At 39.4% G+C, this 72089-nt stretch overlaps 4 protein-coding genes and 1 long non-coding RNA gene across 6 annotated transcripts; 3 read left to right on the top strand and 2 right to left on the bottom strand.

The window, feature by feature from the left end:
* Positions 1-5426: 5426 nt before the first annotated feature.
* LOC109178864 lies at positions 5427-7299 on the top strand. 2 transcript variants are annotated; one of them, XM_019328417.1, is made up of 2 exons: positions 5427-5790; positions 6703-7299. In XM_019328417.1, the coding sequence occupies exons 1-2, from the start codon at positions 5504-5506 to the stop codon at positions 7007-7009; spliced, it is 594 nt and encodes a 197-aa protein (XP_019183962.1). In that variant the 5' UTR covers positions 5427-5503; the 3' UTR covers positions 7010-7299. The 2 variants fall into 2 exon arrangements, with proteins under 2 accessions (XP_019183962.1, XP_019183961.1); XM_019328416.1 differs by having other exon boundaries at positions 5427-5786; positions 6699-7294.
* A 4690-nt stretch (positions 7300-11989) lies between these two features.
* On the top strand, positions 11990-13010 carry LOC109178879. Its single transcript, XR_002053785.1, has 3 exons — positions 11990-12023; positions 12126-12189; positions 12972-13010. It is a non-coding gene; the product is annotated as an uncharacterized LOC109178879 (long non-coding RNA).
* A 26283-nt stretch (positions 13011-39293) lies between these two features.
* On the bottom strand, positions 39294-40061 carry LOC109178834 (eukaryotic translation initiation factor 3 subunit F-like). Its single transcript, XM_019328388.1, has one exon. The coding sequence runs from the start codon at positions 40059-40061 to the stop codon at positions 39294-39296; it is 768 nt and encodes a 255-aa protein (XP_019183933.1).
* A 951-nt stretch (positions 40062-41012) lies between these two features.
* On the top strand, positions 41013-44597 carry LOC109178823 (SNF1-related protein kinase regulatory subunit beta-2). Its single transcript, XM_019328376.1, has 4 exons — positions 41013-41309; positions 42070-42248; positions 42349-42511; positions 43834-44597. The coding sequence occupies exons 1-4, from the start codon at positions 41121-41123 to the stop codon at positions 44158-44160; spliced, it is 858 nt and encodes a 285-aa protein (XP_019183921.1). The 5' UTR covers positions 41013-41120; the 3' UTR covers positions 44161-44597.
* Positions 44598-46396: 1799 nt separating this feature from the next.
* On the bottom strand, positions 46397-50216 carry LOC109178898 (oligopeptide transporter 3). Its single transcript, XM_019328449.1, has 6 exons — positions 49673-50216; positions 49300-49397; positions 48092-48661; positions 47741-47996; positions 47466-47648; positions 46397-47180 (listed from the first exon to the last, which is right to left on the bottom strand). The coding sequence occupies exons 1-6, from the start codon at positions 50162-50164 to the stop codon at positions 46563-46565; spliced, it is 2217 nt and encodes a 738-aa protein (XP_019183994.1). The 5' UTR covers positions 50165-50216; the 3' UTR covers positions 46397-46562.
* Between the last annotated feature and the right edge of the window lie 21873 nt (positions 50217-72089).

Here is a 72089-nt window from a genome sequence, read left to right as displayed (position 1 = left end):
TAATTCACTGACCTTCTGACATGGCAAACCGTAAAGTTTCCAATGTATCTATAGCAAGTACATGACACTGCTTAATAATTTGATCCAACATAAGAAAAGTCTTGACAAAACGAATTAAAACTAGAACAAAAATTTAAACAATCAGTACCCACAATGACATTAGATGTGGATCGAGACTTGAGCCAAGTGAGCGCTTCTTTTACTGCCATCGCTTCAGCTATATATGGATCCCTCTCACATTGCCGCCTTCCTCCACAAGCAGTTATGAAATTGCCATTATGGTCTCTTAGCACTGCTCCAAACCCTGCTTCATCATCTAGAATGGCAGCATCCACAATTCCACATTGCATTTCAACATTCCAGTAGGTGGCACTGTCCAAGCATCAACATTATCCATAACATTGGTTAATCTTCCCATTTGTGCAGTAGAAATAGGAGTAAATGTTTGCTGCCAATCATGCACAAAAATGTCTACCTGCACTGAGCAAAAAATCCAGAAAAACTCAGCTCGCTGCCTTGATAATTGGATTGCACATTGATGGGTGATGCTAAGATTCAAACCTATGACCTTTGATTTGACTCTAATACCAAATTGAAGTATGTACTTCATCTCAACTAAAAGCCTAACCTGATAATTAAATTACACATTAATGATTATATGTTCAACAGCTCTAAGTGTCTCACGCACTAGTAGAATACGTTTAATACAACGCCATACGTTTAATTGCTATTTTAATTTCAGTAAAAAGTTTAGAGCTTTTATTTCATATTTTATTAATAAGAAAAATTGTAATATAGTGAATAAAAAATGAAAAATAAATGGTGGTACACAATAACACATGCAATGCTCACTTGCATAGTTGCATGTGTACATATTCTCACCGGTTTGACCTGCTAAAATAATTCCAAGTAGGTTGGTCTGACTCCAACATTTCTACAATTAGCCTACGCAACATACTGCAGACATGTGTACGATACCATCATCTTCACTTTATAATTTGTTCAACCAAATTCAGCTCCCCATTTGTGATTACCAATTGTTGCAATAAAATTGCACTGCAAGTTTGTTTCCGTAATTTCTTTATTTTTTAAATCTAATGGATGGAAATCCCCAAATAATTATTCATGTTGACTACACGAGCCAGAGACACACTCATGAAGTCATTATTACGAAGTTCAAGGATATGATCTTAATATTCGATCGAGGCATGAACCTCATGCACGGAAGACGCTCAAGAGCGCTTTTCGTCAACCTATCAGCAACTCTATCTATTCTGCTCTCAATATACATGCATAACCCAAACATTCCAATCTTTGCAAACAAATATTAGAATTTTTTTTTTAAAATGAAGTTCGACAATAATTTTATTCAAAATTAATTAGAACTATGATTTAAAAAAAAAAAAATATTATACGGGTTCTTGATTTGGAAATTAAGTATAGAAGTGTATGTATGTAATACTATAAATATTTTATCATTAACAAATTTTTTTGGACGTGACATGTTATGATTAGTTTACTATTAAATCAATAGATCTTGTGATTATATGACCACAGAATTATATATACCACATCATATCGTTCAATGCAAAAATTAATATAAAAGTATACATAGTAGTACAGTACTACATATCTAAATCTAATCTAAAAACATAATAAGTATGAATGAAGGTTATACCCTTCATTTATATCGTTTTTTCCATTAAGTTTTTTTATATATACATTATGCTATAAAAGTTGTACTTTATAATATTTTGGACAAACATACCCCTACTGTTATAACTTCCGCTATCTTTTTTACTGTTGTTACCATGTACATGCATCCACCATATATTTTCTTATCTTCTTCTTCTTCTTCTTCAATAATAATAATAATAATAATAATAATAATAATAATAATAATAATAATAATAATAATAATAACAACAACAACAACAACAACAACAACAACAATACTAATAATAATAATAATATGTATGCATTATATATTAGAGTTATATATTAGTTATTTCATGAAATATAAATATCAATTTTAGAGTTATATATTAGTTATTTCTTAAAATATAAATATCAATTTTATAAAAATGTTTTACATTATTATTATTATTATTATTATTATTATTATTATTATTATTATTATTATTATTATTGGTTATAGGATAATGAGAAATTAATTCTAAAAAAAATCTATTTTTAAATTATATATATATATATATATATATATATATATATATATATATATATATATATATATATATATATATATATATATATATAGACTTGAGTTCAAATGAGGACAAGTATATTATAGAGGATTGTGAGGACAGATGTAGTGTGTGCCATTAGCCTGTATGTCGTGTGCATGGCCGAATGAAGTTGTGTGCCACAGTTTGTATTTCGCGCGCATAGATTTGTTAATTAATAGAACCTGAGTTCGAAACTTGATATTTACATATATTCTTGCGTGCCATTATGTATTAAATTGTGTGCCTGATATTAAATTGTTGTGTGCCCATTATTTGTCCTCACAGTCCTCTATATATTGTTGTCCTCATTAGGGTTGAGTTCAAATGAGGACAACAATATATAGAGGACTGTGAGGACAAATAATGGGCACACAACAAATTACTATCAGGTACACAATTTAATACATAATGGCACACAAGAATACATGTAAGCATCAGGTTTCGAACCCAGGCTCTATTAATTAACAAATGTATGCACGCGACATACAAACTATGGCACACGACTACATTCGGCCATGCACACAACATACAGGCTAATGGCACACACTACATCTGTCCTCACAGTCCTCTATAATATACTTGTCCTCATTTGAACGCAAGTCTATATATATATATATATATATATATATATATATATATATATATATATATATATATATATATATATATGATCATATGAGAACACTTGCTTAGGTGAGAACGTGAGAACAAATCGTGTGCATCTATCTAATTTTTTTAATGGTCTAGATTACATTAAGTGTGTGCGAACGCGAATAAGTGCGTTTGCACACATTTAATTCGCGTTCGCACACACTTAATCTAATCTAGACAATTAGATGGATGCACATGATTTGTTCTCACATTCTCACCTAAACAAGTGTTCTCATTGGGACCTTACTCTCTCTCTCTCTCTCTCTCTCTCTCTCTATATATATATATATATATATATATATATATATATATATATATATATATATATATATATATATATATATATATATATATATATATATATATATATATATATATATATATATATATATATATATATATATATATATATATATATATATATATATATATATATATATATATATATGATCGCGTTCAGGTGCGAACTGCCCGCCTAGGAGAGAACTGAGAACCATTCACTCATTCAGTGTTGTCCACGTGTCTAGATCAACGAATCATATGTAATTTTAAAAAAAACGATGCGGTGGCATTTTCGTAAATAACTCAAACTTTGGTGCATGTAAATGTGTTATAAGTGCAAGTATTTGGTGCACCTTTGCAAGTAAAAAGTGCAAGTAAATTCACTTACTACAAGTGCACGTACTTTCACTTACAAGTGCATGTAATTTTACCTTGTTAACATTAATGCACCTAGGTGAAACTACTTATAACTATAGGTGCACCTAGTTATAACGTTAGGTGCACTATAGTTTTAATGCTCAGTATAAATTTTACTTGCACCTATAATACATTTTACCTACACTTCTAATACATTTTACATACACTAAGGTACACTATATGAAATTGTTACTTGCACTTCGATGTTCAATTATTTACGAAAATGACATCGTATTTTAAAAAAAAAACAGTGTTTCTCATTCCTTAGATTTGGACACGTGAACAACGCTGAATGATTCTCAGTTCTCTCCTGGGCAGCCGTTCGCATGAGAGCGTGCCATATATATATATATATATATATATATATATATATATATATAATTTTGTAAACTCGACTTATTCTCCCCAACAACATTCATTACATACAATACCGTATTGGTAAAGAAATTGTTTGGCGTGACATATTGTTATTAGTTTATTATTCAATAATCAATAAGTAACACATCATCTATTGCACTTTGATCCTTTATATGTACGTAATATCATGGATACTTCAATTGTAAATTAAAATTTTTGTTTGACATGATATATTATGATTAATTTGTATTGTTATTTAATTAATAGATCTGATGTTGTGATTTAATAATCAGTTAATCACAACACAATGTTAAGCTAAATCATTTTCCAAGTCATTCTTCAAGAAGTACAAGGGTGTGGAAAGGAATTGTTGATAATGTAGATGAAGATAGGTGAGGCAGGCTTGACCGGAAGCACCTTTCAATAGAATTCAATTGGTTTGCCACCCACAATGGTAGCGGAGACGGCTAATGGGTGGTGGGGCTTTAAGTTCAGATATCAGCAAATTAAAAAGTGCTAAGATTAGGCTACCTACTTGACACTTAACCTTCCATTTCCAACTTCTTACTCTTCTTCCATCCCTCGACCTTACACCTCTTCCTAAATCTTCATTTCTTTCCTTTTCTTAATTGTTCACAAGTTCTAGGGTTGTCCTTCTTTCTTAATTAGGATGTCAATTGCCAAACGTACGACACTTCCAGATGAGTCAAATGACTCTATTGCCCATCTGCTCTCCTCCATATCTTCTATTTAATTAATATAATGTTACTTTGTATTTCTAAAAGAATTGCATAACTTATTGTGAGTCGTGAGATATATATTAGTTTAGGATCGGAAATTAAAATCAATAACATGTGATCATAGTGAAATAATTTTAACTTGCTTAATTTAAATGATCAAATTTCATAAATTTAACAGCAGACATGAGGAGAACTTTCTTAAATGAGATTGGATAACAACAAAATTCTGAATTAATTAGAACTTACTTTAAAAATAAGAAAAAAGAATTGCACACTACACGTGTATCTATGTTCTAGAGATTATGTTTTGGTTGGTCCATCTTATACAACTCCAAAATGGAAAAAAAATAAAAAAAATTAGAGGAAGTTATTGTAGTTTTTTTTTTTTTTTTTTTCAAATACTCATATTTTTTACAAAGTAATATCTGTTTTTTACTTTCTCAATTTTTTTGAGTTCTAAAAACCAATGTTCTTGTGACCACCCATTTTGAATTGTAATAGAGATGTTATCAAACTATATAGTACTTGCTGTACAATTAATGCAACATATTTATTAATGTGTTTTGTGTTGTTGTATTATTAAAAGGAAAATGATTAAATTTGTGATCAAATGAGAATTATATAGCAATTGTGCCTGAGGGCATATGGTAATTACAGCAAATGTTGACAAAGTTAGGTGAACCATGCACGCCCTCTATAAATAAACACCAAAACCAAATACAGGGTGGTAAGTATTACGTCTCATTTATTCATTCCCTTCTTAATTGCGTTTTGCCAAAAAGTTTGCTTGGTTTATGAAAAAGCACAAAGATGGTGATGACCCCATATCACGGCGGAATTGGAAGCACCACTTCTGCTACGGCAATAACGGCAGTCTCGCTGGTATTGACGCTGTTTTTGATTCTTGATTCTCCGGCAGCGATGGGGAACCCCGTGGTTGACTTTTCCAGCATAGAGGAGGCCGGCTATGGGGAGGAGAAGCTTTCCACTGTTCTGATTGATGGTACTGTCCTCTGTCATCCTTGTCTCTACGCTCAAAAGGCGGCGGCTCGTCACGATCGTCTCCGCCAGCCTCCGCCACAACCCATCTCAGGTGCGTTGCCGCCGTTAAAGTATATATCCTACAAGTTCTTTTCATTTTTTCTGCTAATATGGCCGTGTTTGTATTTGTTTACATATTTATCTAATTATCATATTCTAATAGTTTTACTTCCTATTTTTAAAAAAACTTTATCCAGTATAGTTTATAATGCGGAGTACCATTATATTGTGAAAATCCAATAGAAACCCATAAGCATGAGGTGAGGGGTTCGATCCCCATTCATTTGAATGGAGCAAACTATTTGATCAGTTACGCTGACAATCAGAACGGGGATTAGTCTTCTTGGCAGTCGATTGCAGGGATATCTTGAATAACTAAAAAAAAGTATGAAAATTCAATGGAACTAGTGATATTATTAATTTAGTAATTACAAGGTTTTTTGGTGGGAACAATCTATTCTCCTAAGTTTGAGCATAGGTGTGAGTAACTTAGACAAGTTTACCTTCTTGTGGTCATTTACGTACCATTACCTTCATATGGTCATTTACTGATCACTATGAAGCGCTTACTATTGCGTCAAAGAGCATCTCGCAACAAAGACACAACTTTATTTTTTTATAGATCCCTATAAGATGCATTTTCTAGAGGCAGGGAGTTGGACTTGATCCTTCACCGGCCTCCGCCCAACAATTCCCTAGCCCTCAATTGATGAACTTGACGGTTTAAGCCTCCGTCCAACAGACTTTATTTAGAATGCTCTTTCTTAAGGACAGTAAATTTTTTCGTAAATCAAAGAATATTATTATATATTTTTCACTTTTTACTTTATATTAACATGCCATGTTTGGATTGATTTAGATAAATAATTACGTAAGAGTATTTATTTTTTATTTTTCTTCCTTTAATAAAATTTAAACATATTGGGAGACTTTGATCATTAACCATTTTAATATATATATGCAGGGGCTTCCGTGGGTGTTTATTGCGGCGGCAGAAGAGGAGGGAGATGGCGGCGGTTATGGGCGCGGAACACGACGGACGAATACGGCGAGTTCCTTATAGATCTGCCTTCACATCTCCATGCAATTCCAAACCTACAAAATAATTGCTGGGTTAAGGTTCTTCATCTTCCAAGGGATTCAACCTGCAGCAGCCACCCATCTTTTACAAGGAAACGCAAAGGCATGAAGCTCACCGCAATCCGCGGCGACACCGGCCTCCGTACTTACACCGCCCACAACATACATATCAACGATAAAGCATGCACAAAATGATAACAAACAAGCGTATTATATATAGTGTCTTCTAGCTAGGTTTTAAACAATTACATACGACGATCGAGAGTTTTCAGTTTTGTACAAAATTGGCCACAGCGTTACTCATCTGGTTGGCGCTCCAGTCACAATGTTTGAGTTATTTACGTGCAGTGGTCTGGCTTCAACTTGAATTGCTAAGTTATATATTTATATAATATATAAATGAGTGGCGAGTATTTATCTTTTGAAATATACGTGTAGGGTTGTTAACGAACTGAATATAAATGAATTGTGGTTGTTTGTGTTCGTTTGTTAAAGTTTTTAGATTGTTTGTGTTCGTGTTTGTTTGTTAGGGTTTTTAAAAATCCTGTTCGTGTTCGTTTGTTAAGCGTTAATTAATGTTTGTTAACCTTCGCGAACACGTTCACGAACGTGTTCGTTAACATTAACGAACACATAACGAACGTGGTTAACATTAACGAACACGTTCATGAACATGTTCGTTAATGCTTAATAACCAAACATATGAACATGTTCATGATCACAATTCGTTCGTTAACGAGAAATAATATATGTTCACAAAAAATAACCAAACAAGTAACACAACTATAAAGAGAATACAAACAAATATTAAACGAACACAAACGAGCTTGTTCGCGAACATTATTAAACGAACACTAAACGAGCTTGTTCACAATTTCTTAGCAAACGAGCTTACAACTGTTATTCAGACTCCGTTCGTTTATAAATCGAGCTCTAAATTTTGTTTGTTAATTTGCTTAATAAACGAACGCTTACCGAACACGAACATGAGTAGTTTACGGAAAGCTCTGTTCGCTAACGCCCCTATATGTGTATTTGTGCACGAGAAATTATTATTATTAGTATTGTTAGGATGAAAAGCTTATCACTACATTAAAAGTTATATATATATATATATATATATATATATATATATATATATATATATATATATATATATATATATTTTAATACCGCCATCAATTCCCCATTCCTGCGCACCTGTTTGGCCTATAATACCACTTGTTAAAATCATTTACCACTACGCCAAAAGTTATAACTCACAGCGAAGACACAATTTTATATTTCATATATCATTACTATATTTTCGAGAGGCAAGGTACTGGACTTAACATTTCACCGGCCTCCGTCCAACAACCCCCTAACCACCAATTGTTGGACTTGACCCTTTATTGGCCTCCGCCCAACAATTATTATTATTATTATTATTATTATTATTATTATTATTATTATTATTATTATTTCTTTATATATCTCATGTTTGTTAATAATTGGTCTCATCACTTCAATATCATCTATGTGACACCCCGTAATCCAAATTCGATTAAGGGATTAATTAAGTAATTAATCCTAATTCAATTGGTAATTTAAATCCCTAAATTTCTGAAAATTCAATAGTCGGGGATTAGTAATTGACTAGTCAACCCAAAGTCAAAAGTTGTACCTTAAGCTTTGTGAGTTGTTCCCTTACACATTTCATCTTAGTAAGGGCAAATAAGACATTTCCTTGGCAATAGTCTTTCAAGCTAACCTAGGAAGACACATTTCATTTCTTCAAACACTCTCCAAGAGAAAAATCATAAGCTCTCTCTCTCTCTCTTCTCTCTAAAAGCTAGTTAGCTTTCTTTCCAAGCCACACCTAGGGCTACCAAGATCTTTCAAGTTTGCCTTCAAGATTCTACCTTTAATACTTTTGAGCATCTAGGAGGGTAAGATCTAAGATCCTCTTGTATTTTTAGTGTTTTCTAAGGTATATTTTTACAAAGGTGAAATCTTTATGTTGTTTAGGTGTGTTCTTGAAGTGGGTGTGGAAAGGGAACCTTGTTGAGAGCTTTGTGAAGTGTCTAAAGTGAAAGTTGAGTCTTCAAGAGGTAACTCATGCTTTACAAAATCTATTTTTCTTATCTATATGATAATTTCTTGGATTCTACATGTGATTTTGCTATGAAATGTGAGTGTTGATGCATTGTCTTGTGAAAATGCATATCTAGAGCTTGTTATTAGGGTTCTTATATGCCATTGCTTGGCTATTCCTTTGATTCAAGTCATTTTGTTGTATTGGGTGAGATTTGGCATGTTTTGGACTTGAATTTGAGCTTGGTGTTGAAAATCCTCGAAGGGATTATTTGGTGTACAGGTATGTACCCGCGGGCGGAACGGCGGGCAGTGGCCTACCCGCTGCCCCACCCGCGGGGAACAAGGCGTTGGAAATGGTGTTCCCGCGGGCGGAACCACGGGTGGGGGTCTACCCGTGAGTCCACCCGCGGGGAACAATGTTGGCTTGTTTGGGGATTTGTTCCCCGTGATTCTTTTGATTCGGTATTTGGTCTTTTGACTTCCCGATGTTTTTTGTGGAACTATTTGAGCGTCTCCTTGATGTTTCGTATGTCTAGAACTATATGGTAGGAATCCATGTAGGTTTTGGTGTCTTGAATCGTGCTAAGTGTTCAACATTGTGATTCGTTGAACCGTGATGAGTCTTGTGTGTTCTTCAGAACTACGTTTGGTAAGCATGCTAGTTCAGTGTTTAAATGCTAGCATGTGTGTTATTTGTACTTTCTTATTGTTGATGATGACTTGTGGTAATCATCGTTGTTGTTGGATTGTGATCCATTCCTTGATTGAGTATGGTTACATATTTTCGTTGTGATCCGTTGATTGATTCCTGTTGTGGTGTGGTGTGTGTGGCTGTACCTGGATTGCACGATTAATGGTATGGGACATTAGTCACCAAGGTACAGCAGTGGTCCTCGTGGTGGCCATGACGCGATTATGGAGTTTGTGACCTTTGTGTAAGGTTCACGTATTTCTTGGGTGGCATGTGTTGCCGTGTGTGTGATCGGTACCCTCGTGTACTATGAAATCGGTGGTCTTGTTGGTGGGGGACGACGGTCCCAGGAGGGAAAAGGTTGGACTTGGATGTACAGGGGTACTGGAGGTAATGGTTGGAACTAGACATAAGGTTGGGGGTAGCCATAAGGTTGGAACCGGGCATAAGGAAGGCATCTCAATTCGTGATGGGTGATGTCACGAAGGCTTATGAAGCCGTTGTTGTGTGTTTCTCTATTTGTGACGTGTGATGTCACAAAGGCATGTGTTGCCGATGGTTGTGTCCTTATTCTCTTGTGTTATGCATGTCGGGTGTTAATCTACTGTGTGATGGTAGATTATGCCTTGAGCCGTCCTTGTGTGTCGTTGTACTTCTTATTGTCTTGGGATGCGTTCCCTTATCTTTATTGTGAGTGCAAAGAGTCTCGTGTTTGACTTCTGCTCTTGGTTTTGAACTTATATATATATATATATATATATATATATATATATATATATATATATATATATATATATATATATATATATATATATATATATATATATATTCCGTTTCGCAAATGATTTTACATACGTATATCCTATCTATGTATGATATTTCACATGTATTAGTGGGTTACCAGCATTATTCGCTGAACGAGCGTCGTCCCATATTTTATATGTTTCTTTCAGGTGATGAGTAGACGAGAGCGCGGTCTATAACCTGTTAGCTTAGATCCCTTTATTTTGAGACGTTGTGGCCTGTGTGCCAAAGTTAGACATTAGTACTCCTGTTTCTGTATGAATTTAGATTGTGGCTTATGCAGATGTTTCGCCTGTGCGTTCACCTTTGGGTGGGCGTGGCATAGCACCCTTTATTTCCTATTTATATAATCCCTGTTTAGTCTTCCGCTGTGTATGATATTTTGGCAAGTTATCTGCATGTTTAAGGTTTAATTTAGCATGGAAATTAGGGTGTGTTACAATCTAGCCATCTAGGGTTCTTTGAATCATGTGATATTTGTGTTAGTATAGTTATTATTCCCATATTATTATTGTATATTATATGGTTGTATTTATGTGGTATTAGAATAGCTGACTTAGTTTAATCTATTAGTCAGGAGTAGTTAGAGTTTCATTCTAGATATAATTTGTAATTCCTATTGTTGTGTAACTGAATGAATCGACTTCTCTAATTTGGTATCAGTCAAGTTATCGATTCTCTCTCCACCTCCACTACAAAATTCCCCCTCTCACCGTTCACTCTCCGGCATGTCAATCAACTCATCGGAGCACACCGTCTCCGCCGTCAGCCGGTACGAATTCCCTCGCCGGTGCGCATCATTACGTATCGATGAAGCTTACGTCCAGAAACTTCCTTTTCTGGCGTACACAACTAATTCCATTCCTACGCGGCCAAGAGCTGCTTGGTTTCGTTGATGGCAGTATTCCGTGCCCACCAGAGACCATCATCGTCACTCTATCCTCTGGCGACTCCTCCACCATGATGCGACACCAGTACCCAATCCGGCTTACAACGCATGGGTGAAGCAGGATTAGTTGATCCTTTCGCTTCTTGTCTCCTCCATGTCGGATGAGGTGCTGTACTTGGCGCTCGGCCGGAACACCGCCGCGGATGTAACAACCCAAAATTTAATTTTATAAATTCGATTTTAAGAAATTCCGAAATAGCCATTTTTCACTCCGTAAAAATTTTTGCGATGAAATCAATGTTGAATAAATTATTTTGAGCCACTTTTAAGTAAATTCAACACCGGGGATTATTTTAAATCTAAAATCCTAAATTTTTGGGTACATTGCATACCAAATTTTCGATCCAAAAGTCAATCTGAGTGAAACCGGAAAGGAACCTGTGAAACCTGAACCAAGTGTTTTAATTAGAACTATCTTTTAGAAAATATATTTTTTTGACCCCAAGTTATTCAAAAATCATCTTTTTAGACTATGGTTCATGATGCAAGGTGAACCCTACAATTTTATTTTACATTTTTACCCCCAAACCCTAAGTATAAGAGATAACTTTTTCCCTTGTTGCTCTATTCATTCAAAAGGAATCAGCAGCTCTCATCTCTCATCTTTCTCTCGTGTCTTTCCCCTATCATCTTCATCTTCTTCATTTTTGGAGTTTCTTCTTCTTCCCAAGCTTAGGTTTCAAGACTAGGTAAGATATCTTCTCCCATTTCCTTTGGTTAGCTTATTTCTAAGATGAGATTATCTAAGCTAGATGTGTTTGTTTGTGTTGGTTGTTGCTTGAGAAATGGAGATGGTAAAGAAGAAGACCTAGCTTGAGGTTGGAGATGGAAGAATTCTTGAGGTTGAAGCTTGAGGTATAACCCATGGATTTCCAAATCTAGTATTTTGCACTAAGTTACGTGATTATTGTTCAAGTGTGTATATATGTATTTTGGGTGTTTAGAATGATGAAATGTAAGTTATTTGTGTCTGATCAGTGTCGTTAAGGGAAGGAAAACAGAGAGTAGCAGAAACCTTGTCTTGCAGCCAACGGGGCTTAGTAACGAATCTACAAGAGATCCGTTACCAAGGCCCGCCAGCCAACGGGGCTTAGTAACAGATCTACACGAGATCCATTACTATGGGTCGTCGTGCCTAGGGTAGCAACCTCTTTTCACTTTTATTTATGCTATGTTATGCTTTGGAAAAATTGTTTAAGGTGGGATTTGAACCCCTAACCCCTTGTTTAATAATCAAAACCTCTTCCACTTGAGCAACTGCAACCTTTAAGAAATTATTTTGGAGTATATATTATATTATTTGGGCTTGAAGGTTATATTTATATTTAAAAGTATTTTTATAGAAAATCATAAATATGTTGAGAAAGATTTGAATTACCAAAAGCTATGATTTGCCAAGAAAGCTCTATTTCAAGAATTATATATATGAGTATATATGTTTTGGGAAATGTTATACTTGATTTTGAGAATATATACATATATAACTATGTATGAGATATATATTTGATCACAAAGATATTTGAAACTTATTCTATTATTTTCCTAAAACTACTCAGTTAGTAACATCGTATATTACCTAAGAGTTTTTGATCTATAAAGTGTATAACCCCATGGTCCGTGTGTTACTCCCTGTGCAGTGGCTGGGCCCTTGCGGCTCAGCTACGTGTCATTTCGGACTAGGTGTTTGTGGCTCGGTACCTCGGGGTCGTCTTGACGCACGTTTGGGCTTTGATTTCATATAATTTGGATTAGAAATGAGCATGTTATAGTAGAATTTGTGATGAAATGCTTCACAGAATTGTTGTCTGAGTTCTCTGTTTTGGGATTTTGCTTGCCTTTGCCTTCCTGTTGATATTTGAGTAGTTGAATAGAGAAGTATACACACTTTGTGAATAAGAGTTGTTAGAAAAGCATGAGCCTAAATGTTTGGTTTTCGCTAGCAAAGCATGCCTAAAGTATTTACAATAAATTGTTGAAGTTCATTGCCAAGTTCATAATGTTGAGTATGTTTACTGTGAGTATATCTTTGAGTTCAAATAGCATGCTAACTACTTGCTAAGTGTATCTGAGAAGATTTTTTAAGTTATGAGTTGCAAGCATGATTTATTGAATTGTTGAGTTTCACAGCGAATAGAAAGTAGAAGCATGTGGTTACAGTAAATGCCATTTTGAGTATATCATGTTTTAAAAGTGCATAAGTGTCCAACGTGATCCTAAGTATTATTTTCCAAAAATCTCATTTCCAAGTAGAGCATCTTTATCTTGTCTTTTTGAGAATGAGTTGAGAAGTATGTGCATGTCTTTTGCATAAGTTAAATGTTGCATATATGAGATGCATGAGCGATATATCTATATATATCTATGGTGAGGAAAACCTTATTTTGGAGGACCCCGTTTGGACTACGTCCTCTCGGAAGAAAGAAATGGACATTGCGGTCCAAGTATATGTAACGTGGCGTATTTCCACGTTACGTGGTTGGAAAATGCCCGCCAGGCTTGGAATCCTGGTTACGGGGTGTGCACGCTAAAAGTTTGATACCTGATTCCACAGAGATGAGTTTAGAACCAAGAGAGTGGTTCGGTGGATGAGCGGGAGTATAGGTCGGCTGGAAGCCGTACCGGGATAGGTTCGTTCACGCTACGGTGAAGTTCCTACCTCATCCATTAGTAAAGAAAGCGAGTCATTGCGACTCTAAGAAAAGAAAGAAAGAAAGCAAGCGAGTCCTTGTGGCTCAAAGAGACCTCCACAGAAATGTATCTTTTTTTCAAACGAGTGTATAAGTATACTTATAGTATTGCACGAGATTGCACAACAAGAATGTTTGCACGAGATTGCATAATAAGAATGTTTGCACGAGATTGCATTTGAGTATAGTATTGCACGAGATTGCATAACGAGAATGTTTGCACTAGATTGCATAATGAGAATGATTAACCGAGATTGTATATTGAGCATGATTGCTTTAGTTGCATTTTGATGTCTTATATATCTAGTTTGCATGATTAGAACTTGAAAGCATGAGGATAATTTCGTATTGAATGGTAGTATGCAATTGCTTGTTAGCATGAGTTCGTTATGATGAGTTTTGTTATGAGAAATATGTATTGGAGTGATTATGTTGATGAGCTATTTATCGTGGAAGCATGCATGTTGATATTATAGGATTGCAAGCATATAGAAAGTCTGTGATTTATCTTAAAGTTGTCTAAGTGTTGAGATTGCTTGATTTGAGTTTGTGAACAAATGTTTTTCCAAAGTATATATTGTAGTACTTTACAGGGTTGAGTGTGGTTATACTTAGCTTCGTGTTAACGGGTGTTTTCCTACTTGTCTACTTGTTGTTTTGCAAAACCCCTTTCAGGTGGACCTAGCGTTTGAGAGTTGATCGAGTTAGACTAGCTTAGTATATCTAGTAGTCTAAACTCTTTTTATTAATATGATGTTTATTCGATGGATTGTAGACTTATGATGTGCAAGTTTGGTGATAGACACCGGGGTGTTTTTCCCCCTTATGACTTTAAATTAAGCATTTTAAATGTTGGATGATTTAAGGACTTAGTTTTATCCTTAGCCTTTGCAATCACCGTGGAGAGGTGGTTGTGGCAGTGATATTCCCACTAGTTGTTATTTAAGATTGTTTATCCGCTGCTTAGTTTATCTTTATTTTGGTTTTAGATCTGTAAATAAGTTTAAGAAAAGTGGGGTGTTACAGCGGAGATCTGGACCTCCATCACCAATGCCCTCAGCTCCTCTAGTCAAGCCCGCTGCCTGAATCATTTGGGGCAATTCCAGATGCTACGTCAGGGCAACGCGACCACGGCTGATTACTTGGGGCGGGCAGGAGTCCTCGTGTATCCTTGGTTCAGGCCGGTCGACCTCTATCGCTGATGGAGCTGAACTTCTATGTGTTCAGCGGACTTCGGTCAGAACTCTAAGCCCTCGCCACGTTGCTCACTGCCTCGGGGAATCCGGTGACGCTCTCTCACTTGTCGGATTTTTTGCAGGCTCACGAGTTCATTCTCGTGGATGACTACCCGGCGGTTGATGGAACTGGCTTGCATACGGCCTTGTACGCCGGCCCTGGCCGTGGGGCGAACAGTGGCGGCGGCCGGCAGTCGCAATCCCAGCAGGGTCGTGGTGGCCGTGGCTCAGTCGGATGAGTATGGTGGTCCCGATGTGCTTCGTGTTGGTAATGGCGCAGGTTTGGCGATTTCGCGAATCGGTCATGCATCAATCCCATCTACATCAAAATCCTTACATTTAACAAATATTTTGCATGTCCCGAGTTTGTCAGTTCTTCTTTTGTCTGTGCATAAAATTTACTGCTGACAACAATGTGTTTTTTGAATTTCATAATAATTGTTTTATTGTGAAGGACTCCACAGCCAAAGCAGTTCTGCTTAGAGGTCCCACTACAGGTGAATTGTACAAACTCCCGGTGTCTCGGTCAAATTTTGCGTTTATCAGTTCCCGGGCTGCTCCGACGATTTGGCACCGCAGACTTGGTCACCCGCACAAACATGTCCTCAATAAAGTCCTACAAAGTTGCCCCGTCACGTCCAATAAAACTGAGTCCGTCGAGTCGTGCACATCCTACCATCTTGGAAAATAATCTCGGTTTAAATTAGATAGCGTTCCACATTCTATCAAAAATGTATTAGACTTATTATATACGGATATTTGGGGGCCTTCTCCTGTATTGTCAACTAGTGGGTTTCGCTATTTCTTGCTATTTGTAGATGATTATTCCAGGTTCTGCTGTTTTTATCCATTACGGGTAAAATCAGACATATATAAAGTGTTTGAGTCGTTTCGTGTGTTGGTAGAGCGCCAATTTGCGCGTTTTATCAAGTCTATTCAATCCGATTTAGGGGGTGAATATCGCAAATTGCATACCATATTTCAATCACTAGGCATAAACCACCGTCAATCTTGTGCCTATACACATGAACAAAACGGCAGAGTTGAGCGCCGTAATAGACACATTGTCGAAACCGGGCTAGCTCTACTCTCTAAAGGTAAAGTACCTCATCAATACTGGGATTATGCCTTTGAAACAACAACCTGTCTAATCAATTTCTTACCATCATCGGCCATAAACTTTGAAAGCCCATACACTCGCCTCTTTAAAGTCCCTCCCCCTTATACATTCCTTCGTGTCTTCGGGTGCCGGTGTTACCCATATCTTCGGCCATATAATCGGCATAAGATAGAGTATCGCTCCGCCCCGTGCGTCTTCCTAGGTTACCCGCCCTCCTTTAGGGGATACAGATGCATCAATTTGACAAGTGGAAAAACCTATATCTGTCGCCATGTCCGATTTGACAAATCTGCCTTTCCTTTTTCCACAGGCTGTTTGCAACAGGTACCGACACTGCTAGCCATACCGTGGGTCGTTGCTCCCATAATATCGCCTGTTTTACCAATGGCGTCAGCTCCCAGTCCAATACCGGCCCATTCCGGTCCTGAACCCGTACCACTTGCGTGTGACCCACCGCAGCTGGCTATAACTAACACTGCCCCGGCAAGGACACGTAAAACCCGGGCCCAATCACAAGGTCGGGATCATGTCATGCGTCTACGTCATATGACTAGGGGCACGGATGAGCCTTTTCATGCATTAAGTGCGATCACAGATCCTACTTGCTACTCTCAAGCTGTGGGAAACTCGCACTGGCATGAGGCAATGGACCAGGAGTTTAATGCGCTTCTTCACAATAACACCTGGCAGTTGGTCCCACCAGAACCACACATGAATATTATCGGTTGCAAATGGGTGTTCCGCACCAAGCGCACAGCTGACGGCTCTGTAGAGCGCTGCAAAGCGCGCCTTGTTGCCAAAGGGTTCAATCAGGTGGCGAGAGAGGATTTCTTTGACACTTTCAGTCCCATTGTCAAACCGACCACAATCCGTATGCTGTTTTCTCTAGCTATATCCAACAATTGGACACTCGGCCAGTTGGACGTTCACACTGCTTTTTTGAACGGTTATCTGGCAGAAACAGTTTACATGAAGCAGCCACCGGGCTACGAAGATCCGTCAACTCCCGGGCGTGTCTGTCATCTCCAACGGTCACTCTATGGTTTGAAACAGGCTCCACGAGCCTAGTTCAAGAAGCAACGCACCGTCGCCCGCTCATCTACCGAGGCGGAGTACAAAGCTCTCGCGGATGTGTCTACCGAAGTCACCTGGGTTGTTTCTTTACTCTGGGAACTAGGGTTACACTCTGGTCAACCGGCGACATTGTGGTATGACAACCTAGGGGCGACATATCTTTGTGCTAATCCAGTTTTCCATGCCCGTACCAAACATGTGGAAATTGACTACCACTTCGTTCGCGACAAAGTGGCTACTGGGGACTTCGTTGTCAACTATGTGTCTACTATGGACCAGCTTGCGAATATCTTCACCAAACTGTTGCCGTCTCCGCGGTTTGCTACTCTATGGGACAAGCTCAATGTTGTGGCTCTCCAACCTTGTGCTTGAGGAGGTGTGTTAGTATAGTTATTATTCCCATATTATTATTGTATATTATATGGTTGTATTTATGTGGTATTAGAATAGCCGACTTAGTTTAATCTATTAGTCAGGAGTAGTTAGAGTTTCATTCTAGATATACTTTGTAATTCCTATTGTTGTGTAACTGAATGAATCAACTTCTCTAATCATTTGATACCGGATACATCCTTTAATTCTTTAAGCCAAATTGTTAATTCGAAATCAATTAATTTATAATAAGTCTTGTGTGAGAACGTTATACCATTGAGACATGTAATACTTTTTGAAAAAGTGATTGCATGTGGATCTTGAATGCAAGAGATTCCTAAATGGTTTTTACTTAATTTTTAATTCAATTAATTATTTTTAATTTAGGCGTGAACCACACACAATAAATTAAAAGATAACAAGATAGAAAACTAAGAGAAATAACACCAGGCACACAACAATTGGTAACACAGTTCGGAGAAATCCTCCTACGTCTGCGGGTCTACTCGGCGTACGCCCAATTATTTGACAAAACTACTTACAAACATACTTTAGGCATTAAAAGAATAAATAAATAAACATTTTTATTAAAACAATGCCTTAAGTAGATTTGCTGACATAAACAATAATCAATCAATACACATAATTTTTTTTTGGTGGATAATCAATACACATAATAATATAACAATATAATAGATAATAAGACATCCAATAGCTTATGAGATAATACCAAATCAATCAATCCAAAAGCATAAGCAGATTATCCAAAAATCCCAAATAACATCACCAATATCCAAATGTCTAGTATCATCAATCACTAATATCCAACATCACCAAAAGATCAAAATACTTCCGGCCCCCTTAGTTATTACTCCCCATTTTTGTCAAATAAATGACAAAGGTGATCATCTAGTGTGCTAGAGGAGAGCCATAGTGGTATGAACTAAATCATACTATTCCAATCATATGCCATAATAAGTAAAACTGATCACCATACACCAATTAGATAATGTTGTCATATTCAATCCATGTTCACAATAGTATTCACCACTTAGGTATTCTTCATAAAATAAACAATCTCATCCATCAATAAAATACTCCCCATAAATAATCTCATCAACAAGATAATCCAAGAAAATAATCCAAATAATATGAGAATCCAAATTATATGATGATCCAAATAACATGATAATCCAAATGATCATGCTCCACCTCAATTTGTACAATGTGATTGTTTCGGCACAATATCATCATATCGTCGGGAGAGGAGGGACGAAAAAGGGGAACTCACCGCCACCAACAGGTGTACCATAGTCCACTATCGTTGTGAGCCTACTGTTGTCGTGCTCGCCGGTCAATCGAGACCACAAGGGATTGGTTCACGGAACCACCAACCCTACCTGTTCATATGTTGTTGTACGATCCGTTGATGAAGATCGTCGTATCGCAAATCAGGACATGTTTTCGCAGATCGTAGATCGCATATACAGGTTTTGTTTTAAGTTTGATTTTGTTAGATGCATCAGATGCATATATTTGGTTTTATCAGATCATCGTATTATTTGATTTCATTAATCAGTAGAGGCTCAAAGAGAGATAATCTTCCTTCCTTCAATATGAGCATAGTAAACTTCATGCAAGTACTAGAGGCGTGAAATGAAATAACTGCCACTAATTGATATTTAACCGATATTTAATCGATATTTGCTCTAACCTCACCAGAAGACTCCATCGTAGCTGCCTCACTGGAATCCGATCGTCGAAGCCATTGCCCAGACGCTACTCACGCAGGACTAGGAAAGGAGGAAGCCTAGGTTCTGTTTCGTCCTATCTTAATAGGATAATATTTAGGTTTGAGTTGTTATGTCTCATTAGGACTCTCTCTCCTAGATATATTATCTCTTCAGTATTTCTATCGTTGTATTGTTATTCACATGTATCGTCAATACACAATTATCGTTCACTCATCTGGTATCATACGCCAACTACGATCTCGGTGATGGCGTCGATTATTCCCCAACCCTCCGAAGCTTCCTCCCAGCGAACGGCCACCATAGGGTCGCCGTCTTCCGCCTCGCCGGCGGTGGCTCCTCCGTCTCTCTCGTCGGCACACCACTTCGTGTCGATCAAGCTCACCTCCAGGAACTATATGTTTTGGCGTACCCAGATGGTTCCTTTCCTTTGCGGCCAATGCTTGCTCGGTCCAAATATTATGAATATAAAGTTCAAATATTATGAATCAGACATTAAATGGTTTCAAAACACATCACACAACTAAATACATAATTCTACTAGTAACCCCATCACTGAGAACACGAAAAATAAAACCAAATGTAACACCCCCGATTTCCATACCAATTTAAAACTTAATCATACGGATAACTAGCCATAAAAACATACACAACGAAAGACTAAATATGGAATATATGGAAAATGTAAAGTGTTATGCCACGCTCACACAACGGTGAACGCACAGGCGTAAACATCTGCAACATAATTTATCAATCCAAAGACAAAGTCAACAACATTAAGTTTAGAGTCTAACAAAGGCACGCAGGCCCAAACCATCACAAGGTTCAAGGGATCTATACTAACTGTCTCTAGACCGCGCTCTCGTCTACTCAGCACCTGAAAGAAACACATAAATATATGGGACGACGACCGGTCAACGAATGATGCTGGTAACCCACCAATACATGTGAAATATCATATGTAGATAGTTTATATATACAAAATCATTTGCGAAACGGGATATAGTATATATAAGTTCAAATCCAAGAGTAGAAGTCAAACACAAGACTCTTTGTACTCACAATAAATATAAGGGAACACATCCCAAGACATCAAGAAGCAATAACGACTCATAAGAACGGCTCAAGGCGTATTCTACCATCACACAGTAGAATATCACCCGACATGCATAATTCAAGAGAATAAGGACACACACATTGGCAACACATGCCTTTGTGACAATACATGTCACAAATAGAGAAATACACAACAATGGCAACACATGCCTTCGTGACATCACCCATCACGAATTGATATGCCTTCCTTATGCCCGGTTCCAACCTTATGGCTACCCACAACCTTATAGCTAGTTCCAACCATTACCTCCAGGACCCCTGTACATACAAGTCCAACCTTTTCCCTTCGAGGACCGTCGTCCCCATCCGTCGACAAAACCACCAATTCATAGTACACGAGGGTACCGATCACACACATGGCAACACATGCCTCCCAAGAAATACGTGAACCCGACACACAGGTCACAAACTCCATAATCACGTCATGGCCACCACGAGGACCATTGCCGTACCTTGGTGACTAATGTCCCATACCATTAATCATGCAATCCAGGTACAACCACACACACAACACCATCATAGGAATCAATCAGCGGATCACAACGAAGATATGAAACCATACTCAACAAGGAAAGGATCACAATCTGACCACAACGATGATTGACACGAGTCATCATCCACAATAGGAAAGGCAAACAACACACATGCTAGCATTTAAACACCGAACTAGCATGCTTATCAAACGGGTAAACCAACATAGTTCCGAAAAACACACAAGACTCATCATAGTTCAATGAATCACAATGTTGAACACTTAACACGATTCAAGACACCAACACCTACATGGAATCCTACCATATAGTTCTAGACATACGAAACATCAAGAAGACACTCAAATAGTTCCACAAAAGAACATCGAGAAGTCAAAAGACCAAATACGAGTCAAAAGAATCACGGGGAACAAATCCCTGCTCAACACCAACATACGTACCCGCGGGTGGGGCCACGGGTGGACCCCCACCCGTGGTTCCGCCCGCGGGAACCACTTCCCACAACCAACGTTCCCCGCGGGTGGGGCGGTGGGTGGACGTGATAGGAATATTTTTGTAAGTTTTGATGAGCCAAATGTATCTTTAGATCCCCTTAGTTTTTGAGTCTTTAGTACAAGCATCATAAATCAGAATATTGAAATCAGAAGGAATCTACCATAGGAAGAACAAAATTAATTTGAGAAATTAATTTTGGTCCTACGAGTATTCATCCGTGAAAGAAGCATAAAGCAATGGCGTTGCAAGGAATGATCGGATGAGCCTAACGGCGAAATGGTAGAGGTCCTTACTCTAAACGATCACACCCGAGATTGATTCCCCCTAAGGACCTATGTTTTTTATAAGGCAGATTTTGAAGGAGCACGATGTGTCCGAAGGAGCACAATGCTGTCTAAGAAGCACAATGCCACCTAAGAAACACAATGTTGTCTAAGAAGCACAATGCTGTAAGAAGAGCACAATGTTGTCTAAGAAGCACAATGCTGTAAGAAGAGCACAATGCCACCTAAGAAACACAATGTTGTCTAAGAAGCACAATGCTGTAAGAAGAGCACAATGCCACCTAAGAAGCACAATGTTGTCAGAAGAGCACAATGTATCGAAAGAAGCACAATGTTCAAAGTCAAGGAGCACGATGTTCAAGTCAAAGGAGCACAATGTTCAAGTCAAAGGAGCACAATGTGGCAAAAGAGCAGATGATCAGAAATTGGATAAATTCGAAGGAATTTACTCCAAGTCCACCCACATGCCACAAGACTCCAAAATTGCCTGAAAGACATTTGATCATAACGGAAAAATATTTATGAAGGCATGAATATAAAAACTTATCCTAGAAATAAATTCTATCAGATGAATTTATTTCAAAGATTCGTTGGATATTCAAATTGACAATTAAAGTAATATTTTTAGAAACAACTAGAAAATCAAAGTTGTGCTAAAGAATTACTTTGTCAGGCAAGTTGACAAATCAAATCAAAATTGAAGATCTACTACTGTCAACAATATCAGGCTATGAAGATTCAAAATTCAAATATCAAATTATCCCACTCCAACGGATATATTTGATTATCTATAAAAAGCCATGAAGACTTGAAGACAAAAGCAGAGATAGAGGTGAACGAGATAGAAGTGCAATACAAGTGCAAAATTCAAAAGTGCTAGTGCTCAAAATATTCTAAGAGACTTAGTCTGAATAGTCTCAAATCTAGTTGGAGAGAGAAACACAAATCCTTGTATTTGTAAATTGTAGAAAGAGTATAGCTGTGTGCAAAATACTCTAGTGAGTGTAGCTGTGTGCAAAACACTCGTAGTTGCTAAGTGTAGCTGTGTGCAAGACACTTAGTTGGCGTTGAGTATAGCTGTGTGCGAAATACTCGGAGTTGAGTGTAGCTGTGTGCGAGACACTCGGAGCAGGGTGTAGTTGTGTGTAAGACATCCGGAAGAAGTGCCTGTGTAGCACTTGTTCACTATTGTAACTGTGTGTGGAAAATAGTGAATTTCTCCTAGACGTGAAAGGAGAAAAGTGGACTAGGAAGATTACGCCACTTCCGAACAACTATAAATTGCCTCTCTTATTTACATACCGCACTTACATTATTTGCTATATCTATCTATCTCATCCGACTAACCCGTTTACTATTCACAGTTAATCTTAATCATCCGGGTTTAGTGTGTTCTCACGTATGCATGTGACTCAAACTTCTCGAGCTTAAATACTAATTTATTCTAAGCAAGTTTGACGTGCTGCATGTAACATTCGTCACACGGACGACGTGACACGATATTTATTTACAATCTTGAATATTGTTATTATATATTGAGTGCACCATCTCCTTTATATATTCAAGATATCTCTGTTACTTTACATATCATTTGTACCTACCTTACTTATACTTGCACACTTAATTTACTAGTTGGGCATAACTCTTTACTATTATTCCGCTGTGCAGTACAAACTTGCTCTATTTACTTGTTACTTAGAGTTGAAGTTACCGAAGAGTTATTTAATTTGAAAAAGCTTGAAAGTCTATTCACCCCCCCCCCCCCCCCCCCTCTAGACTTTCACCACCCTATCGGGACCAACAGGACGCCTACCCGCCATTCCGCCCGCGGGTACATACCTGTACCACAAGCTCAAATTCAAGTCCAAAACATGCCAAATCTCACCAAATACAACAAAATGACTTGAATCAAAGGAATAGCCAAGCAATGGCATACAAGAACCCTAATAACAAGCTCTAGATATGCATTTTCACAAGACAATGCATCAACACTCACATTTCATAGCAAAATCACATGTAGAATCCAATAAATCATCATATAGGTAAGCAAAATAGATTTTGTAGAGCATATGGGTTACCTCTTGTAGACAAAAACCTTCACTTAACACTTCTCAAAGCTCCTAACAAGGTTCACCTTCCTCACCCACTTCAAGAACACACCAAAAGATTATAAAGATTCTATCTTTAAGGAAAGACACCTTAGAAAACACTAAAAACACAAAAGAAACATGGATCTTACCCTCCTAGATGCTCAAAGGTAGGAAAGGTGGAATCTTGGAGATGAACTTTGAAGATCTTGGAAAGTCTAAACTTAGCTTAGAGAGAAAGCTAGCTAGGTTTTTAGAGAGAAGGAAGATCTTTTTGCTTTGAAAGTGTTAGGATAGAAATTAGAGATGTCTCCTAGGTTAACTTGGAATACAATCATGAAAGGAAATGTCCAATTTACCCTTACTAAAATGAAGAGGTGCAAGGGAACAATGGAACTACTCACAAAGCTTTAGGTACAACACTTGACTTTGGGTTGACTAGTCAATTACTAGTCCCCGACTATTGAATTTTTAGGAATTTAAGGAATTAAATTATCAATTGGATTATGATTAATTACTCAATTAATCCCTTAATTGAATTTGGATTACGGGGTGTCACACCAAAACCATAATGAACATGATTTGCTAATTCACAATAAAAACTAGGAAAAAAAACCTGGAATTGAAGAAGAGCCATCAATGTTTAAATCTGCTTGTTCAGCACTTAATGAATCACCCACCAAATCTTCATTCACTGAAATATAGAAACAGAGGAGCAGAGCAGTGAACTTTTCTGAATATAGAGTTCACAAATTATGAACATACAAGTGTAAAATTATAACATATAACTGGCAATATATGGATATTGATTTTACAAGCAGATACAGAGTACCAATAACGTTATGAATATACAGTTCACAAGTTCTGAATGTAGAACTCAAAAATTATGAATTTACAGTTGCGACATTATGAACATGCAAACTGCCAAGATTGTGAACAAAGTAAAAACCCCAAATTCTGAAATAATCACAAGTAAAAACAAACCAAAATCACATACATTGCAAATAATCAACATAAATCACAAATTCTAAACACACATATGAATAAATCGTAATGCTAACACCAAATTCTCGCAATAACAAACACAAATATAAATTCGAATTCAAATTTTAAACTCATAAAACTCAAATACCAGAAAAATCAAATAAATCAAATGCAAAAATCGCAAAAATTGAATGTAAAAAAACCTGGAATCGTAGACAAACCATCACCGATTAAATCACCCCAATCTGTTGCCTCCTCCATCGACAAATTCAATAATGCAAATCAGAACAACAACACAACAAAAAACGAAAGGAAAGAAAAGAATAAACTTGTGGAGATATACGATTACAAATGAGAAGAAACTTAATTGCGAAATGGAAACTGCCAAATTGCGAATGAAACTGCCTGCCAAATCACGAATAACGCCGTTAACAGCTCTTCAAAATAATTAAAAAAAAAAAAATAGAACGACATCGTTTCCCCTAAAAGTAACATCGTTTTGAAAACGTGTCCCACCATGCATGGTGGGCACGTTTCCACAGCATAATTTGCGGGTTACAATCGTTATGCTGTGCAACCGTGTGCACCATGCATGGTGCACACGGTTGCAAAAACGACGTCGTTTTGACTAAAAACGCACGTCCCACTTAAAAAAAAAAAACAGTTTCGATTCCTGTCAGTGAATAATTCTGGATTTTTAATTCATTCATTCTGGATATTTAGACGGAAATCAAAACTGATTTTTTTTTTTCATTCATGCTGGATATTTAGTTCATTATATTCATTCTGGATATTTAGTTCATTCATTCTGGATATTTAGTTCATTCATTCTGGATATTTAGTTCATTAATTCTAGATTTTTAGTTCATTCATTCTGGATTTTTAGTTCATTTTTCTGGATATTTAGTTCATTCATTCTGAATATATAGTTTAAATTATGCACAATATAATGTTGTTGCCTGAAATCGAAACTGAATTTTTTTTTTAAGTGGAACGCGCGTTTTTAGTCAAAACGATGTCATTTTTGCAACCATGTGCACCATGCACAACATAATTTGCCTCCCCACCACGACTAGTCTCACCATCAAAAATTCGTGGATATTTTCACATAAATTTTTAGGTAAATTAGTTTACATAGTTGTGTGAACTACGATCCAAAACGATGTCGTTGAATTTTATGAGTTAGAATAATGTATATTATGAGTTAGAATAATGTACATTATGTGTTAAAATAATATACATTATGTGTTAGAATAATAAAATTCTAGAGTAAGATAATATACTTTATGAGTTAAAATAATGTATATTATGCTTTAGAATAATGTACCTTATGAGTTATAAAAATGTATGTTGCAATAGATCGCGTGAAAAAAAAAATTGCGCAAAACATCGTCGTTTTTTAATGGTGGTCCTCATAGATGTGTGGATCACAGTCCATGCAATATTGAAATTTTTGTCATTGTTGTTTTATTTACATTTTCCAATTAAAATGTAATATAAGAAATGATTGATCAATTAAATGGGATGAATGTAGTTGTATATTAATCATCATAATCAGACACAATACAAAGGATATATAAGCAAGGAAGTAAGACTAGAGTCCTAGTCTAACACATACAAGAATAGAATTCTAGTGTACCATAAATACAAGTCCTAACACTCCCCCTCAAGTGCAAGGTTGATAGCCAACAACATTGAGCTTGTCACGTAAAAACTGATAGCGCTTGCTAGCCAAAGACTTAGTAAATATGTCAGCAAGCTGATCCTTTGTAGAAATAAAATGAACTTGTATTTCACCCTTAGACACTTTGTCACGAACAAAGTGGTAGTCGATCTCGACATGCTTCGTCCGAGCATGAAAAACCGGATTGGCACACAGGTAGGTGGCCCCTAAATTGTCACACCATAGCCGAGGCGTGAATGAAATACGCAACTCGCGCAGTAAGGAGACAAGCCAGGTGACCTCAGCAGCCACATCCGCAATAGCTTTGTACTCAGCCTCCGTGGAAGAACGGGCCACAGTACGTTGCTTCTTACACACCCATGAGACCAAGTTACACCCAAAAAACACCGCAAAACCACTCGTTGACTTCCGATCAACCGGATCACCGGCCATATCAGAATCAGAATACGCATGAATAGAGGCAGAAGGCGACTTCCGGATAAATAAGCCGAGATGCGTGGTACCTTTCACATAGCGTAGAACCCGCTTGAGCATAGACCAGTCAGCCGTGGTAGGAGCTTGCATGCGCTGACAGAGATGATTCACTGCAAAAGAAATATCAGGCCTGGTGACAGTAAGATACTGAAGAGCCCCAACCAGACTCCGGTACTGAGTAGGATCTGCATACGGAACCGCGGACTCCTCAGCCACCTAGACCAGAGAGACTGGCGTGCCAAGAGCCTTGCAATCAACCATGCCAGCTCACTTCAGAAGATCACCCATGTACCGCTTCTGAGACAACAAAAGGCCACCTTGATGAGAGACGGTCTCAATACCAAGAAAGAAGGACGGAGCCCCCATATCTCGAACCTTAAAAGCAGTGGCCATCCGAGAAATTAAGCTAGCGACCTGAGCCTGATCAGAACCAATCACAAGAATATCGTCCACATACACGAGAAAAAACAACTGAAAATTAGAGCTAGAGTGAATAAACAAGGACACATCAGTTTTCGAGAAAGCAAACCCAGCAGAAACCAAGAAATCATGTAACCGAGTAAACCACGCCCGTGGAGCCTGTTTAAGACCATAGAGCGACCGTTGTAGCAAACAGACATGACCTGGTTTACTCTTATCTTCATACCCAGGCGGCTGACGCATATAAACGGTCTCCGACAAAGTTCCATTGAGAAACACATTGTGAATATCAAGCTGCCGGATCACCCAGTCACGAGACACGGTAAGAGAGAGCAACAAACGTACCGTGGTGGGTTTGACCACCGGATTGAACGTATCGAAAAAATCTTGACCAGCCACTTGGTTAAACCCCTTGGCCACGAGCCTGGCCTTATATCGCTCAACAGAACCATCCGCCTTGCGCTTGGTCCGAAAAACCCACTTACAGCCGACAACATTCATACCGTGAACCTCCGGAACTAATCGCCATGTGTTATTATGCAGCAACGCATTAAATTCAGTGTCCATCGCCTCACGCCACTGCGGAGATTTCACCGCTTGAGAAAAGCACGTCGGATCCGGATTAGAAGACTGAGCAACCAGTGCCACATGATCCTCGGCAGCCACCCCCATACTGCGCAAGGACATAGAGTGCGACCTTGGGAGGAGCTGCCGACGCCGCCGGCGCCGAACCGGGACTGCCGTGGGCGTTGAGGCCGTCGCTGCTTGTAACACCCCGTGTTACGGACCCTAAAACCAACTGATTAATTAATTAATTAATTAATAACCCAGGAGAAAGAATAAATTATAATGGTTAATTAAGGAAAAAGGCCACCATAGCCCATGGGCCCAATTATATAAACCCAACCCCTAAACCCAATAGGAATAAACTCTAAATAAACCCTTGGATCTATAAATAGGGAACTTAGGGAGCACCTAAAACCCCCTCCCACACGCCTAGACGCCCCATCACTCCAAGAGAGCTCCAAGAATTCCCTTAGAAGAAATCAAGAAAGCAAGAAAGCTTAAAGAAAGATCCTTCATAGCCAAGGAATTAATTAAGGCTAAGAGGTAACCCATGTCTCAACAAAACCTATTTTCATAGCTATGATTCCCCCTTAGGGTTTCCCCCATATTATTGTGAATGGCGAAATTATGATGATTATTATTGATGTTGATTTGATGATTCCATGGGGAATCTTGATAATCTTGATAATTGGGAGTTTCTTGATAATGATGATATTCTTGATGATTAATTCGGGATCCTTGATGATTATGTGTTGTTCTTGATGATTATGATGTTTTTGATGATTTATTGTATCCTTGATGATTATGTGTTGTTCCTACCGAATCTTGCAATTAGGAGACGAATTGTATTCTTGTTGATATAAAAGTGATTAGAACCCTAGGTTGTATCGTATGATATTATTCTTTGATTATCGGGTGGGGAAATCGCATGTTTGGGTGTTGATTATGATTAGAAAAGCATGATAGGTTATGTGCCGTTCGTTTATCGTATTTGATCCGTTAATTGTCTACGTGTTGTCGTTAATTACGTTGAAAAGTGTCTAAGCATGGTTTCGGGTTCCACATCGGTTCCCGGGGCGAAAAGTGATGAAAAGAGTCAGTGGGGGGTAGGTGGGGGTAGGGGACCCGCCACCTACCCGTGGCAACTTCGGGCAGTCCTGGCAGCGGGCAGCCGGCGGGCGGGCAGCTGCCCGCCGGGCACCCGCTGCCCGGAACAGTGTTGGCCGGCGGGTGGACCCCCACCCACCGGCTACCCGCTGGAATTTGTTCCCCCTCGGGACCCCGGCTTCCCCGTTTGATGTTTCCCCGATCCCCGTGGTGTCCCAACGGACCCCGTTTGTCGTGCCTATGTCTAGTTTGATATTTCGGGTACCGTTCGTAGGTTTATGAGTCTATTATATTGCATGCTAGTTGAATTGGTATCCCGTTGACCTAGGTGGAAGAAGTATGAACCCCTTAGGACTATTCTTAGTACGTGATGGATCACGCATAAGGTTGTTATACGCTTTATCCCCCTTCCTAATGTGTAATGTGGGTTGCATGTGCTTGCTATGTGTTATGTGTGCGTGTTACCCCAATTCGGTTGCGATCGAATTGGTTATCCTGAGCTGCGGTTCAGAAGCCGGCTATGGTCAGATGGGAATTCCTGGCTGTAGTCGGATGACGGTATCCTGGGCTGCGGTCCAGAAGCTGGTTGTAGTCAGATGGGAATTCCTGGCTGCAATCAGGTGACATCTTTCCTGAGCTGCGGTTCAGAGGCTGGCTGTAGTCAGATGGGAATTCCTGGCTACAGTCAGATATCACACTCTCTTGGGCTGCGGTCCACTGTTTGGTTGCGATCAAACATTATGATGAGCTGCGGCTCATCGGTCGGTTGCGATCGACCCCTCCGTAGTGTGAGACGGGGCAGGGTGCTGCGGGGCCGTGTCAGAGCTATATGCGCTGACCCTCATGTATGGGCATGTGATTGGTCCTGTGGCGCCAACAAAGTGTGCTATACGATGAGATGCAAGGGATTGATGATATGACTGTTATAGAAACGTGACCATAGAGCTCTTGCTAGTAATGCTTAATTGTGATTATTGGTTGTGCTTATCTATGACTGTTTCCTATGTGAGAATTGTATATGCTTGGTTATGACTGTAGACTGTGTGTACCCCTATTTGTCGAGTCGGTTCCCTGATTTGAAAGCTAGAGTCTCTTAGGATATATCTTCATGCTTCGAAATGACTTTTCGTATATCTATATATATCTCTATATGTATTGTATTTCAACGCGTTGGAGTGGGTTACCAGCATCTCTCGCTGAACAGATATATTTGGCTTTCAGGCACAGAAGAATAAGTCACTGGAGAGCGCTAGTACTCGGAACGTAGAAGTAGTTAGCTCCCTTTCGGCCTGCGTGCCATATTATGCATTTACATTATTGAGGATATTAGTTAGTTAGCCTGTGCACCTGGGTTCTCCAGCTCAGGTGTGGCATAGCACCCCGTACACTTGTATTATGTTTTGGGATTTAATGAGATAATACCTTTATTTTATAAGTTTTAAATGTCTTAAAAATCAGGGGTGTTACAGTTGGTATCAGAGCCTAAGTTTGACCCTAGGAAAGACTCTTAAGACCGGACTTTAAGACATTAAGCTTGAACTCTAGATATTTAGGAACATAGGACTCAGGAATCTTAGGACGCGCGGTGAGATCGTGAAACCTACACATAACCTCCTCTCACTTTATCCCTCTCTAATATTAGGAATCCCTTCCCCACTTATTATATCAAGATTGAAACACAAAATAATATCGACCTTTAATCGCCAGGAATGGCACCCAAGAAGAAACAGTCAGGAGCACCGGGACACCCCTCTCAAGAAATCTTGACTCAAGCCCTACAACGCCTGACCCAAATTGCCCAGGCACTAAATACTATCGTACCCCAACCTCTGCCAACAGACGGGAACTTGGAAATCCACCACCAAGTCTCGGCACATCAACCACCCACCCTCTCGGGAGACGAAGACCCCACAACCCTCGAGGAATGGATTGAGACATTCGACAAGGTATTCAGGGCGACCCAATGCCCCGAACGCCACCGGGTCAGGATAGCCTCCTTCTATTTCAAGCACGAGGCCGACAACTGGTGGGCCCGCGAGGGGCCTACGTACGAGCAAGACCCCGGATTCAACTGGGAGAACTTAAAGACGCAGTTACGAGAACAGTTCTACCCCAACCACCTGAAGGCCGCCATGTGCGAGGAATTCCTCAATCTAAGACAGGGGACGGCCCCGGTCTCAGAATACTACCGACGATTCTGCCAACTGGCTCGCCTCGCCCCCGAACTAGTACCCACCGAAGGGATCAAAGTCAGGAAATTCCTAACGGGCCTTAAGCCCGAACACCAGAGGTCCTTGGCCGCCCAACAACCAAAGACCCTCGGAGAGGCCTATGCCAAGGCGTGTCAGCTACAACAGGTAGCGGACCCGCCTCCAGGGATGCAACTGGGGTATAAAAGGAAACCCGAAGGAAGTCGTCCAATTCTCGCCAAGGAAGCTAAGAACCTCAAAGCCGCCCCACTTGACCAAACCATCGCGCCGACTACCCGGGGGAGAATCCTCACCCTAAGCAAGGCCAGGATCGGAGATAGCAACATAGTCTCCGGAACCTTCCTAGTGCACGCCACCCCAGCTGTCATATTATTCGACTCAGGGGCTACCAACTCGTTTATAGCAACCGAGTTCGCCGCCCAACTCGGTCTTAACGCCACCACCAAGGTCCGACTTCAAGTCAAGGTGGCCTCAGGCGAGGTCATAAAATGTGATCGCATGTACGAGCATGTAATGATCACCATTCAGGGAGTGGAATTTCCCAGTAACCTGATCCAGTTTCAATTGGATGGGATGCAAGTAATCTTGGGCATGGATTGGCTAGGGAAGTTCCAAGCGCAAATCCTGTGCGGAGAGCAGAAAGTGGTCCTACGAGGGCCAAACGGTAAGAGGGTGTCGTACCGCAGTGCCCGCCAGGATCCAGGGATCAAGCTGATAAACATGATGAAAATTAAGAAGTATCTGGGCCAAGGAAACGAGGCCTTCTTATGCTCAGTCGAAGACCTCAACGCCAAAACACCCGAACCACAAGCCATCCCAGTGGTGAACGAGTTCACCGACGTCTTCCCAGACGAGATTCCCGGGGCACCCCCGACCAGAGAGGTCGAGTTCACCATAGACCTCATGCCGGGCGCCGCCCCAATCTCTAAACCACCCTACCGGCTAGCACCAAAGGAAATGAAGGAATTGAAGACACAACTCCAAGAACTGCTAGATAAGGGTTACATTCGGCCCAGCACCTCCCCATGGGGAGCACCGGTACTATTCGTTAAGAAGAAGGATGGGAGCATGCGCCTGTGCATCGACTACCGAGAACTCAACCAAGTTACTATAAAGAATAAGTACCCCCTTCCCCGAATAGATGACTTATTCGACCAACTCAAAGGGGCAGGGGTGTTCTCGAAGATCGACCTAAGATCCGGATATCACCAGATCCAAGTGGCCAAACCGGACATCCAGAAAACGGCCTTCCGGACACGTTACGGCCACTACGAGTTTACCGTAATGCCTTTCGGCCTCACTAACGCGCCTGCCATATTCATGGACCTCATGAATCGAGTATTCCGACCTCACCTGGATGACTTCGTCATCGTGTTCATCGACGACATCCTAGTCCACTCCCGAAATAAAGAAGAACATGAGAAGCACCTACGCATATCTCTGCAAACCCTCAGGGAGAATCAACTCTACGCTAAATTCTCCAAGTGCGAATTCTGGCAAGACAGCGTAGCCTTCTTGGGCCACGTGATAACTAAGGAAGGGATTAGAGTGGACCCCGCTAAGGTTCGCACCGTAAAAGAATGGACCACGCCGAACTCACTCTCGGAAGTCCGAAGCTTCCTAGGTCTAGCAGGCTACTACAGGAGATTCGTATCCGACTTCACCAAGATAGCCCAACCCCTCATTAAGCTCATGAAAAAGGAAACCCCCTTCCGTTGGGACAACGACTGCATCTCGGCCTTCCAAGCGTTAAAGGATAAACTAACCACTGCACCCGTGCTAGCCATACCCTCCGGATCGGAAGGGTTTGAAGTCTACAGCGACGCATCCAAGAAGGGGTTGGGATGCGTACTAATGCAAAATGGCAAGGTAATAGCTTACGCATCCAGGCAACTCAAAACCCACGAAGAAAATTACCCCACCCATGACCTCGAGCTATCCGCTATCGTATTCGCACTGAAAATTTGGAGGCACTACCTGTATGGAGTACAATGCAAGATCTACACCGACCATAAGAGCCTGAAGTACATTTTTACTCAGAAGGACCTAAACATGAGACAACGAAGATGGCTGGAACTCATAAAGGACTACGACCTAGACATTCAATACCACGAGGGAAAAGCCAACGTGGTGGCAGATGCCCTAAGCCGGAAGACAAACCACTCCCTTAACACCACGTGGGTCTTACCGGACCATCTGTACAGGGACTTCCAAAGGCTACACTTGGAAATAATAGGGCAGGGACAAACTCGCCCCAATGCCTATCTACTCAACACACAGGCCGTGCCCACCCTCTTCGAGGAAATCAAATCAGGACAACAACAGGACCCGGAACTGGATAAAATCCGCCGCGACCTGACTCGAGGGAAAGAGGGCCCCTTCGAAGCACACCCAGACGGCAGCCCCGCTACAAAGGGAGGTGGTGTGTACCCTCAACGCACCCCCACTTGAAACAGCAGATCTTGGAGGAGGGACACAACTCCCCTTACTCCGTCCACCCAGGCGGTGACAAGTTATACCAAGACGTAAAGAAATCATTTTGGTGGCCGAATATGAAAAAGGAAGTCGCAGACTTTGTGGCCAAGTGCCTGAATTGCCAAAGGGTAAAAGCCGAACGATGCAAACCCAAGGGACTCGTACAACCCTTGAAATACCACAATGAAAATGGGATTCCATATCTATGGACTTCGTCGGAGGGCTACCCCCAACAAAAACCGGTAAGGATAAAATCTGGGTCATAGTGGATCGACTCACCAAGACAGCGCGGTTCATTGCCATGAAAGAAACATGGACGATGACGCAACTAGCCCAAGCTTACGTAAACCGGGTAGTGAAATACCACGGAGTTCCCCGAAACATTGTGTCCGACCGAGATTCCAAGTTCCTCTCGCAATTCTGGAAATCACTACAAGCGGCGTTGGGGACGCGACTGAAGCTAAGCACGGCCTTTCACCCCACCACAGACGGCCAAACCGAAAGAACCATCCAAACCCTCGAAGACATGCTAAGAGCCTGCGCGCTCGACTTCCGAGGAACGTGGGAAGAACACCTAGACCTCATCGAGTTCTCGTACAACAACAGCTACCACGCGAGCATTCGCATGGCACCATATGAAGCACTGTATGGTCAGAGATGTAGAACCCCATTATGCTGGGAAGATATGGTCAACCCAGTAACACTGGGCCCCCAATACCTACAAGACACCATAGCTAAGGTCAAACGCATCCAGGAAAGGATGAAGGCCGCCCAAGACCGCCAGAAGTCGTACGCCGACCTAAAAAGGAAGCGAGCCGAATTCAGCCTCGGGGACAAGATCTGGCTAAGGATCTCGCCCACTCGAGGGGTGATGAGGTTCGGGAGGAAAGGAAAACTCAGCCCCCGGTTCATCGGCCCGTACGAAATCGTGGAGAGAATCGGAGACTTGGCCTACCGTCTCGCCTTACCCGCCGAGCTAGAACGAGTACACAACGTGTTCCACGTATCTCAGCTAAAGAAATACATACACGATCCAAGCCACGTACTCCAACACGAGACCGTGGACCTCGACGAGTCCCTAGTATACGAAGAGAAACCCGTAAGAATCCTGGACACCAAAACAAGAAAAACCCGGAACCGAGTCGTGGAAATGGTAAAGGTTCTCTGGACCAACCACGGGACCGAGGAAGCCACATGGGAACTTAAAGACACAATGAAGGAGCGGTACCCCGAGCTGTTCACTCCAGGTAACTAAGGGAAAACTTTCCTTTCTTTTTGTCACCCAGGGCCAAGCTTCGGGGACGAAGCTTTCTGTTAAGGGGGGGAGAGTGTAACACCCCGTGTTACGGACCCTAAAACCAACTGATTAATTAATTAATTAATTAATAACCCAGGAGAAAGAATAAATTATAATGGTTAATTAAGGAAAAAGACCACCATAGCCCATGGGCCCAATTATATAAACCCAACCCCTAAACCCAATAGGAATAAACTCTAAATAAACCCTTGGATCTATAAATAGGGAACTTAGGGAGCACCTAAAACCCCCTCCCACACGCCTAGACGCCCCATCACTCCAAGAGAGCTCCAAGAATTCCCTTAGAAGAAATCAAGAAAGCAAGAAAGCTTAAAGAAAGATCCTTCATAGCCAAGGAATTAATTAAGGCTAAGAGGTAACGCATGTCTCAACAAAACCTATTTTCATAGCTATGATTCCCCCTTATGGTTTCCCCCATATTATTGTGAATGGCGAAATTATGATGATTATTATTGATGTTGATTTGATGATTCCATGGGGAATCTTGATAATTGGGAGTTTCTTGATAATGATGATATTCTTGATGATTAATTCGGGATCCTTGATGATTATGTGTTGTTCTTGATGATTATGATGTTTTTGATGATTTATTGTATCCTTGATGATTATGTGTTGTTCCTACCGAATCTTGCAATTAGGAGACGAATTGTATTCTTGTTGATATAAAAGTGATTAGAACCCTAGGTTGTATCGTATGATATTATTCTTGGATTATCGGGTGGGGAAATCGCATGTTTGGGTGTTGATTATGATTAGAAAAGCATGATAGGTTATGTGCCGTTCGTTTATCGTATTTGATCCGTTAATTGTCTACGTGTTGTCGTTAATTACGTTGAAAAGTGTCTAAGCATGGTTTCGGGTTCCACATCGGTTCCCGGGGCGAAAAGTGATGAAAAGAGTCAGTGGGGGGTAGGTGGGGGTAGGGGACCCGCCACCTACCCGTGGCAACTTCGGGCAGTCCTGGCAGCGAGCAGCCGGCGGGCGGGCAGCTGCCCGTCGGGCACCCGCTGCCCGGAACAGTGTTGGCCGGCGGGCAGCCGGCGGGTGGACCCCCACCCACCGGCTACCCGCTGGAATTTGTTCCCCCTCGGGACCCCGGCTTCCCCGTTTGATGTTTCCCCAATCCCCGTGGTGTCCCAACGGACCCCGTTTGTCGTGCCTATGTCTAGTTTGATATTTCGGGTACCGTTCGTAGGTTTATGAGTCTATTATATTGCATGCTAGTTGAATTGGTATCCTGTTGACTTAGGTGGAAGAAGTATGAACCCCTTAGGACTATTCTTAGTACGTGATGGATCACGCATAAGGTTGTTATACGCTTTATCCCCCTTCCTAATGTGTAATGTGGGTTGCATGTGCTTGCTATGTGTTATGTGTGCGTGTTACCCCAATTCGGTTGCGATCGGATTGGTTATCCTGAGCTGCGGTTCAGAAGCCGGCTATGGTCAGATGGGAATTCCTGGCTGTAGTCGGATGACGGTATCCTGGGCTGCGGTCCAGAAGCTGGTTGTAGTCAGATGGGAATTCCTGGCTGCAATCAGGTGACATCTTTCCTGAGCTGCGGTTCAGAGGCTGGCTGTAGTCAGATGGGAATTCCTGGCTACAGTCAGATATCACACTCTCTTGGGCTGCGGTCCACTGTTTGGTTGCGATCAAACATTATGATGAGCTGCGGCTCATCGATCGGTTGCGATCGACCCCTCCGTAGTGTGAGACGGGGCAGGGTGCTGCGGGGCCGTGTCAGAGCTATATGCGCTGACCCTCATGTATGGGCATGCGATTGGTCCTGTGGCGCCAACAAAGTGTGCTATACGATGAGATGCAAGGGATTGATGATATGACTGTTATGGAAACGTGACCATAGAGCTCTTGCTAGTAATGCTTAATTGTGATTATTGGTTGTGCTTATCTATGACTGTTTCCTATGTGAGAATTGTATATGCTTGGTTATGACTGTAGACTGTGTGTACCCCTATTTGTCGAGTCGGTTCCCTGATTTGAAAGCTAGAGTCTCTTAGGATATATCTTCATGCTTCGAAATGACTTTTCGTATATCTATATATATATCTCTATATGTATTGTATTTCAACGCGTTGGAGTGGGTTACCAGCATCTCTCGCTGAACAGATATATTTGGCTTTCAGGCACAGAAGAATAAGTCACTGGAGAGCGCTAGTACTCGGAACGTAGAAGTAGTTAGCTCCCTTTCGGCCTGCGTGCCATATTATGCATTTACATTATTGAGGATATTAGTTAGTTAGCCTGTGCACCTGGGTTCTCCAGCTCAGGTGTGGCATAGCACCCCGTACACTTGTATTATGTTTTGCGATTTAATGAGATAATACCTGTATTTTATAAGTTTTAAATGTCTTAAAAATCAGGGGTGTTACACTGCTGCACTGGATGGAGCAGCAGCATGCAGAGGCGCTGCTTGCCGCAAATCAGGCACAACACCCGTCTCCTGAGCTGCACGTGGAGCCGCCGTAACAGATAATGACGGCAAACAGGAGGCAATACGCACAGGAGCCACAGACCACGGATCAGATGCATTCTCAGAGGGCAGAACCTGCGGAGCAGAAGCAGAGACAAAAGGGAACACAGATTCATCAAATCTCACGTGTCGGCAAACAAAAACCTTATTAGTGGCAAGATTCATGCAACGATAACCACGAAAAGAATCAGGATACCCTAAAAACACACAGGGAGCCGATCGATACTCAAGTTTATTTTTATTATACGGGCGTAGTAATGGAAAACAAAGACATCCGAAGACTCGCAAAAATGAATAGGAGGGAGTAGAGCGATATAGCAATTGATACGGACTAGAATTCCCCAGAACAGACGTAGGCAACCTATTAATAAGATAAACGGCGACCTCAAAAGCATACTCCCAAAACCGAATGGGAACAGAAGCTTGAGCCATTAAAGCAAGGCCAGTCTCAACGACATGACGATGTTTTCGTTCAACCCGGCCATTCTGCTCATGCGTATAGGCACAGGATTGACGATGAACAATACCAAGACTAGTGAGAGTAGTATGTAATTTTTTTATACTCTCCCCCTAAATCCGATTGTAGACACTTAATTTTGCAGGAAAAGGACCGCTCAACCATAAGACGAAAACGAGCAAAAATATCATATAAGTCCGTTTTTGCACGCATAGGAAACAACCAAGTGAAGCGAGAGAAGTCATCAACGAATAAAACAAAATATCGATAACCACTAACAGATGTAACAGGCGCAGGGCCCCATATATCGGTATAAATCAAATCAAGTACATGACGACTCGACGAACTAACACGAGGCAAGGGAAATCGAGAGGACTTCCCAAGCTGACAAGGCGAACACAAAGACGAACTAATACTTTTAACAGACGAACTAACAGGACAAGACTTCAATACTTGACCCAAGACGCGATGGTGTGGATGTCCAAGACGCTTGTGCCAAACCAAAGGAAATGCCCGAGACGCAAAGAACGCAGCAGACGCGGAAGGCGACATTGGCCACATATACAGACCCACCAGAGGTGCGGCCTTCATACAGGACCGCCTTGATTGAAGGATCCTTCACAAAGAAAACATCAGGGTGAAATTCGAAAAAGACATTATTATCGGTGGCAAACTTACGAACAGACAATAATAACGCAGAAAGAGAGGGAACATGTAAGACATTAGATAGATTAAACGAACGAGACGCAGTGGTTAACGAAGCATGACCAAGACCAGAAATAGGCAAACCTGCACCGTTTCCAACACGGAGAGTGTCCGGGCCAGTATACTCAGCCATAGAGGACATCACCGAGGCATCCGGGGTGGCGTGATCCGTAGCACCGGTGTCGGGGAACCAATCATGAGGACCCGCAGAATCAGTATCACCAGTCTGAAAAGCCATATGAGCCTGAGGAGCCGGATCATGAGCATAACGCAGAAAACATGTATGGGCAGTGTGTCCCTGGGCATTACACAACTGACACCGCGGAACATACGAGCGGCCACCACCACCGCGATTCTAACCACGACCGCGGCCACGCTGCCCACGGCCACGGCCACCCCGACCATTTCGGCCACCAGACCTGCCGCCACGCTGTACAGCCATCGCTGCCGGACCAGAAGGCCCTCCGACAGCACCATCATCCGCACATATAAACTCGTGCGCGACCAAAAAATCCGCGAGTTCAGTAAGAGAGACCGGCTCACCCGTCGTCAGAGTCGCTGCAAGAGGCCGATACTCCGAGCGCAATCCACGGAAAACATACAAATTCTTGTCATCCAACGAAACATGGCGACCGCCCAAGGCTAAGTCCTCGACTATGACCTGCGCACGACCAAGGTAGTCGGCCACGGACTCAGTCCCTTGCCGAAGATTCTGCAATTGTCCAAGCAAACGAAGAATACGGGCACGAGTGGTCGAACCAAGAGCACGCTCAATCGCCGTCCAAACCTGCCGAGACGTCGTCCGACCTACCGCATGATGCATAACCTCCTTAGAGAGAGAAGAGATTAGCTTTGAAAGGACTGCTTGGTCTTGCTGCAACCATGCCGCACGAGCAACTGATGGATCGGGCACAACAGATTCGACCACGGTAGCACCAGGAGAAACAGCGACAGCGGGAGCGACAGAAGGACAGGGATACGTGCCATCAACGAAGCCAAACAAACCTTGACCACTGAGAAAAGGCACCAATTGAGTCCGCCAGAACAAATAGTTCCGGGACGTGAGCTTCACCGAAACAGTTCGTTCGGAAGAGACAGCGGCGTTACTAGCTTGCTGATCCATCGGGAAAAAAAAAAAAAAAGGAAAAGAATAATAAAGAACCCGGGTCTCTTGATACCAGATGAATGTAGTTGTATATTAATCATCATAATCAGACACAATACAAAGGATATATAAGCAAGGAAGTAAGACTAGAGTCCTAGTCTAACACATACAAGAATAGAATTCTAGTGTACCATAAATACAAGTCCTAACAAATGGAACATAATTTTCATATAATCACGAGTTTGATCTTATTAACCTTTTGATCAACCCCGTTGTTCAAGATCATATAATATATATTATGCTTTAGAATAATGTGCATTATGAATTATAAAAAAATGCATGTTGCAGTGGACCGCGTGAAAAAAAAATTATGCTAAATGACGTTTTTTTTATATTATAGTCCACACAATAACTATTGAAGTTTTTGTCATTGTTTTTTTTATTTACTTATCCAATTAAGTTTAATATAAGAAATGATTGATCAAATAGATGAAACATAATTTTCAATAATCATAAGTTTGATTCTTATTAACCGTTTAATCAAGCTCGTTGTTCAAGATCATATAATGTATATTATGCTTTAGAATAATGTACATTATGAGTTATAAAAATGTATGTTACTAACAAAAAATTGTGTTAACGATATCATTTTTAGACTGTGATCCACACAATAACTATTGAAATTTTTGTCATTGTTGTTTTATTTATATTATTCTATTTAAATTTAATAAAAGAAATGATTGGTCAAATAAATGGAACATAATTTTTATATAATCACGAGTTTGATTCTTATTAACCTTTGATTTAATCAAGCTCGGTGTAGAAGTCATATAATTTACATAAAACAGGTTTTGATCTGATTAAACATCTTTTTGTTTATTTTGATCTGATCAAAATCTATTAACAAAAGTTACTTTTTCGATATCTCTCTATATATTGGTCTGATGTCATTATTAAATGAGACGGAGAAGTATATGTAATACTGTATGCTGTATAGTATATATTTATATATATACAACAAGAAGGAATCTGATTGTTTAGATTCTAAGGCGAGTCGCTTTTTCGTGCTGAATAAAAATGGGGAATGTTAATGGGAGAGAAGAAGATGGCGGTGGTGGCAACAGCCCGTCCAGAGCTGAAGAGAGTGGCGCCGCCGGCGGTGGCGGTGAGGCGCCGGATAGTGCGCAGATGGATGGTGAGTTCATGGGTCAGTCTCCACCTTCCAGCCCTAGGGCTTCTCGTTCCCCTTTGATGTTCCGACCTCAGGTCTGTTAATGTAAAACTATTTTTTTATACGGGATGTTTATTATATGTATATAATTGCAGTAATTTTTCGTTTGAAATCAGTGTTTAATAAAGTAAAATAGCCTTTTTCTTTGGGAATTAGATGTAAAATTACAAAGTTTTTGATGAATTTGTTTACGGGTAGAAGGTTTTGAAATGGGATTTGTAAAGAATTAGTGTAAATACTACTTCGTATTTTTCAACCGTTTTGCTGTACAGTAATTTTTGAATTTTACGCCGGAGTGGTTAGAACTTGGGTTAGATCTGGGAAAGAAAAATGATACAAGTCTGTAATTTGAAGTTGTTGGATTAGTCGAGTGAAAAACTAGAAATGGTTGGAATTAGAAAAAGTGAAATTTATGAATTTATTTTTGTTTCGGTTTTGGAATGAATTAGGGAATTTCTGATGAAATCCAGTGAAATTTTGACTGTGTATGATATAATTTGAAGTCTGTATTGGACTATGCACAATCATTCACCTTCTTCTTCTATCTTTATATCAAGTAAGTACTGTAGTTGATCTTTCATAGGGGTATTGGCTTGATGTTAATCCTCAACTATGTTTAGCTAGCCAGTTTAGAAGAGGTGAGTATGCCGAAATTTCAAATTTCATTAACCCCTTTGATATAGTTCAGCTAATCAAAATTTGAAATTTTAAACTAAGGATCAATTGCTTGAATATAAAATGATAATGCAAAAGATTGATGCTGTGCATTCTGGTTTTGGCAATTGGTTGCTTTAGATGCCAGTGGTTCCTCTACAAAGACCTGATGAGTTGCACATCCCAAACCCTCCATGGATGCAAACTGCATCTGGATATGATGACATGTATGATGAGCAAAGGGTTCCGACAGTGATAATCTGGGGCCATGGTGGCAAGGAAGTTTCTGTGGAGGGGTCATGGGATGATTGGAAAACAAGGTATATATGTGTGTGTCAATCTATTTCCTCATTTATTTTCATTTGGATCTGACACTTGATGTTTGCAAGGGACTTAGATCTCTAGAAACTCTTTTATCAGGAAGCCTTTGCAGAGGTCAGGAAAAGATTTCACCATTATGAAAGTGCTCCCTTCAGGAGTTTATCAGTATAGGTTTATAGTTGATGGACAATGGAGGTATTCCCCTGATGTCGCGTGGATCACTGATGAAGCTGGAAATTATTACAATGTCTTGGATTTGCAGGTAAATTTTTTTCTTTTTTTTTTTTTTGGAATGGAATGGAACTTGAGATTTCTGATAGAGTTAATGGTCAATATCCGTTTCCAAATCTTTGTAGTTGTTTCTAATCAAGAAAAGGTATTGATTTTGCTCAGTTCAATATTATGCTATTCTGCTGTTAAAATCTGCAGATACCTTCTTCCCATCAATGCATCTGTTAGTCTAATGTCATGTTTTGTTGTTGTTGTTGGGTTTTTGTTTTTTCGTAAACTTAAGGTAATGGTTTACCAGTTGATATTACATTTATCCTCAGACTGTTAGTCTACAGCAAAACTGGTACTAAGTTTGCACGTTACGTATAAAACATATAGTATTACTGAATGTGTGTTGGTATATTGGTAGCAGAAATAACTGGTTCTGCTTTCTGTTGTGAAGATTATTTTGTGTTGTAGTGGAAGTGATGGTTGGTTTGCATGCGACTATGTGAGATTGAAAGTCAGTGAAGAGCCATTTATTTGTTGATTATATTTCTTTTTTGGGCTAACTACATAAATGATATTTTTTCATTCCCCACCCCCCCCCCCCCCTCCCCTTTGTTTAGAGGGGGTGGGATTGTGCACAAACTGATTGATCCTTTTTGGCACAGCATTTTTCTCCAAACTTTTGTTTGTAGTTGTTATCCTCAGTGTTGTAAAAATCGGCCTAGGCGGCGCCTAGGCGCCCCTAGGCCATTCTGCTTTCACTGTGAGGCGCCCAAAAATCGGCCGGCCGGCTAGGCGGCGAAATCAGTCAAAATCGGCTGAAATTGGTCAAAATCGGCCGAGTCGGTCAATTTTGACCGATGTCGTCTGGTCCAGCCATCCGTAGACTAGTTTGATACTTTGAATCTTTGGATGATTGAAGTATTTGAGTATTTTTATTTTTTAATATTGTTTTGATGTTATGACTTATGAATTGTCATTATTTTATTTATTTGGATATGTTATTTGATTGAATGTTGAAAACAACATCATTAAAATTGTCAAACTGCAAGTCTGCCAGTATTATTTTGGCGCCCGCCTAGGCGCTGCCCGACTAGCGCCTATTGCAACCATGGTTATCCTTATGCCGGAATAAATATCTACTCCATACCATACTAGTTTGCTAATGACAAGTTTGGTCTTCAGTAAGAAAACATGGATAATTCTTGAATTGGATTTATACTTTTTATATTTTCTTAGAGTAATCCCCTGCCATCCAGATTTGTTTGGTATGAAGGCCGGCCTGCCGATGATGTGTGAATGGGTATTGTGTTGTTTTAATTTTTATAAACGATATGGTGCTTACTGAAGTGTATGCTGGTGCAGGAGTATGTTCCGGAAGACATTCAGAGCATCTCTGGCTTTGAGCCTCCTCTATCCCCGGATTCAAGTTACAGCAGCCTCCAACTTGGAGCCGAGGACTATGCCAAGGAGCCGCCTTTAGTACCTCCCCATCTTCAGTTAACCTTGCTTAATGTTCCATCATCTCATTCAGAAATCCCGCCTCCGTTCTCGAGGCCTCAGCACGTTGTGCTTAATCATCTCTACATGCAGAGGGGTAGAAGCACCCCGTCAGTGGTTGCACTCGGTTCTACTCATAGGTTCCTCTCCAAATACGTCACCGTGGTGCTGTACAAGTCCATAGAGAGATGAGAATCCCGAGCCTCAGCTTCGATCGATCCATCATCATCTGCAATTGTCACACTACTACTACTACTGGCTGGCAACAACACTGGGAAAAAAAAAAAAAAAGATAAAAAAAAAAAGCAAAATTTGTTGAAATTCCATTCAGCATTCAAATGCCTGATAGCGAGGTGCATTTACCCTTTGTGCATTCATGTTGCCCCTATCCCACGCTCTATTTCTCTTTAGATGTGGTATCTTGAATGGTGGCACTTTTTTTTTTTTTTTTTTGACTTTTTTTTTTTTCATTTCCAAGTCAAAAATGTTGCTTTCAAGCATATTATAAAGAAAACACTTGGTCCATGTTTGTGTCTTGAACCATTTGCATGGGAATCTGATACTAAGTTCTTACTTGATAATGTGTCTTTTGGTGGAAGAAAAAATGTACATAAAATAACATTTTCTCAGGGCTTTAATCCATACTGCAATTTCTATTCCTTATTGCTTGGAAAGAGTATTTTACCCTGAAAATTCAAGCAAAATTCATTTTGCATGGTTTACAATTAAAAAAAAAAAAAAAGTTCCTTTTGTTACGATAGATTGAGTCATTCAGGTAAATTATTATGTGGATCATGGTCTGCATAGTTGTGTGACTATGAATATAAATTACATTTTTAATATATTAAAAATACATTATTTTTATACTGAATGTAGATTATTTGATAGTATATAAAATAATTTATTTTTAATACTCAAATAATATACCTTTTATATACAAATAATATACTTTTAATATATTAAAAATGAATTTTTTATTTATATCCATACAATTGTATGGACTATGGTTCATGTAATAATGTTTATTCTATTCACTAGTCACAAGGAATATATATTACCAAGGTTGGGTCCAAACACATAATGAAGGGTCCGAAAAGAAAGTGTGTGATCATTACTCAAAAGAATATCTATTATCAAGGGGAGCTTGGAATTGCACCAATTATAATGTCGACCGTGGTCCACAAAGCTTTATAGACTATGGTCCAAAACGACACACTATAATGTATTTAAACTGACAATGTCTCACATATTATTTTTATATTATCAACTGAAACTGCAATTGAATTGAAATGAAACTGTAGTTGTGTTGAAATGAAACTGCAGTGTATACAAAATGAAACTAAATAACAATTTCACATATTTAAGTGTATATTGTCAAGCAAAATTGTAGTTATATCAAAATGATATTGTAGTTGTGTTGAAATGAAACTGCAATGCATATTTAATGCCTGGACCACGGTCCACAGTATAATTTGCCTTGGATTGCCATTAGTCAAAATATATAATACTAAGAGCATCATTATCAGTTGGGAATATTAGAAGGAGAATGTAAGTGATTAGGGAAGATAAGATGTGAGGGAAGAGAAAAAAAAAAAAAAAAAAAAAAAAAAAAGGAAAACTGAATTTTAAAATAAAAAAAATAATAATACTTTATGATTGTCCTGACGCGACTGCACGCGTCCGCTGGGCACAATGGTGACAGCCTCGATTGGTATAAATTGTGGTGGGTCCCACAAATTCTGAATTATTCCAACTCTTTGCAGGAGCAACCCAATTTTCTCTCACATATACCTCTCTCCTCCATGTAAGTTCTATATTTCTTAAAAGTTGTGCATGCTCCCCAAATTCTCCTTTGATGTAGATGCTCTAAGAGAGGTTCAAAAACGCTATTAGTCCTTTTTTTGGGGGGTTACAAGAAAACCCACAATTATATTAAATGCCACATAATCATCCATGTAAGCATTAACATATTAAAATTAATTATATTAAATGTCAAGTCATCAATTTAACTTGTTTAACTTGGGAGCAACAAGTAAAAAATGATAATTGCACATTTTTTACAGGTTTAATGTTCTAATTGCACATTTTTGTTTGCACATATTTTACAGGTTTAATGTTCTAATTGCACATATTTTTGTTTGATAGTTCAATTGCACAAATTATACAAATTCAGTAGTCTATTTAACATTTTAAATGTACGTTTTATTTATAGTCCACACAGTTGTATGTACCATGGTTATCTAATAATGTTTGGTCTATTCACTAGTCACAAGGAATATCTATTACCAAGGTTGGGTCCAAACACATAATGAAGGGTCCAAACACTCAAAGAATATCTATTATCAAGGGGAGCTTGGAATTGGCATTAGTCAGAATATCTAATACTAAGAGTCAAGAGAGGCTCAAAAACGCTGTTGTATTGGTAAAATAATAATTTGCAAACCAAAGTTGCCACAGAATATAAAATCCAAGTGGTTATTCCAAAACTGTTGCGCATATATTATTGTGTTTAACAAATAGATTCACTAATACCCTAATAAGATGCAATGTAAGAAATTGTATGAAACAATTTACATGGCTGCTCTGCTACTTGCCTACTTGAAAACTGGGCAACCTTCAACCACAATCCCAGGAGCCGTTGGGCAAGATGCGAGAGGGCAGTGGTCGAGCTCCGACCCCCACCATTTCAACTCTTTATGCTCGTTCTGTAACGCGAAAAACAGCAGCACGGCCATGAAAGCCGTACCCGCATCGAGGGCAGCCGAGAGGACGTAATTGTACTTTTGCCACCACCCTTTCCTGTACTTGAACACAAAGTAGTTGAATATGAGCCCAGTCACAATCCAGCTACCTATGTTGGTGGGAGTTGCGGGCGGCATTCCCGCAAACCCGTACGAGATGACGGGAATGTTGATCAGAGGAATCCATTTCTTTTCTGGGAACATTTTGCTGAGTACCCAAACAGGCACGGGCAACACCGCTCCAATCAGGAATAGCCAAACCAGGTTCCTATACAACCCTCCCGGTCCAAACAGCCGTTTTGGCCCGATTAGTCCCCAGATCACAGACGCGTCAAAAGTGACTCGGAACTTGGGACACGTCCATGGGCTGTTGGGGCTAAGTGCGTCGGTGTCACAAATGTTTTCGATGCTACCTAGCATCCACCAGCACACCGCAAGGTTGACTACACCAGATACGAGTGTTCCCACCAGCTGAAACAATATAGAGACCGTAATTAAGAGCCATTTTATGTGTCTGGTTCGGTTAACGAGACTTGACTGAAGTTATTTTTAATCCAATTTTTCATAATATTAAATTTAGCATTAGTATACAAAATTTATATATTTAGAAACTACACTAAAAGTACTATTAAACACAAAAAAAAAAATTCAAATTTTAAAAAATACTAAAGAAAATAAACAAAGAAGAAAGATGTGGTTTGACCAATGAATAGTAAGTAGGACAGATAAAATGGGACAAAGGGAATACTTAATTACCTGAGCTACATACATGCTGCGTGGAGGAATTTTCATATAGTGCCCGAGTTTAAGGTCAGCTAAGAACGAGAGAGTGTGAATAGTGCTGATTCTCCCGTAAATTTTGAAAAGCAAGTTAGCAATAGGTTTTCCCGGAAGGATATACCCAATGATGAACTGTGCAATGATGTCATACCCCGGTTGCTGAAAATTAATGAAAACTAATTAACTTCATTCACCACACAATTAAGTGTCTTTTTTATTATAATTGCAAAATTCAGTACGTCTCTCTTTACCTGGTTTGTTGTTGCTTGAATAACACCTATAGGGAGAGAAACGACAAAAGCTAGAGCAAACGCAAAGAGTAATGCCCACCACGGAATCTGAACCGTTTCTTTCCAAACAAAGCACATAAGAAGAGAAAGGCAAGTGGCTCCTAGCAGTAAAATCAAGAACCACCATTCGGGAACTTGTTTGTAAGTCTTCATTAATTTCGTGTGTATATCCATTTTGACGTTCTGTGCAGCAGATCTCGTTTGCTTCCAAATATCACTAACAAAGAGAAGAAAACCATTTTTCAATCATTAATATTGTAATACTAGTTTATATTTATATAAATACAAATTCATCAATAAAACGAACCCAACCTGCCATTGAACAGTGCGACATGTGTCAAAGTTGCTGTAAACCTTGCAAATCCCGATCCAATAGATAGGGCGAAAAGAGGGCTAAGGTAGAGCTTGCTGTAACTCTCATAAGCAGGAACGTTCAAATCGAATTGAGGGGTCAAGACTTTAAAAGTATCGTATTTGTGGCCAGTGGACGTGAAGAGTTGATTTGAGAATATAGGGAATTTTCGGGCATCAAAAGTGTTGTATTTCCAGTAGCACAGAGGGACGATTATGTATATGAACATAACAAAACCGACAGCAACATTCAGAATCGCGGTCCAAGGTGACACCAAAGGGCTCCCGTGGTAAGCTGAAATCCCAGCCCAATCGAGTGTGAACCCACCCACGCCTAGTCCATGGTAAGAAGAGCCGATTTGCTGAGCTGTAATACTACGAGGCCACACCCAGCACACCCACGAGAAGAAGGTCAAAATTGGAAACAAGTAACCCGGTAATGTATAGTAAACGAAACTTGCCCCCATAACTAGAAGGAAAAACCGCATCCTTGTCATGCCGCTTGATTTCACCTCCGTTTCATGGAGTGCTCTGATGAACACAAAAGATTAGAAAATAAATACGAGGCCAAGTAGTAAAATAATAATAATAATAATAATAAGGCCTGCCTGAATGATACAACCATAGTGGTTGCAGCACTCCAGAAAAGCTTCATTTTTCATTCTTAAGTTTCTAGGCCTGTGACGTGATCCTAATATCCCGGGCCATAACATTGCACGTTTCTAAACTCTATAGTTAAAATTCGGTTGCATTTCCATTAAAGAAAAGCATGTTATTTTTATCTTTGTGTAAAATATCAAAGAATTGAACTTTGTTCATTCTCTTTTCACGACCACAGAATTCTTGTGGGAGAATAAAGCATCCACTAGGCAAGAGAATGAAGAAATCAAGTTCTTCCATACCAACTTGTATGTGCAATGAATGAAACCCACCAGTCCCCCATACAATTGGAAAAGAATTTGATTCTCGTTGTTGGAAAAGTAGTCCCACCCCCAAACCCCCAATCAATCAATCAAAAAAGTAGAAACTCAACTCACGGATTTGAGTAACTTCAACGCCCCACCTATTCGATCTTACACGGTTGGTTCTATGCTAAACCGCCCGCAATCCATTAAATCAAATAAGACCAGTTTAATACCAAATAGCTAGGGAGAAAATTCAATTCAGACCTGAATAAAGACACTTGAGCAAGGTTTGAAGGCCACCACATATCTACCGGATCAACAAGATACCTCCTCAACACTCCAGCCCATCCATACCCAATAAGCTGCATAAACACCAATCATACAACATTCAAAAACTGAGATTTTACAACAACAATTCATTATGTACAGTTGCCAAATTTGACACTCTTTATATTTAGTATGTTTATCGTTTCACTCCTATTCCTAGTATAAGACAAACTCATATTCTTGAGAGTAACACTGGACTGGAAAACACTAGTATATATAAAATCTGATTTAATCATAAGATATTTGATAGGGATTGATTTTGAATAAAATATATACAGAAATTGGAATAAAAAAATAGAAAAGAGTATACCTGAGTGGTCAAGACAATAATAAGGCCACAAAGGAAGCTCAAAGCCTGCTTATAATAAGCTTTCATTATAGTAATAGCTCCAATGGAGTAAGCATCACCTCCGCCAGGGGAAACGCCGCAATTAGCCATGACAGTGATAATCACGTGCTCCTTGATGTTGAAGGGGCCCGGATTGAGAGTAAAGCTCCACCGCCCAAACGGCGCGAACTTCCTCTCCGGCAGCGTCGCCGCCATGAATTTCCCGATGGGGAGCACCGAAATCTGCATGAGGATGGCGGAGATGGAGAGCGGCTGGGTCCTGTATATGAAGAAAGTGTTGAGGAAGATCAAGATTATGCATGAGGTTATGCCCAGAAACCACGCCCGGAAAGTCAAGACTGGGAGTGTGGGGTCGTCGGTCTCCGGCACCACCAGGGCTACCTCCTCCACCGGACATCTCCCCCCGGACGGCGCTGTCTTCTCGCCGGCGGTGGCGGGGTTGAGGCCGGACATTTCAACTACTATATGCTCACTGAGTCACTGTGCTGGAACTGTCTGTGATAATTTCTTGTTGTTAGCGAACAAGTTGTGTACTTATATAGAGATATAGAGAAGATACATACACCACTATAGTCTATATTGCTTGTGGGGTATAGTTTAAAAATTAATCAAAAATAGTTTTAACTTTGAAAAATCATAATCCGATTTGTACCTAATTTAATTTGATACTCCGTTACAAAAATTATTAAATTAGAGAAAATTAATTTTTTTTTTGTAGTCGAAAAACCATTTTGTAAATTATTTCAATTTCAATAGTCAAACTATCAATTTGGAAATTAACACATTTAGGAATTTTGTTATGCGGAATAGTACGTTTTCCTTTTCTTTTTTTTTTAATGGTAGAAAAATAATCAATTTTGGGAAATTTGTTTTTCATTTCTGAAATTTTCACTTGCGTGAAAATGTATTATTTTCTATAACATTCAGAAATTAACACATTTAAAATTTTTGTTATGCCGTTATGTGGAATAGTTTTCCTTTTTTTTTTTTTTTGAATGGTAAAAAAATAATCAATTTTGGTGGAATTTATTTTTCTATTTCTAAAATTTTTACTTGCGTGAAAGTTTATTGTTTTGTATAAACTTTAATTTATTCATAACTTAATACTGAAACTTGATCATGCTAGTAAAACTTGTAAATGAACTAAAGTTTAGATGAAACAAACATTTTTTTTTCATCCAAATAAAAATCTTAGAAATGAAAACAAAAAAAGGTAAAATAGATGTTTTCTCAAAAAAAAAAAAAAGTGTAAAATAGATGTACATTTACTATTTTATCGTGATATAATTCTTTTTCTATCGTTTAAAATTTTTTTAAAAAATGTTAAACATAACAAAAATTTTCAAAAAAAAATATTAATTTTCAAATTGGTTCATTAATTATTGAAATCCCTATTTTGCTATGTAATTTAACGGAACAAATCGCAAATTAACCCCATCTTCAAAATTACTATCTTTAATGCAAGTGTATTGTTTGTTTTCTTTTTCTTTTTCTATTTTTTTTAGTTTTTCATGTCTCAAAAAAAAAATTTCTTCAATTACCAAATAAATATATTTTTTTACATTTTTTAAAAAAATACTAATACTGGTAATTCTTTACAAGGTAGTATATGTTCTATACTTTGATGGCATTCCGATTATCGTTCTAAATGAGTGGTCACTAGTGCTCATAGGTTCCAATTGGGCATAGTAATCAATTGGAGAGTGCATTGCATATTTGCATTTTGCTGCATTAACTCTTCTTTCCTTGTACAGTTGAAAAAATGGATTGTCAAAAATACGTTTGTGAAACGCGGGTCCCGCAAATCTGTTTACATGCAACACGACACAAGCACACTCGCGTTTTTCGTCCACCGTGGCACCGCCTAACGGCTATCACCGTCAAGTCTGCAACGCGGAGGCGCAGTGCTCACCCGTATTTACTAACGAAGTCAATTCATCGTTAATAGTATCCGGGACCCACAAGGTGATATGTAACCAGATTTTACGGCCCCACACCCGAAACACATGCCCCCTAGTAAACTTTTCGAGTCAAAGTGTGTCTAAGCATTACGGCTCGCGACCCTCACACGCTTGAAAAAAGCAGCACGTGCCACCATTTTTATTTGGATTGATCTTTTTTTCTTTATATAAAAAATGTCTAATTAAAACATAGATAATAAAATTATATAATTTAAAAATGATATATTATAATTATTAAGAGATAAAAATTTTAGAGGTGGCCAAAATCCGGGTAAATTATTGTGTAGACCCACAAAGTGATGTGTAACCAAACTTTACGACCCCACGCAATAAACACATGCTAGCTAGTAAATTTTTCGTGTCAAGACAGGCACAAAAGTGTGTCTGAGCGTTGCCCTCACACGCTTGAGAAGAAGCAGCACATGCCACCATTTTTATTTGGATTGATCTTTTTTCTTTATATAACAAATGTCTAATTAAAACATAGATAATAAAATTATATAATTTAAAAATGATATATTATAATTATTAAGAGATAAAAAATTTAGAGGTGGCCAAAGTTCTGGTAAATTATTGTGTGGACCATGGTGGACCCACAAGGTGATGTGTAACCGGATTTTACGGCCCCACACCATAAACACGAAGCGTTATGTTCTGGACTCGTGTTCACCGTATGCATGATGGACACGCTGTACATTTATAATTTCTATACTGTAGATTCATAAATTTTTTATACTGTAGATTCATAAAATTTATAATGTATATTCATAATTTCTATACTGCACATTTATAATTTCTGTCCTGTAGATTCATAATTTCTATACTGTAGATTCATAATTTTTATAATGTAGATTCATAATTTCTGTACTGTAGATTCATAATTTGATAACTATATGTTCATAATTTGATAACTATACAGTTTAGAAATTATGAGTCTACATTACAAAAATTATGAATCTACCGTACATAAATTATGAATGTGCAGTATAGAAATTATGAATCTACATTATAAATTTTATGAATCTACAGCTTAGAAATTATTAATCTACAGCATAAAAATTATGAATGTACAGTATAAAAATTATGAATGTACAGTGTGTCCACCATGCATATGATGGACACATGTCCATAGCATAATTTGCCCCCATAAACACATGCTCCCTAGTAAACTTTTCGAGTCAAGAGGGGAACAAAAGTGTGTCTGAGCGTTGACCCTCACACGCTTGAAAAGAAGCAGCACATGCCACCATTTTTATTTGGATTGATCTTTTTTCTTTATATACAAAATGTCTAATTAAAAAATAGATAATAAAATTATATAATTGAAAAATGATATATTATAATTATTAGAAGATGAAATTTTTAGAGGTGGCCAAAGTCTGGGCAAATTATTGTGTTGACCATCCCTTCCAGCTTATATATTAAAAAAAAAAATTATTGTGTTGACCATGGTCCACATAGTTGTGTGGACCACAAATGCAATATACATTTTTAATATACTAAAAGTATATTATTTGTGTACTGAATGTAAATTATTTGATAATATATAAAAAAAAATCATGTACTTTCAAATAATGTGCATTATGTATACAAATAATTAGATATAATCACGGTTCGGTTCGAACCGAACGATTTGAACCGAACCATGTACTGTTATAACCTAATCGGAATCGGAACCAAAACCACTTGTACGGTTTCGATTTAAGAAAATCTAGAATTGGAACCGCTGGTTCCGATTCCAGAATTGTAAAATTTAAAAAAAAAAAAAAGGCCAAATGGCCTATGGCGGTGTGGCCACCGGCCATATAATATATATATTACTTTCTCGGTTCCATTTTATCTGTCATACTTATTATTCATTGGTCAAATCAACTCTTTCTTCATTGTTTATTTTCTTTAGGCTAAAGTGTCATCCCGCACCATGAACCATTCCTGATTATTCATGACGTACAATGATCTTTAATAAGTGATGTTTAGAGCCATAAACCATTTTTTTTTCGTCTAGAACTTTTTACAAGTTTCCTACAGGTTACTGGTAATAATATTGCTGGCATAAAATTTTTTATTAGTTTTTTTGGTATTTTTCTTATTTCGCCTTCGTATTAATTTTTTTTAGTTTTCATATTTTCCTTCTTTCCTAAACATATAGGCCTGGTCTGCGTTTTTTCGCTTCTCGTTTCTCCGATCAAGCCTGCTCTGCGAAATTTGGTAAAAAGAACAATACGAAAAAAATTATAATACGAAGGTGAAAGAAGAAAAATACCAAAAAAAAAAAATAATAATAAAAAAATGTCATGTCAGCAATATTATTATCGGTAACCTGTATGAAACCTGTAAAAGTCCTAGACGAAAAAAAAAATTATGGTTTATAGCACGAAATATCACTCATTAAAGATCATGGTGCGGCATAAATAATCAGAACTGATTCATGGTGCGGGATGACACTTTAGACTTTTCTTTATGATTTTTTTTTACTTATTTTTAAATTTGATTATTTGTGTTTAATAGTACTTTTAGTGTAGTTTCTAAATATATAAATTTTGTATACTAATATTAAACTTAATACTACAAAAAATTAAATTAAAAATAATTTCAGTCAATCCTCGTTAATTGAACCGGCAACATTGTGGTCGTCAATTTAATTTTTCAGCTCCAATTTTTTCTGATCAACTTTCTCTTGTCTGTAATTTGTTCTACAGAGTCGTGGGAACGTGTTGACTTTCAGACTCACAATCTTTTCTTTTCACTAATTGTGTGGCTAGAGTAATTTTTTATATGTATGTATGTAGTGTAATTTTTTAAAACAATTTTCATGTCAACCGAGAGTCAACATAGCGTGACCGAATCATGCCAAATTTGTTTTTTTTTTTTTGGGGTCAAATATAATAATTGAATAACCAGTTTGGTTGGTGAGTGACGGTACACTCTCATCTTTTAAGATATGTTGGGAGTTAAAGGTGTCTCTTACAATTAGGACTTACTGAGGACATCTCATGACTTGACAAAAAAATTATAATAATTAAATAATTACTATAAATATTTTTTATATTAAATTGTCAAACTTTTAAATTTTAAATATAATTGCCACTATAAATTTTGGATATTATTTACTAATAAGCCTCTCAACTTTTTATGTTGGGAAAGGTAAAGAAATTCTCTTACCTGGCTATAATATATTCGAAAAAAAAATTATATTTGAGGATAAAAATATTTAAAAAAATTCGATTAGTCAATTCCTTATCAACAAAAGGTTGATCACATGTCTAGTACTAAAAATAAATAAAAAATTGATCACATGTCACCTTTGTGCTGGTGGTGACGTTAACATGACACAAACGTTTGATTTATAGGAAAATAAAAGTATAGTTATTTTCGTTTTTAAAAAAAAGGGGGAAATGGCACTTTTTCCCCCTATGTTATATACTTATAGCACTTTTTCCCCCTATATTATTTAAGTGGCACTTTTCCCCCCTGATATATTAAATGGACATATTTACCCTTAAAATAAATATTTCCTTTATTTTACTTCTCCAACAAATTATAACCACAATTTGAAAAAATAAAATACATTAATTGTTGAATTTAGAATACTTTAAAAATAAAAAATAAAATTTTAAAATAATGTTTGAACCAACAGTTCAAATTGGATCCGAAATTGTGAAACAACGATTCAAAATAAAAACCAAATCGCGATTATATATACTTATATGTGAGAGTCAATATAAATGCGAAAAAAACATACACTATTTGTAAATATTATAATTCTAATTTTAAGCTATTGCTAGTAGTTGTTCCGATTTGAACCTCTGGTTCACGGTTCAGAATCTATTTTTTTCCACTTCACAATTTTAATAAACGGAAACCCAAATATTGGGTTATGTTATGAATCATAACCGAATTTTTTTTTATTTGATTGCTATAGTGTTCGGTTCAGTTCGAACCGAACCGTGGCCATCCCTACGTATAAACAATAATTTGTTGAACAAGAGAAATAAATAAAATATGTATTTAAGGGTAAAAATGTCTATTTAATATTATCAGGGGGAAAAACCGCCACTTTTATAATAATTGAGGGGGCAAATGTGGATGCATGAATAACTCAGGGAGAAAAAGTGCTATAAGCATATAACATAGGGGGAAAAAGTGCCATTAAAAAAAAAAGTATAGTTATTTTTGATTTGGATAGTACTCCGTATCAATGTTCATTTTACTACAAATAGGGGGCAGACGCTTATCTTTTATAGATGAATTCAATGGTTCATTATGTGTTAAATTATTACAACATTATATACAATTAATTATTAATTAATTTTTTGATAATTGATATATATATATATATATATATATATATATATATATATATATATATATATATATATATATATAAAAGTATAATTGCACAATATTAGTATAATTACCTAATAATTATTATGGTAATTAAGGAATCAATAGCACATTATTAGTATAATTGATTAATAATTATTATAATAATTAAATTAATAATTACACGCATATCTCTATATATATTAAAGCAAAATAATTGTCCCCAAAATTTTTCCTCCAAATGTGAAAACATTTTTTGAATTCATATTAATTTATAAATAGATTCATGTAACTTTCAAAAATTTCTCTCAAAATGTGAAAACATTTATTGTATTCATATTAATTTATAAATAGATTCATGTAATTTAACATGATGAGTAAAAAAAGAATATAATACTAGTTACTATTATTATATATATATATATATATATATATATATATATATATATATATATATTATAGTAATAATAATTCACATACAGAACGAATTTTTCAAATACACAAACGCAGAATCATGCATCCTATTAGCCTTAACGAATTATTATTACTATAATTACTATTTACTATAATAATAATAATAATAATAATAATAATAATAATAATGTTATTATTATTATTATAATATAGTATTTTAATTAAATTAAATTATTTAAGTTAAATCACCATATATATATATATATATATATATATATATATATATATATATATATATATATATATATATATATATATATATATATATATATATATATATATATATATATATATATATATATATATATATAATCATCCTCAATTAAATTAAATCATCCTTAATTAAATCATTCCAATTAAATCAGCTTATATATTTTGTTTTACAAATAACCATTCTTAATTAAATTAGACCATCCTTAATTAGCTTTCAAAAAAAAAGACCATCCTTAATTAAATTATTTAAATTAAATCCGCCTATATATTTAGTATTACAAATAATTATCCTAAATTAAATTAAATCATCCGAAATTAAATTCAATCATCCGTAATTAAATTATTTAAATTAAATCAACCTTAATTAAATCAATCCTCAATACAAAACGTAAAATCAGCCTTAATAACAACACAGAAAGGCGGAATCATCCTATTAGCCAATTATTATTACTATAATTGCTATTACTATTTATTATTATTATTATTATTATTATTATTATAATAATAATAATAATAATAATAATAATAATAATAATAATAATAATAATAATAATAATAATAATAATAATACTATCTCTATCTCTATATATATTAAAGCAAAATAATTGTCCCAAAAAATTTTCCTCCAAATGCGAAAACATTTATTGTATTCATATTAATTTATAAATAGATTCATGTAATTCCCAAAAATTTTCCCTCTAAATGTAAAAATATTTATTGTATTCATATTAATTTATAATTAGTTTCATGTAATTTAACATGTTGAGTAAAAGAAAAATATAAGGGGTACTTTTCATACGCTAAACTTTTCAACTTTTCAATAGGACTCCCACCTTCAATCTACTTAACCAAATCACCGCTACTTCCACGAATTGGCGATACAAGTTCGTCTAATCCGAATGTACGAGTCAACATTCAACAATAACACCTACAATTCTCATACTTTGGGGTGTGTGTTTCATGATTCTGAGGTATATTCGTCACTTTTAGTATATATATATATATATATATATATATATATATATATATATATATATATATATATATATATATATATATATATATTTATTTATTTATTTATTTATTTATTTATTTCTTCATAATATATTCAATACTAATATATATATATTTTTAATTTTAGTTTTATAATTCACATGCTAATATGTTTGTTATATAACACATATTCATGTATTTCATATTCTATTATAATATAGATTTCCATTAAATTTTTACTTTTTGCTAATTTAGGGTACGCGTATACATGCAACAATAAAAAAAAGACTCAAGTTGATGGATTTAAAAAATAAATAAATTTGAGGGTCATTTGTACTCCATTAAAAACTTTATCGTTGCAACAAATGACATGAGATACAAAACTACGTACCCCAAATACAATATCATGTTCATGCATTCTACAAAAGTCTTTCAGTATAACAACAACGACTTTCCAAACATGACATACATGTTGAAAGCTTTTGATCAACTTGGTCCTACCCAAATTAATGCTTCCGAACTATTTGGTAATACTTATTTACGGTCCTCATTTCGTTTATCATTTCATATATATATATATATATATATATATATATATATATATATATATATATATATATATATATAATATAGTAGTTATTGTTATGATGATAAATCTCTATAGATTTGGTTGGTTCTGTTGTCTTGATTGAATCTCCACGTACAATCATTATTAATGGACGGGAGACCAAGTTCATCCACGTTGTTCTTCAGGATCATGAGTAAGTCATGTTATATTAATCAACTTTACACTTAATCATGGATTATATGTGTTTCCTAATGTGTGTATGCCTTAGCTTATAACAATCTTTTTTTTTTTTTTTTTCTCTTTTCAGAGAGAGACGTTTACCTTGCACATTTTGGGAGCAATATGTTGATCAACTATTACAGCATGTCAACTATGACAACCCTAATCCAGTTGTTTGACTCATTCGGTTTTGTCGTGCAAAAGTGTACAACATATGAGTGAGTTGCATACGGCTGAAAGTAGAACATATTTCAGTTGTGACATTGTGTGCAAAGCCGATGTAGACATTGGAATACTGGGTGATGTACACACACCGGAATTTTTGAACAGTATTAGAGCTTCAAGTGTACCAAACCATTCATTAACTTTAAAAATTGGCTCACCAGTCATGTTGTTAAGAAATATTGATCATTCAGTTGGATTGTGTAATGGTACGCGGGTAATCACCAAGTTAGCAGCCCGTGTAATTGAAACTGAGTTAATGGATGGTGCTAACAAAGGAACAAAAGTGTTGATCCCTAGAATGTCAATGTTGCCATCTGATACCATGTTGCCATTCAAGTTTGAACGAAGACAATTCCTATTGATGTTATCATATGCAATGACTATTAACAAAAGTCAAGGTCAAACATTGTCACATGTAGGATTGTTACTTAAAAAATCAATTTTTGTTCATAGTCAGTTGTACGTGGCTGCTTCTCGAGTTAACAACCCAAATGGTCTTAAAATATTGATTCCAAGAACTCAAGTTCCTTTATTACATCAACAACCAACGTGGTATACCACGAAGTTTTCAATTATTTGTAGTTTTGTCACTCTTATTTTTCTATATTGTATGTTTATGTAATTTCTTTTTTTTTTTGTTTATATTTTCCATTTTATATTTCTGTTCCAACTTTTTATATATTACATCATCTCTTAAATTTTTCACACAATTACACAATAAGATGAACAATATTCATCCCGTGCATCGCACGGGTATCATACTAGTTAGTATAATTACAATTAAAAATAGGTCGTTGGATTTTTTTTTTATTCATAATAATTACAATTAATTCATTCAGGTATGAAGGGGGAGGAAAAAATAAACGCTGATATCGTGAAAAGAAATATAATTAATGTATAAAAGTATAATTGCATAGATATTAGTACAATTGCCTAATAATTATTATGCTAATTAAGCTAAACATGGGTCCTTAAATTTATTTTTATAATTATTACAATTAAATTATTTATCTTTTTTTGCCATATTTATTTTAGTAATAATATAATTATATAAATCATATTAAATTATTTATCCTCGCCGGGCTGGTGTTAAACGGCCCGGGGAAACCCATGTTGAGGCCCCGACCGCTAAAAGGATACTGGTCGGCCCGGAGGCCAATGAGACGGAGGGCATACACAAGGGGCGCTATCCAGTCGGCGAATGGCTCGACAAAGTTATCTCCCCCAAGGACCTTGAGTCCATTGAGAGGAGGGATCTCGACTTGCTGCTGGATGGGGTCGCCCATCGCACCTACCAAGTAATCGTCCGACTTTTCTCCCGACCTCGTGCTTTCGTACTTAGTCACGTATCGAGGCTTGAACTCGTTGTAGGCTCTGATGTTCTAACTCATACTCCGCCGCCTCCGGAAGGTCATGATGACCGAGCTAAAGGACTTACACGCTATCCAGGATAAGCATGCCACCCAGGTGGACGACCTAGACCTGAAGCTTGGCTAGGCTGCCTCCGTTTTGGAGGCCGAGTAGAGGAAAATGACCAGGTGGCGGTTTAGCTACAAAATGCCCAGGAGGTTGTATTGATTGCCTTTAGGCAGTCTCCCGACTACCAGAGGGAGTTGGCGGAGCACACGAGGGCCAACGCCGAGGGCATTGCCATGGACTCAAGGAGTAACTGGCTTCTGTGGCTGGTCAAGCTTATATGGCCGATGCTGGGACGGAGGAGTAACAACTCAGGATGACGGACATTCAGAAGGAGATATATGCTGTCTTGAGGAGGAGATATAGCGACTTCAGCCCGCATCGATATGAACTCTCGGCTACCCTAATTGATGATACCATTGACCTAGTTACCCTTGCATATGACTAGGGGGCGGCCGACCTAGAGCATCAGGCGGCCGGACGGGTAGGTGGCCAATTAGGCTTAGCCGATGATCCCAATGTTTTGGATGGGGGCCATGCGTCAGTGATGTTGGACCTGGATGGGGAGGACGAGACTGAGCTGGCTGACCAACTGTCGAGACGCCGACGAAATCAAGATACCACCGCTCTCGAGGACGCTCCCACTAAACCAATGGAGGGGGCCTACCAGGGATGCGACTGAGAACCCCTTTCCCCCTTTTGTCTTTTTTGTTTTTTTGCTGGGATCTGATGTAACCTTGACTGCCCTTCGGGGAATTTTGATATGAATGACTGCCCTTCAGGGCTTTTAGTAATGAACATCTATTTTGCCACTTTGCTAAGTATTTTTTGAAATGAGTGTGACCAGCACTGAACCCTGGTGGGCAAGGCTGACCTCCTGTGAGCCCTAGGGGGAACGAACTCCAAAAGCAGCCAAGTTCCTTAGTGGGCGAAGCTAAGAGCCTGCGACCCCCCGAGGAACGAACTCCAAAAGCAGCTAAGTCCCTCAGTGGGCGAGGCTGACCGCCTGCGAGCCCTCGAGGAAAAACTCCAAAAACAGCCAAATCCCTTAGTGGGCGAGGCTGACCGCCTACGAGCCCCCGAGGAACAAACTCCAAAAATAGCCAAGTCCCTTAGTGGGCGAGGCTGAATGCCTGCGAGCCCTCGAGGAACAAACTCCAAAAGCAGCTAAGCCCCTTAGTGGGTGAGGCTGACCGCCTGCGAGCCCCCGAGGAACAGACTCCAAAAGCAGACAAGCGCCTCAGTGGGCGTGGCCGCTCCCCCAACCACTCTACCAAAAAAAGGTCGCCTGTCAAGACGCAACCAACCTCCCTCGCTTGGAGGAGGTGAACACTCCAAGCTTCTTCTTGCGGCGCGACCGCGCACCCAAACTCTGTGCCTGAAAAGGCCACCTGATAAGGCGTGGTTAGCCATCCTCACTTGGAGGAGGTGACAACTCCAAGCTTCTCCTCGCGGCGTGACCGCACACCCCAACTCCGCGCCTAAAAAAGCTGTATGATAAGGCGTGGTCAACCATCGTCGCTCGAAGGAGGTGACAACTCCAAGCTTCTCCTCGCGGCGTGACTGCGCACCCCAACTCCATGCTTAAAAAGGCCGCTTGTCAAGGCGCAACCAACCTCCCTCGCTTGGAGGAGGTGAACACTCCAAGCTTCTTCTCGCGGCGTGACCGCGCACCCAAACTCCGTGCCTAAAAAGGCCGCCTGATAAGGCGTAGTTAGCCATCCTCACTTGGAGGAGGTGACAACTCCAAGCTTCTCCCCGCGCACCCGAACTCCGCGCCTGAAAAGGCCGCCTGAAAAGGCGTGGTCAGCCATCTTTGATTGGAGGAGGTGACAACTCCAAGCTTATCCTCGTGGCGTGACCGCGCACCCCAACTCCGTGCCTGATAAGGCATGTTCAGCCATCCTCGCTTGGAGGAGGTGAACTCTAAGCTTCTCATCGCGGCGTGACCACGCACCCAAACTTCGTGCCTGATAAGGCGTGGTCAGCCATCCTTTCTTGAAGGAGGTGACAACTCCAAGCTTCTCCTCGCCACGTGACCGCGCACCCCAACTCCGTGCCTGAAAAGGCCGCCTGATAAGGCGTGATCAGCCATCCTCGCTTAGAGGAATTGACAACTCCAAGCTTCTACACGCGGCGTGACCGTGCACCCCAACTCCGTGCCTGAAAAGGTCGCATGATAAGGAGTGGTCAGCCATCCTCGCTTAGAGGAGGTGACAACTCTAAGCTTCTCCTTACAACGTGACCGCGCACCCAAACTCCGTACTTGAAAATGCCGCATGATAAGGCGTGGCTAGCCATCCTCACTTGGTGGAGGTGACAACTCCAAGCTTCTCCTTGCCGCGTGACCGCACACCTAAACTCCGTGTCTGAAAAGGCCGCCTGATAAGGTGTGGTCAGACATCGTCACTTGGAGGAGGTGACAACTCCAAGCTTCTTCGCCCAGGCACAAGTATTATTCCGATGAAATAACTCGAACTCTATTACAAACTAACTTGCGAATATCAAAGAAACTTTTCGGCCGCAAAGGGTTTCCAACGAACTCGCCGACTAACAAGCAGAAAGGAAAAAGACATCACTAGCTATTTATTGATAAAACTTCTTGAGGTGGTGAGTGTTCCACAGGTTCACCCTCCGTGGTTCCCAACCGATAGGTCCCCGGGTAAACTTCCCTTACTATCTTGTATGGTCCTCCACATTTTACCGTCATTTTACACCTTCGGTGGGCAGACTAGCTTCTCGGTTTCTGAGCACCAAATCTTCCACCTGAAGGTACCTCACTCGTGCCCCTTTTGTCTTGATATCACTTGACAGCCTGCTAATACTTGGCCATCCGGGCATAGGACGTATCTCTCTTTTCCTCTAAGAAATTCTTTCCAATCTACAACGTTTCTTCGTTACGTTCATCATTGTATAACAAGACGCGCCAACTGGGTACTAGGATTTCGATCGAGACCCTTGCCTCAAACCCTTATGCCAACGAGAAGGGGGTTTCAGCGGTCGCCCTACGGGGAGTCGTTTAGTAGGCACATAGTACCTTTTTCTAGGTGCTCAACCCACGCACCACCTAATTCTTCCAACTTCTTCCATAGCCCATCCACAAGGGTGCGATTTAGATTTTCAATCTGCCCGTTTGCTTAGGGGTAGGCCACTGATACCTTGGTATGCCTGATCCCGTTCTGCATACAAAACGCTGCGAAGGCTTGATTATCGAATTGCCGACCATTGTCCGTGACCAACCGCTCAGGAAACCCGGACCGACACACGATATTCTTCCAGATGAATCGCCAGCATTGGTACTCGGTTATGGTAGCCAAGGGCTCGGCTTCCACCCACTTGGTGAAGTAATCCACGGCTGCTATGCAAAAGCGCACTCGCCCGGGCGCCTAGGGTAGTGGCCCAAGCAAATCAACTCCCCACTTAGCGAAAGGGATGGCTGTGGTGGCCGGGGTGTAGAAGTGTAACAACCCAAAATTTCATTTTATAAATCCAGTATTAAGAAATCCCAAAGTAACTTTTTCACTCCATTAAAAAATTTTGCGATCAATCAGTGATTGAATAAAATAATTTTGTAGCATTTTGAAATTAATTCGACACCGAAGAAATAAAGTCTATTCAAAAATTCCTAAGTTTTTGGGTACTTTGCGTACCAAGATTTAAATCGAGAATTTTATCTGAGTGAGACCGGGAGAACTCAAAAGGGAATTTTGAACAAGTGTTCATCCATATAGCTTTTGGGAAAATTCACTTTCAACCCCAAAGTAATAAAAGATAACATTTCTAGCCTATGGTTCATGTTACATGGTGGACCACAAGACATCCAAAATCCCTTATTGATTCATCTTTTAGCTTGGGAAATTACCCCTTTGTCCTCAACCAATCATTGTGAATCATCCTAGGGTTTTGAACCCTATATAAACCCTCTTATTCCATCTCATTTTCCTGATCTCATTCTTTGCCTCTTCCTCACATTTTTGCAGCCAACAACAACGAGAGAAACAACAACCTAGTAAGCTTCCTTCATTCTAGCCTCTTTTCTCTTCAAGTTTTCTTTAGTCTTTGAGGTTCTAGGCTAAGGATAGAAGGTGTGTTGGGAAGTGTAGGTGGTGAAGGAGGCTCAAACTAGGTCAAGAGGAAGAAGAGATCTAAGCAAGAAGACTAGACTACAAGAGGTATAACCCCATGGATTCCTCTTTAAATTTGGCTCTGTGAAGCCTAGTTTTGAGTAGAAATGAGTAGAAACTATGAGCTTTTGATGTGTTTATGCTTAGAAGTGTTTTAGTATGTGTTTGTGAGTTGTTGAGATTGTTTTGGACATGTTTGGATGAGATTTTGCAGGAGAAATGCCATTTGGTGCACAACACAGTGTGCACCAGATCAGAGTGGCGGCTCTAGCCGCGGCCCATCAGAAGGGTCGCCGGCTAGAGCCGTGGTGGCATGGGACTAGGGAACGGCCCTAGAAGAGGGCCATTACCTAGTCCCGGAGCATCAACGGTGCTTGGGGGGCGGACCATGAAGAGTCCCGCCCCAGGTCCCTGAGTATTGTCTGTGAAGGATTTTTGTGCAGTGGCCGGGCCCTTGTGGCTCAGTTACGTGTCGTTTCGGACCGAGTGTTATGGGCCCTTGTGGCTCGACTCTTCGGGATTGTCGCGACGCACGTTTTGGCTTTGATTTCGTTGAATTTGGATTAAAAACAAATATGTTATGAAGGATTATGTGAAGAATTGTTACACAGTGCTTATTTTGCTAAGTTCTCTGTGTTTGACAAATTGTTGATTTTGTGATCAGATAAGATTTTTATTGAGTATAGAAGCATGATCATTTGAGAATATGATTTATTATGAAAGTATGAATAAATTGTATTATTTGATCAATGAGAATAGAAGCATATTTGTTGAGTGAAATGTATAGAAATTGCTATGTTGCAAGCCGAGCATGATGATATATTTTTGATTTCTTCATGTTAGTTTATACATGAATTAGAAGCATGATATAGAGCATTTTGACATTTCACATGAGTCATATTTCAAAAATGCATAAAGGGCCAACGTGAGTCCAAAAATACTTTCAAAAACCATAAGCATGTGGTATATCATTCTTTGATGCATTGAGAAGTAGTAGAATTGTTGCATGCATGACATTGATGCATCAGAGATATATTTATGTATTATCTATATTAGTGAGGTTTTGGAGGATACCGTTTGGACTATGTTCCTCTCGGGAGATATTCATGGACATTGCGGTCCCAGTATATGTAACGCGGCGTATTCCCACGTTACGAGGTTTGAAACTTCCCACCAGGCTTGGAATCCTGGTTAGGGGGTGTGCACACTAATAGTTCGATACCTGATTCCACAGAGTTTGAACCACGAGATTGGTTCCATAAACGGTAGGAGATATTGGGTCGGAATTATGCCGTTCCCGATGGGGTAATTCACACATTTATGAAACCCTAAACCATTTATGAGTATAAGAGAAAGAAAGAGAGTCAACAGAGACTCAAGTATGAGAGTCAATAAAGACTCGAGAGAAAGAAAGAGAGTCAAGAGAGACTCGAGAAAGTAACAAAGAAACCTCCACAGAAAGTACTCTAATTTATATATGAGTGTATGATTATATTATTGCACTAGATTGCACATGAGCATGAGTATATTGTTGCACGAGATTGCATAAGAGTATGATTATATTGTTGCACGAGATTGCATAAGAGTATAATTAAATGGTTGCACGAGATTGCATACGAGTATGAATATATTGTTGCACTAGATTGCATAAGAGTATGATTATATTGTTGCACAAGATTGCATAAGAGTATGATTATATTGTTGCACGAGATTGCATAAGAGTGTGATTAAATGGTTGCACGAGATTGCATACGAGTATGAATATATTGTTGCACTAGATTGCATAAGAGTATGATTATATTGTTGCACGAGATTGCATAAGTGTATGATTATATTGTTGCACGAGATTGCATAAGAGTATGATTAAATGGTTGCACTAGATTACATATGAGTATGAATATATTGTTGCACTAGATTGCATAAGAAGCATGATCATAATGTTATACACGATTGTATACGAATAGAGCATCGTAAAAGATTGCTTAATGAGAAATTTAACTTGAGATATTCCTTGAGCATGATTATCGTGTTGTAGTAGAAGTTCCACTTATCAAGTTATGTGGTAAGAATGTGAAAGCATGTAAATACCTGTGGTATAGTCCTTTAACATGATCCTATATGTAAGCATGAATTGCTTGATAAGCTATATGAGAAGTCTATATGTTGATGAATATACGTGATCAGTCTTATACATATATAAGCATACCAGCTGATATTATAGGGTGCAAGCATCTAGAAAGAATATGATAATCTAAAGATGATTTGAGATTAACTTATTGCTATAAAGATATCAAATTTTTTCAAAGTATATGCTAGAATGCTTTACAGGGTTGAGTGTGGTTATACTTAGCTCCGTGCTAACGGGTGTTTTTCTTGTTTGTCTATGTGTTGCTTGCAAAACCCCTTTTAGGTGGGCCCAGCAGTGAGAAGAGATCGAGTTAGATTAGTCTTGTAGGAGATGCCTAAACTCTCGTTTTATTTATGATCATGTTATGGATTTAGACTGATGACTTTATGTTTGAGGATTGTTGTAGACTGTGTTGGGGTGACGTTTTTCCCCCTTACTTTTCTAGTATTTATTTCTAGTACCCAGATTTAATCTTATTTGTAGTTTTACCCCTTTTAGCTTGTGTAATCATTTAAGAATGGTGGTTGTGGCGGTGACACTCCCACTACTTATCTTCTAGTTTTTCGCTGCATAGTTTATGTTAATGACTGTTTAGAGATGTAATTAAGAGTTAGAAAAGTGGGGTGTTACAAGAAGGTAGTCAACCGATTATTCATTTTAGTAAATGACTGGCAGGTCGGGCACTTCATTACCTCGTCTATGCAATCCTTTACCATGGTTGGCCAATAGTATCATTGAACGATGAGCTTGAAGGCCAGGGTGTTTGCTCCTTGGTGAGCCGCGCAAATCCCTCGGTGAGCTTCTCCCATGATGATCTTGGCCTCGTTGGGGAGCAGGCAGCGCAACAGTGGGCTCCCAAAATATCGCGTGTACAGTTGGCCATCCACTATCTCGAAGGAAGGAGCTCTCCGACGTATGCGGTTAGCATCCTCCTTTCGATCGAGTAGCGACGACTCCTACTTGTACTTAATTATATCTGCGATCTAGAACCACTCCGGCTGAGTCCCCGGGTCTCGATGTCGGGCGGGCCCTGGGGTGACTGTGCAAACCTAGAGCGACTCCGTACTTGGTCGTTCCACGACCTCGGTGCGACAAGTCATTGATAGGTACGAGGGCACGCCCCCCAAGGCTAGCTTCGATAGTATATCTGCTTCGATATTTTCTGCCCGAGGGACGTGGACGATCTCATAAGCAGCCAGCTTTTCCAGTAGTCCCTTGGTCACATCCTTGTAGAACTTCAATCTTTCCTCCTTGGTCTCACACTCGACCTTCAACTGATTAACCACCAGGCGAGAATCAGTTTTCACTCGCACTCGGGCGACCTTAAGGGCAAGGACGAGGCGTATCCCTCGACGATCGCCTCATATTCGGCCTCGTTGTTCGAGGTTCGGAACTAATATTGCAGCGCATAATACAGGTGAAAACCCTCGGGCGTCGTTATCATAACTCTCCTTCCACAATGTTGAATACTGGATGCTCCATCGGTATTTATTTCCCACCAATCGGCCTCTTCTGGCTCCTCGGTCGGGGGAGTAACTTCTGGGTGCGCGGAGCACTCTACTATGAAATCAGCCAAGGCTTGGGCCTTGATAGATGGCTAGGAGCGTACTCAATCTCATACTTAGTGAGCTCCATCGCCCATTTCAGTAATCGTCCCGACGAGGACGGGCTGCGTAACACGCCAGACAGCGGTAAGTCAGTCAATACCCTGACCTGGTGTGCTTGAAAGTAGGGAACCAACTTTCGAACAGTAGTAACCATGGCGAATGCGAATTTCTCCAAGGGGAATAGTTGATCTCCGCGCCCTTCAGTGTTCGTCCTACGTAGTATACGGGCAACTAGACCTTGTCCTCTTCCGCACCAAGACCGATCCGACGCCTTATGAGAGGTAGTAAGATATAATAGCAAGACTTCGCCCTCTTTAGGCTTAGATAAAAGAGGTGGGGTCAAGAGATACCTTTTCAAATCTTCGAAGGCAGCCTGGCATTCCCAGTCCACCAGAACCCCTCTTGTTTCTTCATGGCTTCGAAAAAAGGTAGGGCCTAGTCGGCGGACTTAGACAGGAAGCGGCTGAGAGCCGCCATTCGACCAGTTAGGCGTTGCATATCTTTGAGGTTACTAGGAGGTTGCATATCCAGTACGGCCTGCACCTTTTCGGGATTTGGTTTGATTCCTCGCCGAGTAACTATGTAGCCTAGGAATTTTCCCCCTCTTACTGCAAATACACATTTCTTGGGGTTCAACCTCAGGTTAAACTTCCTCATGACCTCGAAGCAATTGGCCAAATCCTTAGTGTGATCGCTCTCATCCTTGCTCTTAACCAGCATGTCATCAACATAAGCAGTTATGGACTTGCCGATCAGATCATTGAACAATTGGGCAACCATTCGGGTATATGTAGCTCCTGCATTTTTAGGCCAAACGGCATTACCTTGTAGCAGTATACCCCGTCGGGAGTTATGAAGGCAGTTTTTTCCTCATTTGAATCATGCATGAATATTTGGTGGTAACCCCGGATGGCCCCCATGAAGCTAAGAAGGGCGCATCCGGCCGTGTCGTCGACCAGTTGGTTGATTTGCGGCAAGGGGAAAGGATCTTTAGGGCACGCCTTGTTAAGATCGGTGTAATCTACGTACATCCTCTATGCCAGCGGCTTGGGCACCAACATAACGTTAGCCAGCCAGCCGGGGTATTTTACTTCTCGGATGTGTCTGGCGGCCAGCAGAGCGTCGACCTCTTTCTTCACAAAATCTCTCATGTCGTTCGATAAGTACAACCTTTTCTCGCCACAAGCTTAAGGCTGGGGTCAACTGCCAATTTATGGGTGATGACTGACCGGTCCACTCTTGGCATATCCTCAAGTCCCCAGGCGAATATCTCCTTATAACTTCTCAGCACGCTAATGATCGTGTGCCTCTGACTCGGGTAGTCCAACCCCTATTTGAACCTTCCTCTCCGGGTAGTCATAATCCAGCGCAACCTCCTCCAGCTCAATGGCCGGGGTTGGGTGTTCTACAGGCTGCTCAGTCAACTGGTGAGCAATTGTGTTAACCTGGTGTGAGCCTTGTCCACCTTCCGAAAGGCATGTAAATAGCAACTTTGAGCCATCTTCTGGTCACACCGTACTATTTCGACTCCGGTCGGTGTGCGAAAAAATTCATGCATAAATGCTCAATGGAGATCAGGGTGCCCAAATCTTCCAGACCTGGCCGGCTGAGTATAACGTTGTGCGCACACTCCAGGGCGACCACTATGAACTCCATCTCTAGCTTTTTCACCTAGGGCAAAATCCCCATCTCTACCGTCAGTGAGATGCAGGCCTCGACGTCAATTGCGTCCCCAATGAACCCGGCTAGTAAGGTCTTAACCGGCCGCAATTGCTCCAAGGGCAACCCCAGCTTTTTGTACGCTTCCAAGTATAATACGTTGACACTATTTCCCGTGTCCACTAGGACTTGGCGAATGACCGTTCCCTGAATGTCCACAGCGACGACTAGGGCGTCACGGTGGGGAGTCGGGCCTCTTGGCGGGTCGTCATCTGTGAAGATGATCGGTTCCATGTAGGCTTTCTTGTGGTTCGACTCCTGGAAAGCTATTGCCCCTACGTACAACTGCCTATCCTAAGCTTTCTGGGCTCTCGCCGTATTGCCACCTTCATGACCGCCAATAATCACGTTAATTATCGGCTTGTGCTTCCAATTCTTATCCGGATCCTCCTCTTGGACGGGCTGTTTGCCCTTATCCACCGCCTTTGCTGCAGGACGGGCATGCGCTTCTTTTTGCCATGGCAGGCCCGGGTGGCGCCACTGATTGGATAATGGCGGCCGACCACGCTTTATGAGTTCGTCAATATCCTCTTTAAGGCCCTCACACTCCTTTGTGGTATGGCTATTCGCATGGTGGAATCTGAAATAAGGCGCCACATTCGCCCCAATCACATGCGGATTATCTCCAAGCCAGACGGGTGGAGGTGGGGATAACTGAGTACAAACCTCGTGGATGGGCTGAGCCATCAGCCGATATGCGGGAGCTCCCAATCGGTCTTGCACCCGACGAGCTCTCACACGCGCACCCCCCGCATCCTCAGTTCGTCTGTCTCGTAGGTTATCTGCTCGTAGTCGCTTGTTGGAGGAAACCTCTTTAATACACTTCTGCCTGATCGCCTCCTCCGTATCTGCCAATTGATTAGCTCTTTAGATGGCCTCAGTATATGTTCTGGGATTCTCATCTCTTAACTTACTGTAATGTCCGTTCGCCCAGAGGGACTCAATGAAGAATGTTAGTGTAGTCTTGTCCTCGACTGCCTGGGCCTCCTTCTACCAGCGCGCTATGTATTTGCGCAAGCTTTTCCCCTCGTCCTGATACACTCTGGACAAGTCCGAGATATACTTCTTGGGTTTCTTGCTTCCAGCAAAGTGCGTCAAGAACTGGCTAGCTAATTCCTCAAAATTGTTAATCGATCCTGGTGGGGCTTGAGGAACCATCGCTGGGCGGATCCGAATAGAGTAGGGAAGAATGCTCGGCAAATCATCGGACTATCCACCCCAATCACCTGCATCTTGGCCTGGAAGCTGATCACATGGTCACGCGGGTCTCCCGATCCATCATAAGTATGGTTGATGTTATCACATTTGTGCATGCTTTTATAGCTATTCTGATTCATTTCAGTAACAAAGTTATTGAATCGTGTCTATTTAATACTTGGTTTCCTTGCTTTCTCGTTAGAATATGGTTTTACACTTGTTTTGAATGTCTTACGGTGTTTGGTAGTGTTTTTTCACCATTACAGGCTAAGTGTAAAAGCAAGGGGAGAATTTCAAGCACGAAATGATCAAAAGAGGAAGAAGTCAAAGTATCAAAGCTTCGATGCGTCGAAAATTTCCAGTAGCAATAATTCGTGTCGGATCACAGGCTCGACGCGTCGAGATCGCAGAATGCTGAATTTTTGGAATCTTCCTAAATTAATACCATTGGGTTGCTACTATAAAAGGATCATCTTCCATCAACCCTAGAGTTCTTTTTTTCCCAGATTTTGGTTTTGGAAGGCAACTAAGAGCAAGAACCAAGAAGACCAATTTGAAGATTTACAATTAGCTTTGGAGTAGAGAATTGGCTAGGAAGATTCAGGAGAATTCTTTCACTCTTTCTCTTACTTTTATTGTTGTTTGTGTATCTTTCAAAATTGTATTGATTGTTATTATGGCCATGAGTGGTTAAAACCCTTAGGGATTTTGGGTGAATTTGTTTATGAACCTATGTGCCTTGTTCGTTAATTTCTTAATATATTTATGTTTGGTTTTATGATTTGTGTTGCAATCTTGTTCAAATCTGTTGTTGTTGGTAATTAAAGGCCTAAATTACTTGCTTCATAGCCATGTTCATGTCATAACGAGAGTTAGGCATAAACTAGGGGCACACACGATTGCACCTAATGGTTGGACCTTGAGAAAGGGGAATTTATTAGGGGAGTTTTATTCTAGATTTTGCGCATCGAGAGATGGTAGTAATTAGGAATAATTGAATGCTGATCTTCGATCTTATTGGGTGTTTAAGCCACGAGAGTGGAAATTCACTAGGGGTAGAGATTACGAGAGTAATTCTGTTTCACTTTGCATTCCCACACTAGTCTTAATTCCAAACTAAATATTACAAACGTTAATTGGCACTAGGTGATTAAACATTATGATCCCAAGAATCCTGCTTTGCTCTATTGCTTACAAAACCTTGCTAGTTT

Source organism: Ipomoea nil, unplaced genomic scaffold (assembly GCF_001879475.1).
Source record: "Ipomoea nil cultivar Tokyo-kokei standard unplaced genomic scaffold, Asagao_1.1 scaffold0873, whole genome shotgun sequence".
NCBI classification, from domain to species: domain Eukaryota; kingdom Viridiplantae; phylum Streptophyta; class Magnoliopsida; order Solanales; family Convolvulaceae; genus Ipomoea; species Ipomoea nil.
The sequence above is the reverse complement of the archived record's forward strand: the minus strand, read 5'-3'. Positions and strand labels throughout refer to the sequence as shown.

What these genes read in the sequence shown, in the direction of transcription:
- LOC109178864 (XM_019328417.1), top strand. Translation starts at nt 5,504, where the DNA reads ATGGTGATGACCCCATATCACGGCGGAATTGGAAGCACCACTTCTGCT. An exon ending in CCACAACCCATCTCAGGTGC is followed by an intron (nt 5,791 to 6,702) that starts GTTGCCGCCGTT and finishes ATATGCAGGGGC; the next exon opens with TTCCGTGGGTGTTTATTGCG.
- LOC109178834 (XM_019328388.1), bottom strand. Translation starts at nt 40,061, where the DNA reads ATGGATCAGCAAGCTAGTAACGCCGCTGTCTCTTCCGAACGAACTGTT.
- LOC109178823 (XM_019328376.1), top strand. Translation starts at nt 41,121, where the DNA reads ATGGGGAATGTTAATGGGAGAGAAGAAGATGGCGGTGGTGGCAACAGC. An exon ending in CTTTGATGTTCCGACCTCAG is followed by an intron (nt 41,310 to 42,069) that starts GTCTGTTAATGT and finishes TGGTTGCTTTAG; the next exon opens with ATGCCAGTGGTTCCTCTACA. An exon ending in TGGGATGATTGGAAAACAAG is followed by an intron (nt 42,249 to 42,348) that starts GTATATATGTGT and finishes CTCTTTTATCAG; the next exon opens with GAAGCCTTTGCAGAGGTCAG.
- LOC109178898 (XM_019328449.1), bottom strand. Translation starts at nt 50,164, where the DNA reads ATGTCCGGCCTCAACCCCGCCACCGCCGGCGAGAAGACAGCGCCGTCC. An exon ending in GCTCAAGTGTCTTTATTCAG is followed by an intron (nt 48,662 to 49,299) that starts GTCTGAATTGAA and finishes TGTGTTCATCAG; the next exon opens with AGCACTCCATGAAACGGAGG. An exon ending in GCAGCATGTATGTAGCTCAG is followed by an intron (nt 47,181 to 47,465) that starts GTAATTAAGTAT and finishes ATATTGTTTCAG; the next exon opens with CTGGTGGGAACACTCGTATC.